Consider the following 72,089-nt stretch of genomic DNA (forward strand, 5'->3'; position numbering starts at 1 on the left):
TAGAAGCTGAGTCTGCAGAACATCTAGATAAGTCATTAGAAGTTAAAAGAAAACCCAAGAAGCTACTGCATCACAGAAGCCAGTGGAGGAAACGGTATGCATTTCCCACCTCATAAATATGTGAGGCAGTTTAAAAGTTCACTAAAAAAAAAAAAAAAAAAAAGCAGGATAAAGTTTAAATAAACTAGGCCAGAAGAACACAAGAGTAGGACAATAAATTAACTGTAGGAGAAGGTCATTTTTCATTTTATACAGTGCTTTGCACTTGCTAACTATAGACAACAAATTTGGTTCTACGTTGCTTTGTCTCCTATCGCATTCTGTCATGTGGAAAATAGGGACAAAATGGTACCTATCTCAAAGTGCAGCTGAGAGGAGTGAAGGAGTTAAAACCCATTAGGCATGCACAGCCTCAGCGGCTGCTCCAGGTCACCATGGCCATATGATGTGGCAATGCTGGAGCCCTGGTCACGGTGCTAGAAGATACGTTGTCTCAAGGATTCCCATGAAATATTTTGATTGTGTGCTGTCTTTGAGAAAAGTCAACCTATCACAATTGTCTTTATATTTCCAGTGCTTGATACACTGTCTGGCACTGAGTAGACTCAGTGATGCTATTTAATTAATTCTCCTCAAATGTTACTTTGGATTTGTTTCTCAGTAATTTAGAATACCTGCTCAGAAATTACAAAGAGAGACTGGTAATGATGCATGAGCTAATGATTTATTTTCGATATAGGTGGGAAAGTTTATTCATAAATGAGTGTGCTTTTCTAAATTACAGTCTGTTGGTGACAATGAAGCAGAGCGGATTGGATGACCATTTCACAATCACTAATTAGTTCTTCCTCAGGGACCATATACAGGGAGGTGAAGTCTTTTTACCAGTGAAAAATCCTGAAAATCACCCTAAGTCATTTCCTGAAGGTAGACAATTAGATAAGCACTTGATTAACCTAGAATTGTGTTTTTAATTAACGGTCCAAGCTTAGGTCCATATGACCAACTTTTCCAGATAATCAGGGCTGAGATATTCAGTAGTTTTACATTCTCTACTGCATACCCACTTGTTCTACTTCCATTTCTTTCTTCCAGTGAAAAATTGGCAGCTTTAATGAAAAGTAGCCTGTAGTCATCATTCATGCCTCCTAACCTGGAATACTTGAACTTCAGCAATCTGTGTGGGAACTAACCATCAGAAAGCAACACCCATTGGCTTCTACACTTTTGTTGCAAAATGTGAAAGTAGCCAGTGCAAGCTATAATCAGTTGATCAATTAATAAGTATTGATTGAATATTCAGCCTAATATTGAATAGAAAATAACCTGAAACTATAAACTAAAAATGCATATTAATGTTATCATTTACTATTTACACTATTTGAAGTGCTTTGCAGGTACTATGAATTTTAATTCTAAAAACAAAATATCTAAAAGCTAGGTACTGAAGTGTAAAGTAATTGAGTAACCTGGCTGGAGTTAAACCTTAGTAAGGGGTGGAACCACGAGGCACCCTAAGAATATTGACCCCAAGAAACTCACTTTTAACCACTGCCCTACCAATGCCTGAGTACCCAATCACATTTTAGCCTCAAAAGTCATGTTGCACCTTTTTTTACTATATGATATAAAGTTGTAGGTCAGAAAATGTTTACAACACTTTGGATAGGCTTTGAAAAATTGTATTATTTCATCTGTCCCTTCTGAGATACACAATATCGAGTATTTTCCAAATCACATCAAACAGGTTTTTTTGTTTGCTTGCTTGCTTTCTTTTCAAAGGTAGCAAATCTTCAAAGTAAGAACAATTTTTTTCTCTTATATTTGGCTCTGAATTTGAATTCAAATTACAATAACAATGACAAATATCGGTCTCCACCTGTGGCCTAAACCAGAAGCACATACATAAATCTTCTAGCATTGCTGAAAAATAAAGGCGCTCTTACTTATTTTAAATTCAATAATATATTTCTTTGGGTCACACATAATAAATGCTCTTTGTGGTATAAAGATTGCAAGCATCAATCGTAATTTGATTTTTTTCTACTGGACATCTTGTACAGGCACCATAGCATGACTTTACCTGTTATAAGGTAGTTAATGGCATTGAAACTAATACACCACACTATGAATTCTGCTTGAACAAGAACAAATTTTTACATTAAATACAAGGACAGAGCATAGTCTTTGCAGCAGTGTTCTCCCCAGCCCTGGAACCATCAGCTAAAGATATTTTATAAATGCAACAGCAACATGATCTGTGCACTATTTACTACCTGTATGTAGTCAGAAAAATATTCTTTGCAAGTCTAATTTAATTTTAAACTAAACTCACCCATGTCCTAAATGAGACACTATGAACAGAATAGGAAAACTCTTCAGCATTTGTAGACATCTAAAATTAAAGATAAATCAAACCTGAGAGTACTGGAAACATGAACAGTCCATTTAGAATTTTAAAAGTAATACACGTTTTTCATCTAAATTAATAAATGTTCTAGGAAGTGTACATTAGAATCCCATGAAGATTCCATTTTTTGAGGATAAGTCTCTTGAGAAATATGTGATCCAAACCTGAGTCCAAAAAAGATCTCAGTAAAAACGCACTTTATAAAATAAGCAGAGATTACCTTTTAACAGCACTTTTTCTAAGAGATTTTAGTTATTCCATAAATATGCTTTAAACCATGAGTCCTTTTCCTGGCACCATGGATTGGCTTCAGAGGGTTTCATGAAACACTGACACAGAATGACATTATATATGCATGCATATGCATACCCAGAAAGAAATACTGTATGTTACTGTAATTTTTCTGTTTTGCGGAAGCAAATATTCCCCTAAAACTGTTAATATTACCTTATTCTCAACAACGGTAACCATATATCTATTGCTTTTTATGTTAAGATACTGATATTAAAATTGGGTTTTCTGAAAATAGAAAAGGTAGGTTTAAGGAAAGCGCCATTTGCTATATTCATCTATCTCAGTTACCAGCAAAGGAAGAAATGCTGTGCTATACCCTAAGCTAGTGTTGACTGATAAAACAAGTAATAGTACAAATAAGACACTTTGACACTCTCTTAGAAAATGTTTTTCAGTGTCACTCTTCATTTTCCTTATTCTCCTTCTGCAAGACCTTTCTTTTACCTTCAGTCCCACCATCATGATCCCAGACATCTATTAATCAATCTGTTGCTTAAAATATGACCCTTTTTATACAAAAATGCTTGATGACACTGATCATAGAATTTCACGTTCTTTGCCAGAATAGCTATTTGCACAAAATGGTATTTCTACAATAGTGTTTATCCAAAGTATAGAATGTATACTACTGATGATAAATGATCCTAGGTTTTATAAAGACAAATATTTTTACTTTTTAAAGCAAGTGACAAGTTATTTGTGCTAAAAGATATCTATGATATGATCTTGGCAGTATGTACGTGTGTGTATACATGTGCATATGTTTATGTATATATAAATATATACACTTATATTCATTAAAATTCATTTAAGTAAAAAGTGAGTTAATTTTTAATTAAGTAATTGTACAACTGTTCATAATTATGGCAAAGAAGTGTAATGATGGCAGGAAACACCTATTTTTGTAAAGAACCACCATAAACCGCATCATACTAGATTTACCCCGATCATATTACAGCCTAGAGTAGCAATATCTATAAACAAAATATGTTGTTTAACATTTATAAAAAAAATCTAAAATGTGACTAATATTCTCTGGAGAGAACAAAAAGGGTACAGAAGGATGGAAAAATTGATCCTTGTTTCAAGAATAATATTTATTTAATCCTCATAGGTTTAATGTTATTATATCGTCTATATCTTTTTTCTTTTTTTTATTGTTTGTATCTTTGTGCCCCTTTTATTTTTTGTTTGTTTCTTTGTTTTGTTATAAGGGTCAACAGTTGTATGAATTAAGTGATATAATACAAATGCAAGCATTTTGCTGGAAAAGAATGACTTAGAATAGATTTGTGAAGTCTTGAGACATTTTCATTTGCACACTAAAGATAAAACTATCTATTAGTTGTTTAGTATTATATTGTTGAATCTACTATTCCATAGTTTACTGGGATCTTCCATTTATGAAAGGATGCCAGATGATTATTGCTGTTTTTGACCTCTGACTTTTGTGATGGTTGCAATGGTTAACTCAATTCAGTGGACTTTATTTCTTCATCAAAGTCTTCCTCTAGCTGTAGTGTTTCAGTGAAGGGTAAAACAGCAATGAATCTATTCAAACATGAAGAAAAAAACAGAACTTCTGACAACCAAGTAACATAACAAGGTCAGGGTTTTGAAATTTGGAGCATAATTTTTTCCCTTTGACAGAAAAAAATAGAAAACTCAAAATTAATTTAATACAGTGAAAAATTGGCATTGCATAAAACTTGATATTTTATAGATTTTTTATTTCAGAAAATGAATGAGTACATATTAAGCAACATGAAAAGCAAATTGGTAAGGTATATTGGAAAGAACATGACCTATAGCCTGAAGTAGACTGGGATGAAATTTCAAACCCATCACCAAAATGTCAAATTATACAACTCCTGATCATTGGTTCCTTAGCCACAATAAGAAAGTAGCAATATTGACATTATAAGGTTGAAAAGGATGTCTATACCAAAGTCTGTTGCAGAATAAATGCACTAGAAATGTTAATAGACTTCCTTTATTATTGGCAGGCTATAATGCAAGTATTCAAAAGAATAGCAAAATATATCTACCAATATCACCCTGCCACAAAATAGAGAGGGAAGGTGAAGGAAAAATAGGACCTGACTAACTGAATAGGCTTTTTTCTCAATTTGTTTTGTTTAGAATATTTTTGGAGGTGAGTTGGGCAAGAAAAAGGAATAAAAGGCATCCAGACTGGAAGGCAAGACACAAAACTATCTTTATTTGTAAATAACATAATCTTGCATATGGAAAATCCTAAGAATCCACTATGCAACTACTAGAACAAATAAACAAGCTCAGCAAGGTGACAGGATCCAAGATTAGTATGTAAAAGTCAATTTGATTTCTATATACTCTCAATGAAAAAAACTGAATATGATATTAAGAAACCAATTTCCATTCCCAACAGCATCAGAAAAATTGCCTAGAAATAAATTTAACAAACGAGGTATAGGACTTGTACTTACATAACATTGTTGAAATAAAAGGGAAGACATTACATGTTCATGGATCAGAATATTTAATATTGTAAGATAGCAATACTCATTAAATTCATTTACAGATTTAACAGAATCCCTATCAAAAATCACAACTGACCTTTTTGAAGAAGTTGGTAAACTGATGCTAAAATTCATATACAAATGAAAGAACCAAGAATAGTGAAAATAATCTTGAGAAAGAACAAAATTTGAGGACTTGCACTTCCTAGTATCAAAACTTACTACAAAGCTATAATAATCAAGATAGCAGGTACTGACATAAAAATAGATATACAGATAAATGGAATTAAATTGAGAGTCAGAAATAACCCCTTATATTTATGGTCAACCAAATTGTAATAATGTTGTGAAGAAAATTCAATGGAGGAAAAAATAATCTTTTAAGAAATGGTACTGGGATGACTGGATATGCTCATGCAAAAGCATAAATTTGGATCCCTACCTCACACCACGTGGAAAAATAAACTCAAAATGAATCATAAACCTAAATGTAAAATCTAAAGCTATAAAACTCTCAGAATAACACATAGCAGTAAATGTTCTTGACCTTGGGTTAGGCAATGGTGTCTCAGACACAAGACCAAAAGCATTTTTTTTAAAGTTAATTGGACTGCGTCAAAATTTTAAACTTTTGCACTTTAAAAGAAACCACAGAGAATGTCAAAAGAAAACCTACAAAGTGTGACAAAATATTTGCCAATCATATATCTGATAAGGAACTTGGATCCAGAATATATAAAAAATACTAACAACCCATTGGTAGGAATAGGGAGTGACTACAAATGGGGCAGTATTTCTTTGAGGGATGAATGAAATGCACTAAAATTAATTGTGGTCATGGTTACAAAACTCTGTAAATGTACCAAAAACCATTCAATCTTACATTTGATATAACCAAATTTCATGGTACATAAATTCTTAATTCAAAACTTAATAAAGCTGTTAAAAATATTTGGAGAAAACATTTTAACAGTAAATGGAATCTGCCTAGCATTGTTGTGGTACTATAAGTGGTAATATTTTTAGTATTGTTATTCAACTGTTAGTTTGAGACTGCTTTCTGTGTGTTGTGGGATAAAGAAATTGAGTAACTGTAATTGTAATTCTATCATCCTGTGTGCCCTTGAGAACAAGGCTTCTCAAGTGGAAAAAGATGGTAGAAATATAATACAGAAGACTTTAAATAAAAACCCTGTACTCCTAAACTTGATTAGAATGATCAATTCACAAAGTATCAACTCATGAAGCATATCACATGCATATAGTTGTAGATATAGATATAGACAGATAAAGATAGAAACAGATTTATCCTAACTTAATCCAGTGAAGAGGCTCAGATATAATAAGCAACCAAACATCAACGGGCATCCCCAGAAACCAGACTGTCTTCCTGAAGTATCATTTCAAAGTTAAAAAAAAAAAAAAATAGGACTTCCTAGAGAAACTGCAGATTACAGAACTGGGGCAGGAAGTGTACAAGTTGACTCTAAAATTCTCAGTCCAGATACTAAGGACACACGCAATTTGTCAAGAGACAAATTGAAGAGGTCTTATATGACCAACGATGGAGATTTCTGCGCTTCAAAATGGTATTTTCAAATGTTTAAATTAACGCATTAATAATAATGATTTTTTAAATTAATTAATCACCTTTGGAGGACTATAGAGAATTATCTTGAAAACTACTATTCATCCTGCCTTACACAAATTTAACACTGGATAACCAATTAATAGATTGGAAAAAGAATTTCTTTATTAAAGTATTCCTACAAATAAGTGAGAACATGATAGATTTGCAATCCCCAATTAATTAGTGGATCTAGACATTGAATAACAACAACTGTGACATCACAAAAAGATCACCAAATATTAAGTTCTCCCTGTTGGAAGAACAGAACATCACCTCTGCTTTTGCTAAAATGATAGAACCTGAGTTGGAAAATGCCTCTGGATCCAGCTGTCCATTTATAGACCATACAGAGGACAGAGAAATGTGTTGAACTGTATCACTAGCATGCAATCAACTAAATCCAGACCAGCCATCTCTACAGATCAAATGTCCTTTGTTCTTCAACAGACACAAAGAAAAAGAAATGAATGGAAAAGGAACTTATAGGTTAAAAGAGAGTTAAAAACATGGTTGGTTTTTCAAATTGGCAAGACCTAACTCTACTGTGTAAGGATACACACTTGAGCGACAGAACTATACAACAAGGAAGTGACTTGATGAAAGGAAGTGACTACTATAATAGTCAGACTAACAGCTAATTTTAGGTGGAGGAAGGGTTTCTGATCAGCACAGGACACATTGAGCAACATCTGTGGTGGCTGGCAAAATTTTGTTTCCTTTATGTGATGATTACAAGAGTGTTTACCTACTATTATCTCATTAAGCTATTTATTTTTTGTGTGTGTCTATTTCTGTTTCTTTTGTTGTTGTTTCTGTTTTGTTTTACAATAAGGGTAATAAAAGTTCTTAAAGAGGTAGCATTTGAACTTCCAACACAATGGAGAAAATAAAGGGAAATAAAATATAGTCAAGATGGAAAAAATAAGTTAAACAGCAAGAAATGGGTACAAAAGAAAGCATGAGCAGAATGAAGGATGAGGCCATTAGCATTAGTACTTTTAAAATCACTGTGATTACTCCAGCCTACCACACCTCACAAACTTCAGAATTAAACCGTCACATTTATTTATGCTTTTAATTTTGGTAAGGATTTATTCATTTGTTTATTTATTTTTTTACTTTAATGTGTTACGTTGCATTTTTATGATTGTATTGTTTTTGTTTTACTGTTGTCGTTTTTAAGCTCTGTGAAATTTTATGGCTTGGTAGATAAATTCAAACCAATCATATGTACTATGCATCTGATTTCTTTGATTGTACGTCCATCATCTTGTTAAATCTTACATTCTTATTTTTTCTTTTCAAAGATTTTCAATATTTATATTCTTGTCTATAACTGTGATTTCTCCTGTTATTCTGTTTTAGTTCTGTAATTAAATGTATTTAATATATACCACAAGTTCTTGTAACAAAGAAACCATACTTTTCAATTTGCTATTTTAATTCACTACTTCTTTGTCTGGATTTTTATCAATGAGTTGTTTTTTATACTTCAGACCAATCTAAATAAGATTTATCAACAGAGTCAGAAAAGAAATCTTTAGTATATGGTTTCAGAAGAAAAACAATTAAAATTGATTCTAAATGAAAATAAAGTATCAGTACTGCAGTGACCATGAAAGAATATGCAATTTTTTTGAAAAATTACCTACCTCCAAAATGTATTTGATCCCTAATTGTATTACCAGTGATGTATTCAAACTTTAAAGAAATAGAAAATCTGTTACATAAATTGTTCTAGATCATACAAAAGAAAGCAACCTATTTTTTTTTTAATGTTATAAATTTTTTTAAATTATTTATTTATTTTTGGCTGTGTTGGGTCTTCGTTACTGTGCACGGGCTTTCTCTAGTTGTGAGTGGGGACTACTCTTTGTTGTAGTGTGCGGGCTTCTCATTGCTCTGGTTTTTCTTGTTGCAGAGCACGGGTTCTAGGCACGCGGGCTTCAGTAGTTGTGGCTCGCGGGCTCTAGAGCCCAGGCTCAGTAGCTGTGGCGCACGGGCTTAGTTGCTCTGCAGCATGTGGGATCTTCCCGGACCAGGGCTTGAACCCATGTTCCCTACACTGGCAGGCGGATTCTTAACCACTGAGCCACCAGGGAAGTCCCAGCAACCTATTTTTAAACAGTGTAGAATTTACAAAAGTATTGAGAGACAATAGCAATAGAATGTATAAAACAGCTCCCTTTTGATTACATGTTGCCATTTTCACCAGAATTCAATAGACATCTTTTGTTTGGTTGGTTGTGTCTGTGCATTTCAGTTTTTCTGAGATAAGATTGTAGTGAAGGTTAATGTTAGAAAAATTTATTTGGACTTGTTATAACTTAGTTTTTTTCCCCTCTAAGTGCATATTTTATGCAAAATTGCTCATTATTTAGTTGGTCTCTGAGAAAAAGTTACTTGCTTTTAATGCCATATTTAATTATGTAAAATGTCTTTAACTTTTAGAAGTTTTTGTGTGTATTACTTTGGTTTTATCATTTTGACAAATAGATAGAAAAATTTTGAACAGATATTTTGGGTTTTCTGTCCTTAGTGGCATCAGAAAACTTGAGTTTTATAAGGTTACAACTTTTCTATTTCTCAATTACATATAGTCTTAAATTTTTTTAGAACTGAAATTAATATTTGACTTAAATATCCCAAATAAGGTAAAGTCTCTCTTAAATAGAAATGTATTTTACATTGCTAGAGAATTACATCAAGTAAAATGATTTATATTTAAACATAAATCTGTATTTTTCAGAATAAAATATATCTTAAATATATGCTTTAGAAAATACTTCTAATAACTTCTAATGTCATATGGTTATTAGAAGTGAATTCTGTTTTGAGACTCTATACTAACTAGTTGTGGGAAATCATTATGGTGCCTTAATTCTCTCATTAGTATGATTATCATGTGATCTTCCTTGTTCTTTACTGATGTGGCCACTGTATTTCTAAAGTAAATTATTTCCTCACCAAACATAAGTAAAAGTTGGCATCCTTCAAAAATTCTGCTTGCAAATTTCAGCAGTTGAAAATTGCTTGGCCTATGTTATCTAAACTGTTTCAAAAACCACTTTTATGCTTATCATTGACATTTCTCTCCTTTAGCTTACTGCTCTTTTCCCCTATATTCCTTAAAATGCTCTTAAATTGGATTTTTTAAAGCACCAATGTCCTCATCCTTTAAAATTTTTAACTTTCGTAGCTTCTATTACCTTTATCAGCTTAGTCAACACCGCTTTCCTAATTCTCATCACGTCAACTACTGAAGTAATTTTGTATTTTACTATGATCACCTGATTTTCTTTCAGAACACTTTAACTTCCAGATCAAATCCAAATTCCTTATTTTCCCCCCAGTTTTCCCACAAATGGATATGCATCACAGGAGGATTTAGCTTGGTTAATTAGTATGAATTTTTCAGGCCATGTATTAATTAGTAATTGCATACAGCTGTTAGTAACAGAGTCTGAGTACAGTAATTTTTTTCCTTAATTTAGTGGTTTATTTTCTCGTATAAAACTGAAGTATATGAATTGCAATCTGGTATGTCAGCTCTGCAAAGTCATTAAGGAATTAAGCTCCTACTATCTTTACTTTCCGTCACCATCTTAAGCATATGTCCTCTGCTCTCAGCATCATAGGATGGCTGATGATTTCCAGCCATCACATCCATTTTCCAGGAAGGGAAGGGGCACAACAAACAGTTCTCCCAGAGAAGTCAGAGCCCTAAGAAGAGTTATTCTGGTAACCCCACTCAATTGCTTTCACTCATAGCTCATTAATCACTCCTCAAGGCAACTGAGGCGAGAAAATATAATCTTCCAGCTGAACACATTGCTGCTCCAAATGAAATCAGAGATCTATTATTACATTGGAGAGGGCAGTTTGTGCCCAAATGGGCAGCTCTACTTCCAGATTATCAGCTTAGATTCATACATATCTGATGTCTACATTCTCAAAAGCCAAACTATTTTTACTAACCTTAATTGCAGGGTTTTCCTTAAAAAAAAAAAGAGCATATCTGCTTTATAAACCTTTACTTAAAAGTTTGTAATTTGAGAGTTTGTCACTTGAGTATTTGTTACGTAGTCTCTTTGTTATCAAGAGAGTGTAATATATGAGCTTCACCGATCTGGATGTGGAAGTTTCCAGTTGCCTACCTTTCCCCCTCATCACCATACGCGCGCGCACACACACACACACACACACACACTCTCTTATATACACATCCTTTACTATATGCATGAATCTAATTAGTGGGTCTTGATGCTTAGGAAGATGCAAATTGAGAAAGAAGAAATACTTTAGAGAAATGAATATAAAATTGGTATTTGAGAGTGCTATTTATAATATATTGTCAGTTTAACTAAATTTTTGCAAGAAAATTATTTTCCCCATCTAGAGTGTCCAGGGAATATTGCAGTTCTTTTCCAAAACAGAAAGTCTTTTTTTGCTTGGAAAAATATCTTAGAAAAGGACACAGAGACTTCCCTGGTGGTGCAGTGGTTACGAATCCGCCTGCCAATGCAGGGGCACAGGTTCGATCCCAGGTCAGGGAAGATCCCACATGCTGCGGAGCAACTAAGCCCGTGAGCCGCAACTACTGAGCCCAAGTGCTACAACTACTGAAGCCCACGTTCCCAGAGCCCGACTCTGCAACAAGAGAAGCCACCGCAATGAGAAGCCCGCACACCGCAACAAAGAGTAGCCCCCACTTGCTGCAACTAGAGAAAGCCCACACGCAGCAATGAAGACCCAATGCAGCGAAAAAAATTTCAAAAATTAAAAAAAAAAGAAAAAGACACAAAAGGAATCTACCTACAATATTATCAAAGTTTCATAGCAAGTATTTTAAGCTTGTTTAGGATTTCAGTTTGAAAACAAAAATAAAATTACATTAAACTAATTATATTTTATCAATATTGAACGAAATTTAGATTGCAATGGCAATTATTCACTTATTCAAAAGAAAAAGAATATTTTAGATGTAATGTTTTTCCTTTTATATATATTTTCCAAGAACATTTATGAATGCATGCATGATAAATACTGTTCACATAATATTTGACTTTCACAGCATAGCTATAAAGAGGAGTACTTTTGCAACAAGTATTTGAAGATTTCATAAACTTTGTAAAGGCTTCTTAAATATATATGTGTATATATATATGTCTGTACATACATATATAGTTAACATTTTTAAAAGAACAGAAAAAAATAAGATTTTTAAAAGAGGCATGAACCATATCCCAGACTTAAAATGTTAAAATTTTGCCTTATTTGCTTCAGATATACTGACAATGAATAAAACATGACAGATAAAATCAGAAACTTCCTTGGTTTGTGTACATTTAATATGTATGAATCCACAAAATGTATAATATGTCAGTGTTCTTTTTACATCTTTGAATAAATGTTTTATATTGTTTATATAATTCTGTAACCTACTTTGTACTCAATGTTATTTTTGAGACTTTTTTTTTTTAATTGGGGTATAGTTGTTTTACAGTGTGTGTTAGTTTCTACTGTACAGCGAAGTGGAGTTCCCTGTGATATACAGCAGGTTCTCATTAGTTATTGAGATCTATTCTTATTAAAACGTCAATTTAGTTCATTTATTTTAACACTTACATAGCATTCCATTACATGAATATTCCACAATTTATTTACTGGCATGTTTTCTGATGTTGAAATAAACATCCTTTACATAAGTTTCTCTAAGGTACACATTCAGATCTAGTATTGCTAATATATTTACTGTCATAAAATATTGACATCTTTGGTTTTGACAATGCCAAATTTCTAACATGGCTACACCAGTTTATAGTTCTGCCATGAGTGTTCTGATCTTCCAATATAATCACGAAGTCTTGGTATTGTCATCACCCTTTTAAATGTCTGTGCCTCTGACGGGCCTGAAAATTATGTCTATCTCCTAGCTGTAATTTGTGTATACCTGAACACTGTTTACTTTTATGAAATTTATTTTTCTATATATTTGCTGTTGCATTTATTTTTGTCTTTTCTTATTGATCTGTAAAAGCCATTATTAACTTAGGATACAATTATTTGCCTATGGTATGTATCACTAATAATTTATCACAGATTGAAAAATAATAAAATTGAAGAACAGTGAACAATCTCATTTCTATTATATTTTTAAATATACACATAACATTATATGTAAAATATATATTAATTTGTGAAATAGAAAAATATAATAACCACCTGTGAATTCGTCACTAAAACATATCAACCGTTTCATCCTCTTCCCCTATCCCTACCTTGTCCTCTTCTCCAAAGCTAATTACTGTCTCATTTTTATGTTTAAGATTTCCTTACTTTTTAAAAGTTACTTAGTCATGTCTGTAGGTATGCATAAATCGTATTTTTAAATTTTGCTTGCTTCTGTGCTCTTCCATTTACTTCATATATTTTTCTGGGCTCACCTTTTTCATATAACATTATATTTCGAAGATGTATCCATAGGTTGAGGAGTTTGTTTCTGTTGCCCATTATTTCTGATAGTTCTTAAAGATAGTATCTTGTTTCCTTATGCACCTGATTAACTTAGACTATGTACTGCACATTGTATTTGAAAACAGCATTTGGGAAATAATTTAAGATCCAGGACTGTAACGTCGTCTTCCAGAGTGTGCTTTTACTTCTTTCTGCCCTACTCTTAGAGGTGCTACTAATTCAGAGCCACATTATGGGGTGTGAAGTTCCCTGAACAGCCAGGTGGTGAGAAACCAGACTTCAAGTTCCTCTGAGGGCTGGTAAACATACAGTTAAGTATCACATGGAACATGTAGACATTGGGTTCCAGCTCAAAGTTAACGGTGGTCAGGTAGTAACAAGGCAAGTGAGGCACCCAGAGTGCAACACTTTAGAATGCATTCACTCTTAGGGGCTACAAATGCAGACAGCGCCCTTAGAAAACTATAAGCTTCAGAAGTACTAACCTGAAAAATTCCAAAGTGTAGTCTATATATGAAAAAGTATTATCAATTTTCCTATCATTATTTATTGAAGAGCCTAAAAGTTTAGTAATTTTAATGGTTTACTGTCACATGTCAAGTTCTGAAAAATATTTCAGTCCATTTTCAATCTCCTTATTTTCTTCCACTGATTTGATTTTTCCTTTGACTGCCGCGAAAATATATTTTTTAACGTATCATAATCCTATGCTTGGCTTGTTTTCAAAACTGTCTTCAAAATACTCTTGGCCCCATACGTTTACTTGTATTTAATCATTTCTCCAGAAAAACTATTGAGATATTGGTTGGAATTACATTGAAATTGTAAACTAATTTGCTGGGACATATATTTTCAAAGTTGAGTCCTCCTATTCACGAATTTGATATTTCCCTCCATTTATTAAGATCTATTTATTCTATTTTTTATAGTTTTTTGAGATATAGTGTACAGTAAACTGCATATATGTAAAGCATACAAAATGGAGAGGTTTAAATATATATATATATATATATATATACACACACACCCATGAAACCATCATCACATCAGAAGCAATGAACGTTTTCATCATCACCAAAATCTTCTTTCTGCTACACTGTACAACATCTTTCTCTTCAAACCCAACTACAGGCAAGCACAGATCTGTTTTCTAGTTCTACATATTGGGTTTTATTTTCTAGAATTTTATATAAATGAAAACAATCACTGTGTGCTCATTTTTTTGTCATGTCTCTTTCACCCAGCATAATGATTTTGAGATTCACCTATGTTATCGCATTTATCAAAAGTTATCCCTTTATATTGATGAGCAATGTTCCATTTTGTGGCTACACTACAATTTTCTATCCATTCGTCTACAGACAGTCATTTGGGTAGTTTCCAGTTTGGGGATTATTGAGAACAAAGCCACTATCATGATGTGGGTCTAAATCTTTGTTGGATATACACCTTCATTTTTATTGAATAAATTATCTAGGAGTAGAATAGCTAGGTTACATGTTAAGAGTCAGTTTACCTTTTATGAAAATGCTGGATTGTTTTCTGAAGGATATTTTAACACTTTATATTCTCATTGGCAGCATATGATGGCTATAATTTCTCAACATTCTTGTCAATACTTGGTATACTCAGTCGATTCATTTTAGTGACTGTGTACTGGTTTTTCACTGTGGTCATTTTGACCATGTGTAGTTTTGGTAGTTTATATATTTTAAAGAACTGATTATTGATTTCATGAACACAGTACTCTCTTAGATCCTTTTAATGTCTATGGGTCTGTAGTGATGTCCTTTCATTCTCTGATGTAGGTAATTTGTATCTTCTGTTTTTCTTGGTTAATATGACTAGAAATTTACCAATTTGATTGACTATTTCAAAGAGGTAGCTTTAGGCTTCCCTGATTACTTTGTTTGCTCTCTGTTTCCGATTTCATCGATTCCTGTTTTTATCTTTATTTTTTCTTCCTTCAGTTTTCATTGGGTTTAACAGGTTCTACTTTCTCTAGTTTTTTAAAGTACAAGATTATATTACTAATTTGAGATCTATTTGTTCATTTTTAAAAATTCTAATTTATCAATTATTTACTCATCCTCTCTACTTCGATTACTATTTACCAGTCCTATTCTAACAAATCTTCGTTTTTAAATGGTTTTAGTATGACTGAGGAAGTACTTGAACAGCATTTTAATTGGATTTATTTCCTCAGATGTTCAGTTAACTTTGCAATGGATTTTCATTTAATTTTAAATGTTTAGGATATATATTACCTTGACTTGATGGACAATCAGAGTTGCTACTGGTAAATGCCAAGGAATATTGCTGTCCCTTTTTTATCTTAAGATTGGATTATTTAGTAAGTTCTGCAAGCCACATTTACCTCAATAATTAAATGTTCTTTTTCCCCACGTGTCCCGGAAAAATGTATTATGGTAAAACTAAACTCCACAGTAATAATACACATGGACTAAGCCTGAGCTTAGTGTTTAGCTCAGAATGTGTTTATAAGTAGCCAATGCAGTGTGAATACCCCTGACTGGTGTCCTAGAAGTTTATCTAACTGCTTCAGAATATATGAAGAGGACTGATTAGGCCATTTGGAAAGAATTTTTCAGCTCTCATTATATGGCCCAATGAATGTATCTATAACTTACACGATTTTTTATTTCACATTTACCTTCAATTCAAGGCAAGGATTAAAAAGTGTTCACCCTCAGCTAACTGATTTGCTTTTCTCTTGACCGACCTCTTCCCATGTGTACAGTTGCAAATAGCTCATATTATTTCTCCCGGAAATTTCACACACGCACGCACGCACGCACTGCATGGCATGGTTTACTCTTAAGTCATAAGTATAAATGAATACATACGCAGAAAGCATGTTTAAGACAAGTAATAAATGATAAAAGGCACAAATAGATAGCAGCAAGCACTATATTTAGCACATTATAGTAATTATCTTATTTAACCCTCATAATAAGCTTACGGATAGGTTCTGTTTTATTGGCATTGTATAAATGAGAACATTATGCTTAGGGAGGTTAGGTAACTTGGCAAAACTAGCAAGCAGCAGGGCAGGGATTCCTTTGTGCTCTAAGTCAAAAATGCTTTCTGTTTTCTTTGACATTTATAAAGTCCTACGTCACAATCTCACTTTTAGTTTTTCACTGGCAAATAAATACAAAGAAACTTCAATATAAATTAGTTAGTTTAGAACAGTGTAGTGTTAATCCACTGCTTTCTCAATATCAGATTCTAAGAATATGTAAACTGAAGCTATGCAATGCCCTTGGGCTTTCATATTAAGGGGAATATTCACAGAATATGAAATATCAGAAAAATTTAAACATGTTGACCTGACAGACCTCTTAATCTGCTCGTGTATTGCTGGCATAAGTGAAATACATGAAAGAAAAAGAGAAATGGAGCAGAGCAGAGAGGCTAAAAGGAATGAAACAGAGCAGAAGAGAAGAAGGCAGCAAACGGCAGTCCTCATCAAATTTTTATGCTTTCCTTTCCTTTCTCATTTTTTTTAGCTCTGCACCTTTGGTAACTCTAATATATTATACTATCTTCATTCAAATCACTTCGTAAATTAAATCCTTCCCTCCCATCTCCCACCAGACACTTGAGGATTAACATTTTATTTAATAGTGCTACTTATGGATAAAGACAATGCGGGGTGGGGGATGGGAGAACAAGACAAAGAAAAAAGAAGCAACCTTCACAACTTTAAGACAGGTCCACCTTTTTATCTAATGTTTTACATTTTTCTTTTGATTGGACAAGCACAGAATATTTCTAGCCAGCACCTCACAGCCTGTCAACATTCTAATACTTCATAATTTATAAAACAGCTTTCTTCCCCCAAAAGCTCAATATGCTTTGCAGATATCTCACTGATGCTCACAATATTCCTTCAGGGAACTGAGACGACAAGAATTATTATGTGTTTTACTAGGCGGGGAAAAAGGGTGAAACAACAAGGATCCATTGTCACTAGTGAGTTACGGAGAACCAGGAACTTCAACTCTAATGCTGTTATTTCCCTGACTGCATAAACTATGAAGAGAGACGAAAATGACTAAGTCCTGACACTCAGGAGGTTAGGATTTTCCAGGGAAGAAAAGTAGGTTAACAAGTAGCTAGCTATCAAATGCCTTCCTGAGCTCTGCACTTGGATGCCTAGTAGGCAACCCCAACTGAACACGATGTCCAAAGAAATAAAAAAGAAAAACTCCTTGACTTTCCCCTAAAACCACTTCTTTTTCTAGTGTTCTCATCTTATAAGGCTATGATCCACCTAGTTGAGCAAGCAACCAAAGTGGTAATCACTCATTATTTTTCCTTCTCTCCCACTTCCTTCATCTCTAAGTTCTATTGGCTCTACTTCCAAGATTGATTCTAAACATATGCACTTCTACCCTTCTCTTTGATACAATTCTATCTATATTACCATCACCCATTCTAATGTCTGATAACCAGACAAAATTGGAAACTTTCCAATACCTACTACTGCAATTCCCCAGTGTTACTGGGATTAATGGCATTATCATCCTCCTGAAGACCCTCCCTTCTCCCCTTCTTATGTCTCTTCACTAAAATCCACTCTTAACAAAACAAAAAGAATAACAGTTTGAAAAATTTAGTCATAACTTTTATCAGTTAAACATATGAGTGGTTAAAAGAAATCAAATAATTCCACCATTTACATTAGAAAAGAAGTCTCCTAGTTCATAGTCAGCTCCTCAGAGATAATCACTTTCATTTCATTTGGTATTTATCTTGTGTGTGTTTGTGTGTGTGTGTCTATTTGTGTCTATAAAACATGCTATATTTATATGATATACTACTTTTTGATTTTTCATTTTGCAGTATTATCTATTCACTTCCATCTATAGAAGATGAGGATTTGGCTCTCTTACCATTCCCTTCCAGAAACCACATATTCACTTCCTATAACTTCATCCTTATGACACATTTTTATTGTAATTTTGATTATGTAACTATGCAGTATTTACATTATTTTGATGCATAAATGCTACTTATAGCCAAGCCATCCATGTTTAGTTATTCTAGATATTTATAATAAATTTAACCCCCATTCTCCCCCAGCTGTGAGATTTTTCTTAAATACATTAAACATATTTTATAGTATCTCAATTTCATCCTTCCTTTCTACTATCTTCCCACCTATTCAATCTGGACTGGTTGAACTTTAAACCTGATACACAAGTATCAATCTGGCATCCTCCTCCATCATCATCCTGAATATTCTATTTGCTGTTGTTAATACCTGTGCTGTTTCATGGGCCCCATGCTTCCTGTTTCTTGATTTACTCCTCATCTTTGTGGAGTACATCCTCTAATAGCTTTCTGAGAAAGAGTGAAAGGTAAAAACTTTTAACATTTTGCATATCTGAACATTTCTTTGCCTATTCTTACTCTTAATTGATAATTTAGTAAAGTAAAATATTCTAGATTCTAGAATGGAAAGCATTTCACTCAGGATTTTGACAGCATTACTTCATTATCATCTAGCTTTCAGGATTGCTGCTAAAAAAGTCTGAAGTCACTATGATTCTGATCATTTACATGAAACTTTATTTTTTAATCCTGGAAGATCTGTCTGAAATGTTCTGACATTTTCATCTACTGTGCCAGTTACATGGTGAATCCTTTAAGTCTGGCAATTCATAACATTTAGTTCTGAGAATGTAATTCCTTGACAATTTCTACTCCTCCATTTTCTCTACTTTCTCTTTCTAGAATGCCTATTATTTGGAGGATGGACCTGCTAAAACAGCAGTTTTCTATCTCTTTGACCTTTTGCTCTATCCTGTGGGAGCATTCCTCAACTTGATCATCCAATCCTTTTAGTTGGCATTCTATTCCAGTGTCATAATTTTATGTTATAAGATGTCTGTTTTATTTAATTGATGTGAACATATTTTGGGGTTATTGGTGCAGTAGGTTCCAGTATCTAATTGAAGCTACATTAGATTGCTTAAGGTTCCTTTTTTACTCCTTGCATAGTCTCAGTTTCAACCAATCCATCACCCTTAAGATCTGCAGTGATTTTTTTTTTTTTTTTTTTTTTTTTGCAGTACGCGGGCCTCTCACTGTTGTGGTCTCTCCCGTTGCGGAGCACAGGCTCCGACGTGCAGGCTCAGCGGCCATGGCTCACGGGCCCAGCCGCTCCACGGCATGTGGGATCTTCCCGGACCGGGCCACGAACCCGTGTCCCCTGCACCAGCAGGTGGACTCTCAACCACTGCACCACCAGGGAAGCCCTGCAGTGATCTTTTATAATGCTTAAATAATGCTCTTTTCCTGTGAAGGCCTTCTACTATCATCCTCCTGAATTTATAATAAAGCTTAAATTTCATACCCTGGGCCAGAAGGTAGAAAATAATTTGGCTACCTTTCCAAATTCACCTCATCTCATTATCATAGCTAATAGAAACTCAAATGTCTGTTAAATAAGTGATTGTGGCAAGATCCAAATACAAATTTATGTAACCTTAGATCCATGACTTGTCCATTCACCACACTTTTTTGCTCCTATAGACTTTCAATCTATTTCCCACTCCAAAACCTATCGCTGCAAGTTTATCTTCCTGAACTGTGGCCTAATCATGTACTTTTGCTTCAAAAACATTCTGACCTTTCCATGATAAATTAAAGTTATCAGTCTAGTAATCAAGGCTCTCAACCTAACTCTCCAGTTTGCCCATAAAAGTGGTCACTGCTTGAAATGAGTAGAATCACCTCATCTGCTTATTCAGTCAGTAAATGGGAACAAATTATTGCATTATCTCCAACCAAGTAGACTAAGCAAGATGGTCTTTTATTGAAAAGGCCATTTTCTAATGTTAAGATGCAGAGTGTGTGTTCATTAAAAAATTTTAGTGTAGACAAATATTTGCTTATAATAGTACCAGAATCTCCTTGAATAGTAGTGCGAAGGTGGGAGTAAGGAAGGGGGAGGATGCTGGCAGTTCTGGGAGGTTTAAAGCTGAGTTTGGAAATGAGACTGCAGGAGGAGACAAAAGGGAAGTTGGGCTGGAATCTATGATCACAGGTTTAACCCAGAAACAAATGCAGTCCAGGATCAGTAGCTACACTAGAGTCCTGTTTTAGTGGCAAGTAAAAGGAAAAAAAAAAGAAGAAAAAAGGACTATACAGAAGGACACAGTTCGCCTATCCATTCTTTTCCCTAGTCCTAGATAGTCCTTGAATACACCAGGACCACCCTTATTCACAGCAATATTAATCTCTCATAGGCGCTGCTGAAATGGCCTAATTGATCTCTACACATCCAGTCTTGCCTAGGTCTAATCTATTCTTTACACAGCATTCAGAGTGATCTTTAAATTCGTAGCTGATCATATCACTCTCCTGTTGAAATCCTTTAACTACCTCCAGTTGCTCTTGGGATAAACCCAAAATCTTTACTCGGACTAGAAGGTCCTGCATCTTCCAGCCCTGGACTGAGTCTACAGTATTTTTATATAGTATTCTTCCCACTAGTCCTCTCTAGTCTGATAATTCTAATGCTAAATTCACCTTTTATAACACAGCTTAAGTGTCATCTCCAGAGGGAAACTTTCCCTGACCAAAAGATTACAATAAACCATCATCATATTTTCCCAAGGTACCTTACTCTTCTCCTTGGTAGCACACATCACTCCTTCAAGTTTTTATTTGATATCTACCATTCCCTGGGTTGTAAGATACATAAGATTCTTAGACTCATAGCTAGTATATAATATATACTTAATAATAATTATTGTAATAATAACAATAGCTATTCCTTGAATGCATAACATATGTCAGGTGCTCAGTGTTTTATCAACCTTAATTTATCTATCCCTATTTTAGGTTTGAGAAAACTGAGGTACAGAGTAATCACAGAAAAGCTTCAAAGCTCATGAGACAAGGAAGAGCAGTGATCCTGGAATCAGCTTACAGGGCTTAAGTCCCAACTCTGGCACATGCTGTATAATCTTAGGCAAGTGACAGGTAATAACAATACTTATCCAATAGGGGTTTTCAGGAGAATTAAATGAGGGCAAGAATAAATGGAATTATTTATCAGTGAAAATATTCAAATTATATTTCTACCACTGTGGTCCAAATATTTCAGTGTACTACCTCTAATTGTCAATTCCTGAGATTTTATACACCTCAGTCCCCAGTAGCTTGAGTGGTACCTACTTGGGAACAGAATGGAAGTACTGTTTCAGATATACATGTTGTAGCCATTAGTTACGGTGCTGGGACATATGTATTACATCCAGAATGTAACCATTGAACCACTGTGCAGGAAATCTGAGCTCTCCTAAATGAATTGAGTATGTCACAGCATCTGGAGTCAATACACTAAGCGAAGCAGTGCTCACCAGTGCTAAAGCGAGAAGCAATATAATTTAGTATTTGAGCATCCCATGGGTGTAAGGTGTTTCCTTCCTCACATACTCCCCATGTTTCAGGTTGTCAGCATTTTAATAGAATTTTCTAAGGAGAATGTCCACAAAATGATCTTCCTGAGTTTGTTTTTCCAAATCATTTCCCTCAAAGAAGAAAACTTCCATCCATAATTCTATCTTAATCTGACAAAATTAAGAATGGAAATCAGTAATGTCGTGGCTGTTTTCCCAATGTAGATGATAATGTACACTTCTACCGGCAGCTCTACCCTGGTTCTACTTGTGAAAATATAGCAGCAGAGGTTGGTGTGCCCTTCAATATGCCTGGAGACTATACTAGTTCTGAAATACTTAAGTGGCAAACAGCCCTTCACTGGCACCTGAAGAGAGTTTATTTTCTGCTCCATTAGCAACATGCCCACTCGAAGTAAAACTACTTTTAAGGGCCTTTTAGACATGCTCTTCAATTTCTTTTTACCCTTAGTACATCATTATTTTCCTATTTTGAGAAGTGTTCACTTGAGACTTACAATCTGCTTAGGTGAAACTAGGTAATTATACTAGGTAATTATACATGTGCATAGTCAAGTTTGAAGCAGCTGTAAATTCCAATAGAATAGCATGAGTCTAGACTAGATTTTGCTTAGTGATTAACTGATAAAGGTACCAGAATTAACTCTATATCGAGGTTTGTGATGACAACCTAACAATTTAAGCTTTCTAAAATTTTAAGTCAGAGAGGATAAAGAAATAGATAGAGCAGAGGATTCTGAGGAAATGGAATGCAGCTCCATTTCTCTCCACTAATGATCCCAATAAAAGAGATGCCTTGGTTCTGTGAAAGTCCACCTGAGACTGAGCTTGCAGCCCCTGGCATAGAACCTTAAAGCTTGAACACTGGGGAAAATTACGCATTATGAGATCTGTGCATGCCTAGGGAATATTTGAGATCAGCCTACTATTAATATGTTTTAATATGTCCTATGTCTGTATCCCTCACCTCCAACATACCAAAATGGTGCTGAAAGATTGGTATTAGACTATCCTTCTGCAGTATGTGAAGCTAAAAGAGTGTAACTATATCCACAAGTCATAAAAAGGAGGCAGCAACTTTAGAATTCCACACTCAGCCAATATATCATTCACCTATCTAGGAAAAATAAAAATACTGTGGACATTCAAGAATCCAAGGGAAACAAGAAAGGATTCTGACCAGATAACAAATGAATCAAAAACAGAGACCTTACCATAGATGAAAATGAAGAAATCAGGGAATAACAGTAAACAATGGCCCTTGATATATATATATATATATCTGTCAAGTGTGTGTGTATTTATATATAGTGTATATATAGTATATAATGTACTGTGTTTATATAGGGCATATGTTTTTATATGTATAATATATATTCATTATATACCCAAACACATATGTGTATGTTATACAATTAAATTTGAGTGTATAATCATATATTGTCTACAGGTATATAACTAAAGTATCAAATAAGAACACCAACATTTTTTTTTTTTTTTTTTTTTTTTTTCTGCGGTACGCGGGCCACTGTTGTGGCCTCTCCCATTGCGGAGCACAGGCTCCGGACGTGCAGGCTCAGCGGCCATGGCTCACAGGCCCAGCCGCTCCGCGGCACGTGGGATCTTCCAGGACCGGGGCACGAACCCGTGTCCCCTGCATCGGCAGGCGGACTCTCAACCACTGTGCCACCAGGGAAGCCCGAACACAAACATTTTAAAGGTTTACTAATAGGAATATCTTCATCAGTTTTCAATATTATGCATTTCTTCTTTTAACTGATCGTTGGTCTGTTTATCTGTGGTTCCTCTTACTGAAAAGAGGCCTTTTATTTTCGTATAATCAAATCAACTATTTTTTCCACAAATTGCACATTTTAAAACATCTATTAAAATGCAGATGCTCAAAGAATTGTTCTATAGCATGTAATTGTTCACTATTTATACCACAGCAAGAAATGCCTAGCTAAGGATTCAAGGTGTGTGCTACAGATCACGGAGTGGTGGTGTGCTGTATCAAAATCAAGTGTGAAGATTTTTTTCCCTCTGAATTCCATTCCACACACGTACTATGAATTTTTATATACCTACCCCTGAAACCCAATCAAGAATCATAATCTAGTTAGCACTGATTACAGCTAAAATCCATTATTCCTCACATTTGTCAAAACGGAAAAACAAAAGTTGCATCTGACTGGTTTGTGAGATGATGTCATAGTGTCGTAAGGGAAACCTACATGAGAAAGGTAAACAAATTTTGCTCACCAGAAAAGGAGAGTACATGGGAAAAGACACTGTATGGGGTGGAAGGTAGCATGATGGTGATGGCCACTGTGCAAGCTGCATGTTCAGTTCAATATGACAGCTAAACGAGCCACAGGAAGAAAGTCAGAAGCAAGGTGTTAAAGGCAAGAGAAGCAAGAAACACTGAGAACTCACCTTGCTATTTGTCCTTAACCTGATCTTGACAGTTAAATGTCAATAGTATGTGAAGCCCATCGGGGTACAAGAATTTTACTTGCTAAATGTTTTAAAAACTGAATTTTCTCTCTAGCTGGAAGTCCCATTTCATCTAGAAGTGTAAAATATAATCTTGCTAATTAAGGCTGAACTCGAACCCTTGAAAGTAAACTCAGTTTGTTCACATTGCATTTCCCTTCTTCTTCCTCTCTCAGTGTAGCATCTGCTTTGAGTGTGTTTATGGAGCACAGGGCCTAGAGGAAGAAATCTCCTTGGCAACTGTGAGAAAAGACCTCTCAGTTTCTCCAGCATCTCTTTCCAAGAGACCATTTTCAGTGCCTTACTCTTCTGTTCCATCTTTCCTCTCCCTCCTGAATTCAGAGGATCTTCATCTCTCCTGAAAGGAAAGGTGGTTCTGCTTGACTGCACAGTCTTCCAGTCTTTCTGTCTGACACCTGGACCACCGTTTTACAGCATAAAAGTAAAAAATGTGATATCTTTCTTCTCTGGTTATACAGTAATAAGTTTCCCTAAAGCAAAGGATCACTCATGTGTAACATCTGAAATGAGGAAGGGTCAAGGGACACAAATGGAATGTGAAGAAGAAAACGAAACACCCCAAGTAATCCACAGAATATTTACACTATTATTTAGCCACATTCTCTTTACCTTCTACCTTAAATCTTTGCATCATGGTAAAGAAATTGTACTTTTCACTGAGATGTCCCCCTCTCCCACTGCCTCCCTTCAGAGAAAGTGGGGAAAGGGTCTTTCTCCAAATTCCATTGTTTCTGAAAACGCAATTTCCACACACAAACTAATACATAGCAGTATGGGTGTTAGGTCTTCCAGATTGCCCCCAATCATGTGAATAAGCCTGGATGCTGGCTAAAATGCATACTTTCCTCTAAGCATGCCATTCCAGGGGATGATACAAATAGCAATATGATTTGTCCATTGGAATAGACAATACGTACAGTAAGTTATGTTGTCATTACATAAAATGATGCCCTATGTAACATATTCTTTGTATGTTTCATTTTAAAAAATCAAATATATTTTTAAATAAAGTTTGATGAACTTTCATCAATTGCTCTCATGAAGCAGTCATAGTCATAGCATTTAGAAATTGGAAAAATTAAGGTAGGAAAATTAAATGATATCTAAAGAACAGTGTTGAAAGTAAAATTTAAAACCAGTGCCTAATAATACCTCGGGAACATTTGTATTAAATCATTTGGCTATTCTTGGGGAACAAGATGGAGAAATTCCAAAATAAGTCTGCATAATGACCATGTTCAATGTGAAGTATTTTTTTTCAGCTTGTAAAATGCCCTTGATAAAGAAATGTGGGTAATTTGATGTGAATAGATACACACAAATAGATTTTGAACAAACATCATGAACTTCCACAACGCTGTAATTTCTCTATTATGTTGTCTTTTTACTTATTCAATTGGTGTTAAGCCAGTCAACGATATATTACTTAAATGCCTAGTCAGAAAATACCATTATGATTCTTGAAAAAAATTCTCTTAATTTTTTTTTAGAACCAGTGTCTTTATATGACAATATGGTACCATTTTAATACAGGCATTTTTTGGAATAAAGATGACAAAATCAAGTCAAATTGTAAGCACTTGCTAAATGGGACTCAATTACCACATAGCCAATTTTACTTCTTTTATGCAGGACTCTGGGCCTGAAACTATCCGAAGCAGAATTATATATATCTAAAACTTGAAAGAACTCCATAAAGGAAATTCCCCAATGTCTTACAGAAGAGTATTCTAGCAAAGCTTAATTGGCGAAGCCAAGCCCATCAACAACTCAAACTCTATAGAAAGTAGTTAGTAAGACCACTATTTATAGAAACCCCCTGTCATCTGACAGCACTCTGAATGCTTATCTATATGAATGACCTTCTGGACTCTGGACTTTCTGACTTCTTTCAATTTTTATATATGCATACAGGATACTCTTATCTTCCAAATACTTCAAGATTCAGCCTGATTAAATCTTACAAAATTATAAATAAATAAATAGGTATGTAGGTAGGTAGATAGAGCAAGCATGGACATGGTAGTAAAGCTTTCATTACACAGTAATTATATAAAAACTAATCGTACATTGCATAATTGGTTTTTCTGGAAATACATGGAAAATAAAATACTATAACTTTGCAGGAGGTACACAGGTCACTTTTCTGACATATGCTTAAAATTTATTAAACTTAAATAAGCTTATTAAGCTTAGAAGTCCACATTTTTTTCAATAGCTAGCTTTTGTGAAACCTGTTAAGTACCAGCATTGTGGTGAAGACAAAACATTCAAGACATGGTTCCTACTCTCAAAAGCAAGATAAGGAGATGAAGATGCAAATGAAAATAACTTTACAGCAAATCAAAATATGGCATTAAAATATTGGAAACAATAATAAAGTACTGTAAGAGAACAATGAGAGAAAAAGAGAAAGTGCAATTAATGCTACAGCAGAGGTAAAATTGAGTTGGGTCCCGAAGACCAGGTAAAATTTCAACAGGCAAAAACAAAGGTGGCAAATGTGCCCCTGGCCTAATGAAATCTTCTGAGCCAATGCACAAAGAATGCAAAATGAAACATATACTCTGAAACTACCAAGTTGTCCAGTGGGGGTCAGAGCAGATTTATATTTCTAGCTTTTGCCTAAATCTTAAGGGAGTTTTCATATGATAGTTAGTAGCCAGTCATGCCAAACTTCAAATTCTGGAAACAATTATGTAAATTATTTTGTGGAATGCTGTGGTGATAGGGCTGCTGGTAATTTTTACCCATGTTTCACTTATGACTCTCCCAACTATCATTTCTTCTCATCTGTTATCATTTTGTGATTCCTTTTCTGTTTCTTCAGATAGTGCTCATATTTCAGTGTAAGTTGCTGGAAGACCATGGTCATAAATTTCTACTCTTCTGAAACTTTAAGAAGAAAATAAAACCAATTGAAAACAAGCAAACACACCTAGAGTATTCATCCCGCCAGGCACTGCCAACAAACGACCAACATTCTGAGGTTCCTAGTAACTTATGCCTTGATTCCTAAGCTTTGGACCAGAAGTTAAATATTATATGTTATGAATGATTCTTAGGCCTGAATCATTAAATGGTTTTAACGATTAAAACCATTAAATGGTTTTAACACCATTTCCAGCCCTGAATATCCCTGATGAGAAAGCATAGTGTATTATCTGTGTTCTTTAAAATCTCTATCTAGATGGATAATGGTAAACTAACAAGTCATATTAAAAATGTCACATTTATTTAAAAATCATAAATTAAGAGAGTAATAATATTTTAACAGTTTCCATACGCCGTGTAACAAGATGTTAAAAATGGAACTTACACTCTCTCAATTTCAACCAAAACCCCAATAGCCAAGAACAATATAAAGGATGCCAAGTACAACCACATTCTATAGCAAGGATCAGTCATTTTTCTGAAAAGGACTAAATAGTAAATATTTTAGACTTTTCAGTTCATAGCGTTTTAATCACTCAGCTGTACCATCATATGGAGAATGCAGCCACAGATAACATGCAAATGAACAGGCGTGGCTGTATTCCAATGAAAACTAACAGACATGGAAATTTGGATTGCTTATCATTTTACATATCACAAAATACTACTCTTTTCATTTTTCTCTTCTACTGTTTAAAAGTGTAAAACTCATTCTTGGAGCACAAGTCACACAAAAATACGTAGCAAGCTATATCTGGCCAGCAGGCTAAAGTTTGCCAACCTCTGTTCTACAGTGAGGTGCTAGACCGCCTATCTACAACATGCTAACAGACTATAAAATAAATTTTAACAGCACTTATGATCTCCCACCTCCAGAATATATGTGTTAGAGGTTTGACAGAGTGAGAAAATACACACACACAATAGCCCCACTTACCCACCAGGGATATGTTCCGAGACCCCCAGTGGATGCCTAAAACTGCAGACAATATGGAATCCTATATAGATTCTTCCTATACATACATAGATATGATAAAGTTTAATTTATAAGTTAAGCACAGTGAAAGATTAATAATAACTAATAAAATAAAACAAAACAGTATATTGTAATAAAAGTTATGTGAATGTGGTCTCTGTTGTTCCTAAAATCTTACTGTGCAGATCGAACGCCTTTTCGAGTTTAACTAAGCACTTATCATGAACCGTGGCTGTGACTTTTGCAGTTTGTGGGGCGACAGCAAAAGTAACATGAATTCTTTTTTCCTTCTTCACAATGTCATGGATAGAAGATTCATTCTTACTAGAGATTTTAGCAACCTCAGCGTACAATTATTTTTCCTTCCTTATTAAGTCAAGAACTTTCACCCTTTCACTTTGGGCTTCTGCTTAATGCCCTATAGGTTGCATCTTGTTCAATAAAAGAGTCAGAATGGTAATTGCCAAACTTCTTAAAATAATGTAATTATTTTTTCATTTGTACTTTTCTAATCCTTCATAACTGGCATGGAAATGACTGAAGTTCTTGAAATCAAGTAAAAAATTATCAAGTTATATACACAGTCCAACACCTTAATTGCACTTTGATTTCATATTGACATAACATGTTCCTCTTGAGTCTGGTAGTACACATTGATTATTTCAGAAGCAATTTCAATACTCTCTAAGTAAAAGTGATAAAAGAATCTAATGAGTTTCTCAAAAGCAGCCCATTTTTCAAAGGTGACTGAACTATCAAATATTTATTTTTCTGAACTTCACAGGTAGAAATGATTCATCCCTCACTTAGCATTACTGATGGAAGAAAATATGTAGCATTTTCAAGATCTTATTCTGACAATATTTTCAAACTATTAAATTTACAGTAAAATATAAATTTGCTAACAAGTTGTGACTGGCACAACTGTAGTAGTAATCACATTTTCCTATATTTTGAGAAGTTGCATAAATTCAGGAATTCTTACCATTCCTAAGAGAGCAAGTGTTTGTATGAGGGGTCACTTCACAACACGCCCTTCAAGGAAAATTAAGCTGATCGACTATCCAAATTCACAAGTAAGATTTATTTTGTCACCTGCTAGCCTGTATCAAATATAATGCACACTTTCTATACCTAAGTAAGATGAACACAGAATTAATCTTTTAAACCAAAGTGAAAGGAGGACACTACTAATTATTACATCAGAGACAACTTATGTAAATGGACTTTGCTGGACAAACTGTGTGTATGGTCACCTTGACTATAATGGACAGGCCATAAGTAAGTTTCCCAAATGTCTTTTAAACAACTCACAATCTGCCAATAATGTATTCATAAATAAGCATCTTAAGAGTTCAGTTCATGAATTTCCAAACAATAAAACTGTGGACTTTATACATCTCACCACAGACATAAAATTTTGCCTTGACAAACTTTTTGTTTTGTGTTGGTTCTCTTTCTCCACTTTCAAACTCAGGTCTCCAGACAAACAGCAAGAACCTCCTGATGTGGGTTACTGCTGCTTTTTAATTCCCATAATGCGTGTCGGTAAATACAAGGAGATGGGAGAAAATACGCACTTTAGGCAAAGGGATGGGAGCTCTGCTGCTTCTGCAGCATTTTTCATTTTACTAGATGATTTGGGATTTGGGAAATTAAACATTTCAAAGATTAGCATGACTTGGGAAAACGATTTAATAATCATCAGAATCATTCCCACAACCTACTGCACAGCAAAATGTAGGTCTCATTAAATTCAGCCACAGATGAGTGAGCTGGAAAGACGTGGCTGAGCACCCAGCACAAAGGTGACTTGCTGCAGTTGCAAGCACACAGAATAAAAGCACTTTTCATCAGTTCCAAGTGAGCAACACTGAGACAAATTCCTTGCACTGAAATTGTGTCTAATTAGTTAATGGATACCTTAGAGGCTGATGTTACCAATTTGTTGATATAAATGGTTTTCCCATTTCCTCCCCCGTTGAAGCCCTTCCTTTATAACTCACAAACTTTTCAAACTGCACTGAAGGCTCAAGGCAGTTTGAACCTCAGCAGGAAATCGCCCATCCAAACAGACTCCTAGAATTGATCTGTATCTTGTAGGAGAAACTCAGGATTCTGTAAACTGGGTGACTGGGAGCCCCAGGCCTGTGAAAGCCTTTTGATGACCTGACTATTTCAACCTTCAGCTTTTCCTCAATGCTAATGGGCTCCTTACCACCTCCCTAAATTTTAATACTAAATTTTAAAAAAAGCTAGTGTCACACACCGTTCTTTTCATACGACCCCATTCAGCAGCTTTTCCCATTTCCCAAAATGGTTGTTCCAACCATTCATTAATATACTCAAGCCTACCATGTCGGAAAACTCTTCTTTTTACTAAAGAAGAAACTGAGGCCCCAAATTCTTTTCCTGCTCCTACACAAGTCATTATGTCTTCACCCGCAAGCCTCCCTGTTGCTAGTGCCTTCTACATTGCAAGAGCAATTTTTTTTTAACATCTTTATTGGAGTATAATTGCTTTACAATGGTGTGTTAGTTTCTGCTGTATAACAAAGTGAATCAGCTATACGTATACATATATTCCCATATCTCCTTCCTCTTGCGTCTCCCTCCCTCCCACCCTCCCTATCCCACCCCTCTAGGTGGTCACAAAGCACCGAGCTGATCTCCCTGTGCTATGCGCCGGCTTCCCACTAGCTATCTATTTTACATTTGGTAGTGTATATATGTCCATGCCGCTGGGACGAAGAGCAATTGTTTTGCCTTTGCTCAGATCCATACCCTCTGAGACTTACTCTTGGTTACTTTTTCCATCTCCTATAATTTCATGCTTTCTCTCTCTGCTGTATCCCTCATCTCACACTCCCACCACCTGTAAGCATGTGCAAATTTCTTCCGTCAAAAATTTTTTTAAAAATTAAAGAAACACATCAACTGAATAAGCGAAATCTCTCTTAATTTTGTTGACTTCCTGGTTCTCTTGCTCTCTTCCTCATAATAATAAAACTACATTTTCGTACCTACTCTTCAGGTCACCTCTACCTTAACTTCTAAAATTTCTCTTGTCTAAGTCTAATTTCTTTCATTCATTTATTAATTTATTCATTGCTCAAGCCATTGTCTTCAGTGTCAAACACTTCCCTTGACATCTAGGACGGCATTCTCCAGTCATTACATTTAATCTCATTGGTTACTGCTCAGTTTCCCTACAGATTCCTTTCCCTCTTATCACTCCTTCAATGTTTGTGTTCCTTAGAATGCACCACTCTCCATGTATATGCAGGGAATGGCCTCAATTTCTTGTTCTCTTCTGGTAATTCCGTACTATATATCCTGCTAAGCTTCTTTCTGAGATTCAAATCTGTATATTATACTTATTGCTGGATGCTTATACCTGGATGCTTCAACACAATATTTCCAACTCAACATATTGTAACTTAACTCATTCTTCCCCCCCAAACCTGTATTCACTATTTCTGAAGTGTCTTAACCAGCAGTCTAGAATCTGAGTTTAGAAACCCACAAGCTATCTGATATAATCTGCTTTAACTCATTATTCTCCCCATATTTAGCCAGAGTTTACCTCTAAAGCATTTCTCCGTTCCTTCACATTTAACCAACCCAACTTAATGCTGCCTTAATCTAGGGTATAATCATCTTTTGCTTGGACTAATAAACTTGATGGTATCCATATCCAAACTCACTCTTAACCCAGTAGCTTTTCTGATAGAAGAGGAGGAAAAGACAAAGTCAACTACTTGATCCTTTAATACCAGCAACTCTGCCTGATAACAGACATGGAGAGTCGCTGTCCTGAAACTGTACCCAATCTTATCTACCACTGCTTCTCTGAGTTGAGAAAGGGAGGGATAGTTCTCTCCTCCCTTCAGTACCTTGATGATAAACATGAGGCTGAGCAACCCAGCTTTTGCTTTGTCTTTTGTCTGAATCCAGGTAATCAAGTCTGTATTAGCCTTTGTTATTCACCTGGTGATCATGTTAGTTTCACCTGTCACATTTAGGCAAGTTCCAGGCATGACAACATATTGTAAAAGTGTTCCCTGAGTTGAGTTCCCTATAGAGAATTTTAGAGTCTTCTAGGATTGATTTAAAATTAAGAGCAAGCCTTTGTTTCACTTTTCTATGAATTATTTAGATGACAAGAAACCAGGAAATGGCAGAATAGAAGGAATACAAATGATCAAAGTCATGTGATAAAGATTCAGAGAAAACAAGAATGTAAGGATAGGGAGTATGGAGAACCATTTCAAGAGGGAGATGAAAATAATACTGTTCCTAATAGTTTTGAAAAAATATTTCAAAATACCTTAGAAAATTCTGAGAAGAGGCTGCGATGATAGCATTAGCCCTCTCTCACTAATGGAATTACTGCTGTGTTGAAAAATCTGTTAGGGGAAATCTGCTCCAACATTAAATCCAGCTATTCTCAATTATTATGAGCAGAATGAAGTATTACTAAGAGAAAAATAGGAATTTGAAAGAAACCATTGGAAATATGAGAATCTGGTAACGGTGACCCCTTTAAATGTTCCTTAATTCATAATTCCCTGTAGTTGTCCATGCCTCTAAAATACAACTGGAAACTGATTAGGTAAAGTCCTGAGAAATTCTTCCTAAGACCTGGAGGTCATAAATCATTGTTCATCGTGCTGGAGCAAGTGGGGAACATGTAAAAAACTAAAAAGCCAATGTCTGCTTATAATGTGACACAATGAAAACTTGAGCGTAATGTGAGTTTGAGCTGTAAAGTCAATACCTCTCAGAAAGAGGTATTATTGTCCTCAGAGTCCAACAGAAGAGGTACTCAGAAGTCTGTAAGGCAGCACTCAATCTGTGTGATCATGTACAAATGAAGAAAGCTCTTGATTCTTTAGTTTGACTCAAGGGAAACAATAAAAATGTAAAAACAAAAATTAAAATGGGCATTTAAATGCAAGAAACTGTACGAGGCTGACTGACACTTAATCTAGTTGCATCCTCAGTCTCATGTACACAAAGACACTGAGTGTAAGAGAATTTGAAGAACGTGATTAGCTTCATACAGCTGTTAAGAACATGGCCATGGACCACCTTGGATGATGATGAGAGCTGTTCGCACTACTTCCAAGATATACCATGAGTAGCAAAAGAAGAAACACATAGAGATGCTAGCTTCCATTTCGTGTTCTAATATATATATATATATATATATGAATATCTTCAGAGCATTGCTTGGTTTCAAAAGGAAAAGTTTATATGTTAAAAGCCAAATCCTTCTGACAGATCATTTCTTTACCTGAATTTTTAAAATTAAGCTAAAATTTAAATGTTGGGACATTATATGTAAAATTCCAGAGCGCGGGCTACTCTTGAAATTTTAGCAGGGCTGGAGAATTAGTGCTGTTATTTCTACATGAAAATCATCACTTGGAGCTAAACAGTGACTTTGCTATGAATGCGGCATAAGGTCGCCACTTGATCCCCACCTGAGCAGTCTCCGTACTCTGTAGGATTAGAGTTTGTCACATCTTTTCCATCTTTGCCTACTATGTTAAGCACTTCATGAACTCTTTCATTGTACTCAGCGTTACGCTTTTTTTTTTTTTTTGGCTACACATGTTTTTAAGGTTACACGGAAAAACATGATAAAACAACACAAATAGAACAGAAATAGCCACCTATCGCTAACTTCACAGGGAATACTTATTCAAGAACTAACTGGGAAAGAGATGAAGCAGAAATATCAGTAAGATCTAATGTGAACATTTCACTCGATTGCACTGACTGAATGGTAAGACATACCACATGATGACAGCAGGTGGAGCTCCCAAGAGCACCGTCTCTGAATCCAACAGAGGATGCGGCACACAAGGACTTCACCAGCCCTCTGAAACATCAGCTCAAAGTCTCCATTTGTTTTAAAGGAGAAAAACCCTGCAGATTTTACAGCATTCTCACCACCCCCAGAAAAAATAATCCTCCAGAAGCTTGGAGTTAGGAGGGTTCTACTCATTTTCAAGTGAAATGGTTTTGAAAACACAATCATGAGCTTCGACTCTGTGGGGAGCAACATGAGAAATAATAGAGAAAAACTGGTAGGATAATTTGAGTTTTTGCCTACATGTGTTTTTTGTTTGTTTGTTTAGACAGATGTGGAACTAAAATGGTAAATTAAATTGGGAAATTATAAAACAGATTTTAAAGATCATTTTATAGCAAAAGTATTTATTTTTTATTCATTCAGAAGAAAGACATCCTAAGAAATTGACATCTATTTTATGCTAGATATAGATGTTCTTCAAAAACTGTCATATCATCTTGGGATTTAAATTTTCTGCTTAGTATCAAATGAATGAATTATTGATACCACCTGGCAACTGCATTGCCTTTTATCTTGCTTAGCACTGGTCACTGCAAAATACCAAACTGAGTTTATCATCATCATGGAAAGGGGAAAATGATTAGAATTTATTCATTAAGGTTATACTAATTTGGGGCCACTACATGCATCTGTTTTTCTAAATTGATAACCTTGTTATTTCTCTCAGTAAGAGGTAATCTGAATCACACATATATTTATACTTATATTTATATTATTAATACTGGAATCAGAAGTTCAGGCTCAATATCTGTATACATTGACAATTCTGATAAGGTGAAAGATAACAAATTATTTAAAGTAATGGATAATTTTTAAGCACAGCAACATAAATTAAAATCCTTTGCCTTCAATTGACTCATTTTTGCTTCTAGTTTATAATTTTAGATATCAAGTATCTTTATGCTTAATTTCTAAACACACACACATACACACACAGTTACACACACACAAACCAGGATGACATTCGGAGTGCGGAAGGTATTAACGCAACCATACCACAAGCATTCACAGAACGACACGGACTGGATGGGTCCAAGGCTTCATCTTTAAGGAGCAATACTGTTGTACAGCAATACTGTACAACCACAGATCTGTTGTACAAACAGAAAAACTTTAAAATGTCATAAGTGAGAGAAACTAAAAAGTGTGTCAGTTGTCAGTAATGTGTTAATTTTTCAACACGAGAATTTAATTCTCTTACACTCTATTTTCAGGTTTCCTTTGAAGTTAATAGCAACCAAAATGGAGTAGTTTTAATATAGAATCAGCACATATTGCAATTGTTAATGCAGAGGATTTGGAGTACAAAGGAAATTAATGAGTCCTTTAAACTAACACAATTTTATGTTTTGCTTTGAACATGTCGTCACGTTGAAAGGCAACGTTTGTGCTAAACTGGTAAAAACAAGAAAGACAGAGCAAGTAGCAGGGTGTCTGTAGTTCAAAGAAATTCCACAGGGATCCTGCTTCAAACCACAAAATTCCTACTCCTCATTACCCATGTAGCAAAGAACTATTATTTGGGGGAGTGGAAAGCAGGGGTGCACACTGATGCAGGCTAAGAAGGAAGATAACTTACTTTCTGTTGAAAGAACGTCACAGTTCTGACACAGGGACAAATATCATATACCAGTGAACTCTTCAAAGTATCAGTCTACTCTCACACATTCTCATCTCTGTTTCCGGTAGTGTCTGCTTCACTACTGACACCCTAACTGGTAACTAATAAATTTATATTATGTTTCAGTGATACACCGAACATACCAACTGCTGGCTGTCGGTATTAAGAGCACATCTCCCTGCATAAAATTATTGCTTTTGAATAAGCCAACATACTCTGTCATATTACAACTCCTTTTGATTATTTTGGGGCCAACATATGTGACAAAGACTCAGTGAATTGAGATAAGTTGTCAACATCCTCAGGATCCCTTTTTGTTATACACTAAGAAATGGTTCCAGGTTGATACTCTGAGGTCTGTTTTTGTACATCTTTTATGAGAATTATACCTCCTTATGAAGCATCTTCTATTGGCCATACTCACAAACTAGCCCAATATATTGGGTTGGCCAAAAAGTTCATTCAGTGTCAATAAAAATAAAAGACACATTTTTAATTTCCACGAAGAACTTTATTGAACGTGTTCACTAACTGAATGAACTTTTTGGCCAAACCCATGTTACTAATTCCAATAATGTTGATCTCATTTATTGGAACATTCTGGTTCATTGTATTATGTTCAGTTCAGGAAAGCCTCCATCAGGATTCATTTCAAAATGTAAATATACCAGGAAAAATGGGAACCTGGAAAAACATTCTGCTTACTCTTCCTTCATGTTCATTTCTTGCACTGACCTAAATTAGTGATCAGCTATTTCTAGATAATTTCACATTAAATCAAACAACCATTTTTTTCTATAATTAGGTACTTGGCTTTGTTTATGGTATATCCAATAACTTAGTACAGTGAATCTTGACACTGTACGTTAGAATCTCCTAGAGAAATTAATACTAATGCCTGGGCTCCGACCCCAGAGACACTGATTTAACTGGTATAGAGTGAGATCCAAGCACCAAAATGTTTTAGAAGCACCCAAATTCACAGAAGCTACAGTCGGTGTTGATATCCTCTGTAAAAAGGGACATACTTGCTTATAGCTTGTGTAGCTGAGTAATCACAAGTTTTATAATAATAGAAACAGAAATTAATAGGTGGCTACAATAAGCCAGAATGAATAACTTATTGCCATTATCGCAATAAATTCTCTTACCAACCCTGTCCATCAAGGGGGCAAATTGTTGCTGGAAACTCATTGCCCACACACCAGAGAGCACACTAGATCAAGGCTGAGTTGAAAATCTACTGAGCTTCAGGTTTACAACAGGCAGGCTTGACATCTAGAACAACAAGCAATAACTATAAAATAGTTTGAGCTGTCACCCAGATATTCTCAGTACTCAAAGGTCCCTTATTAAAAGTCACAACAGCATTTCTTTTCTTCCCAGTGTTTTCTTGCTTTAATGTTCACTTTTATCTGAAAGTAGAGTAAAAAGTGAGATGCAAAGGTACTTTAGGTTTCCTTTAGTGATTTTTTTGCAAAGAGCAAACCTACTTTCTTTTATTTCAGAAACCTGTTTACCTCCACGCAACACTCAAGTACAATACTTGGCACAGGAAGGTCAGTGATTCAGGATATGTCAGTGTTGACATATTCCACCCATAGTCCCTCCCCAGTAAAGAGTGATTCTGCACACACAGCTCCCTCAAAGATATGTAGGTTGTCACAGTCAGCAAGACTCTAAGGAAGTATATGGTTTGCCACACCACATGATTCATGAATTCTTACTAAGCCCCTCAGTTTCTCCTTAAAGCCTCCAGTGACAGGAAACTCACTCACTAGTTTATGGTGAAATAGTCCATCTACAGAGAGCGCTAATTATTAAACAGTTCTTATTTGTTTTGAGGATAACTCCACTTAGTTTAATTAGAACCACTGGTCCTCATACTTCCTCCTCAGAGCCACCCAGAATCCTATTTTCAATAATACTTGAAGATGGTATTGTATTCCATTACTAGGTCTTTACTTCACGAGCTGGATTGAGTAAAGGCTTTTCCATACCTCCTCAGCTACTGTCTTCAGACACCTAATCATCTGAGTCACATTCCTTCAACATGCCTCACTGTGCCATCACTCCTCCTAAAGTGTAGCACCCAGAGCAAATACAAAACACGGTGTGGTATGATGAGGGCAGAGTCACGTGGGACCATACTTTATAGGAGACATCTATTAAAAAGAGTTTTCTTTTTCCTATAAGCTTCTATTTAAACACTTTTCCCACAATCTATCTAAATAGTAGATTTCCCTTTTGTTCTTCTTCCTTATTACCTTACTTTCTTCCTTGTGCATCCAAGTTCAGAAGTATCCAAAATTAAAATTTGCTTTGAAAGTTCCTACAAAAATGGTTTATGATTTTCTCCCAGCCTAAGCATTTTCTCAGTTGGTATTTCTTGCCTTGGTGGCAACTGAAGAGAAGTTGCAAAAAACTTGAAGCCTTTTCCCCTTAGCAACTTGGCCAAATTAGTGTAAACTACCCTAAAATGGAGGAAAATCAGATGTCTATTAAGGGAGATACTATTTTTCTTCAAATTTTAATTACACTTTATTGTAAGAATATATCTGCGAACAGAGAGTCCTGTGTTAAAATACTGCATATACCGATCATAATTGTTTTATTATCCTTTCAAATATCACTCAATAAAGATGATATTGTTTCGTGGAAAAATACATTTCTATTGTTTCTAAATTCTCAAATCAATTGTTGGATTTAGAACCACATACATCCTGACTGGAAAAAGAGAGGTTTTTTTCACACTTTGATTGAATACTCTCATCAGAAATGAAACGGGTATTCATCTCTGAGGAGGAAATTCTGGAATCATACCAGACTGATCTATCTTCCCTGGTGTTTAGATTGTAAGGAGCTAAATGCACCACAGTATTAAAATGAAATGAATTATGCAGAACCTTTGACAGGCAGCATGTGTAATTTCTTCTTGAAAAACTCTTCAAATCATTCTGTTCCATCTTTGATTATGTGCTAGTTATGCTGAAAATAACTAACCCCTCAAATGTTTTAAAACACACATACATATGGATTGCATAAAATTATTATCTTTACCTTTACAAAAATCATTCCAGAAGCACATTTGCCAGTAAAATATATTTAAGGCCGTTTCGACACTTCCACTAAACTCTATTTTCAGAGGTTTATAATATGGTCATAAAAATTCATTCCAGGCTAAAATTCAGCACCAAAGAAAATGTGCTTTACACTTTGTAGATAACCATTTCCTCTTCTTTCATTTCTCATGACTGATTTGAAACAAACAAGTTTCCACTCAGTGTCTTTCAAAAGTTGAGACATTAGCCAAACTGGCAGGAATCAAAATCACAACTGACATGCTAGTCATTTTTTAATTTATTGCAAACTTTCCCCCTTCCTTCTCCCTCCCTTTCCCACCCTGCTTCCAAAACACACAGGTTGAAGAATTTTTCACATAAACCTGTATGTTTAAAGAGCATACATCAAAGACTACATGGTACCATGCTTCAGAAGGTTGGTATGGGCAATGTCCAGCTCTAACGGGCATTACGAAGACAAAGGTGCTTTTACAAAGATTCATTTCAAATTTTGTTAACATCCAGCCTCTATATGTAGCAAAGAAACACATGAGGGGCCACAGTTAGAAAATCATAAGTGCTTCTTGTTCAAAGAAGAATGAAATCATTTTCCTAGGCCTCTGCAGCTCATGAGTTGAAGCATAACTAGAACTGTGAAACCCATGAAGTAAAGATGGGTGTCAGCTGGAGAGGGAATGCCGGTCTAAACCCACACCATTTCTGGAACGCAGAACCAGATGTACCAATTCTTTTTCTAAAAGCTCACCTAGTTCATCTGATCCTAAAAGTAAAATTAAAGATCTGAATCTGAACTCTTTTCTGAGTCACCACTGGTTTTGTTCTCTCAGCAATAAAAAATTTTGCTCTGCTTTTGTTTATTTTTAACTGCCAAGCCCTTCCTACCCACAATCCTTGGGAGGATCTCTCTGAGTATATTTGGGAGATACTGTTATGGCATTTTCACCCTTGGTAATAAATGTATTAACCAAATGTGTGATTTTAAAAACTGCTGTCACAGTATTATCTCACATCATCCTATAACAATTCTATGAGGGTGATTTTCCCAGGGTGTGTCTGGAATCAGAGTGATGAAGCTTTTAGTGACAGAAGAAAAAGTATAGCTCTGGTGTCTACTGAGGCTGAAGGACTTAAGGTGAGAACAAGTCGGCTCCCTTTCCATTCCACTGGAGGAAGACTGGACAGCCTCTCGCTTCATGCAATACCAGTCCCAAAACATGAAGCAATGCACCCATGCTGAAAACACGTTCAACCTCAACTGCCAGAGCTAGAAGCTGACCCACAGGAGTAAAAAGCTTGATAAATGGATCCAGAGATGGAGCAGAGGAGCAAAAATAAGATCACGGACTCAGTATTATTCCTCAATGTTTATTGTGCCCAGATAAGATTGATAAGTAGAGGTCCAATCTATTCAAAATGATACAATTTTAAAATGTTTATTGAAAAAAATCTAGTCGCGTGTTATTTTCACATCAGTAACAATCAGATTTAATCCACATTTGAAACAGCTGGAGAGATCATGCTCCTTGACTTCAGACTATACTACAAAGCTACAGTAATCAAAACAGTATCATACTAGCACCAACACAGACATATAGATCAGTGGAACAGAACAGAGAGCCCAGAAGTAAACCCACACAAGTATGGTAATTGATTTATAACAGGAGGCAAGAGTATACAATGTAGAAGAGACATTCTCTTCAATAGAGGTGCTGGAAAAACTGGACGGCTACATGTAAAAAAATGAAATTAGAACATCTTCTCACACCATATACAAAAATAAACTCAAAATGGATTAAAGGCTTAAATATAAGACTGGAAACCATAAAACTTCCAGAAGAAAACTTGGGCAAAACACTCTATGACACAAATCTTAGCAATATTTTTTTGCCTCTGTCTCCTAAGGCAAAGGAAACAGAAGCAAAAATAAACAAATGGGACTTAATTAAACTTAAAAGCTTCTGCACAGCAAAAGAAACCAATAACAAAATAAAAAGACAACCTACTAAATGGGAGAAAACATTTGCAACTTATATGACTCATAAGGGGTTACTATCCAAAATATATAAACAGCTCATACAACTCAATGTCAAAAAACAAACAACTCAATTAAAAACGGGCAGAAGACCTGAATAGACATTTTTCCAAAGAAGACATACAGATGACCAACAGGCACATGAAAAAGTGCTCAACATCAGTAATCATCAGAGAAATGCAATTCAAAACCACAATGAGATATCACCTCACATCTGTCAGAATGGCTATCACCAAAAAGACCACAAATAAGAAGTGTCAATGAGAATCTGGAGAAAAGGGAAACCTTGTAGACTGTTGGTAGGAATGTAAATTGGTGCAGACACTGTGGAAAACAGTATGGAGGCTCCTCAAAAACTAAAAATACAACTATCATATGATCTAGTAATTCCACTCCTGGGGATATATCCAAAGAAAATGAAAACACTAATTCAAAAAGATACATGCACCTCAACATTCATAGCAGCATTGTTTACAATAGCCAAGATATGGAAGCAACCCGCATGTTGCAATCTATGAATAGATGAATGGATAGAGAAGACACAGTATTTATATACATGGAATATTACTGATCCACAATAAAGACTGTAATTTTGCCATTTGTAACAACACGGATGGACCTGGAGCATATTATGCTTAGTGAAACAAGTCAGACAGAGAAGGATAAATACTATATGTTATCACTTATATGTGGAATTTAAAAATAAAACTAATAAATTTAAAAAAACAGAAGCAGACTCACAGAGATAGAGAACAAACTTGTGGTTACCAGTGGGGAGAGGGAAGGAGGGAGGATCAAGACAGTGGTAAGGGAATAAGAAGTACAAACTACTATGTATAAAATAAGCTACAAGGATATATTGTACAGCACAGGGAATATAGCCAATATTTTATAATATCTTTAAATGGAATATAATCTAGAAAAAAATCAAATCACTAAGTTGTAACCTGAAACTTATATAACATTAGTATAATATTAGTATAAGAATATATTTTAATAAAGAAAAATAAAAAATAAGTAAATAAAATAAATAAGCAAAGGTATAGGTGGAACTCAACAAGGCATATTTGTGTATATCTTCTCACCACTGATCAAAACCAGACTTCAGATGGCAGACTGCCTAGGCAACCATCTCAGGTTTCTAACCAGTTTGGAAGCCCTGATAATTTTTTTCTCACTGTTAGTGTTTCTACATATTGCCAGTTAATGTCCTGCTCATGGGGAATAGGCACACTTGAAAAATTTCTCCTTTGTTGAACACATTCAAAAGGAAAAATAAAGGACAGATGTATCTCTGTTTTTATTACTGCTTAATGCTTTTCTTCCCTTAAAATGCCCATTTTTATGTAAACAGCTTTGCTTTTCAGTTATCTTTATACTAGACAATGATGCTATTAATTTTTGAATGTCGTTCCTTCTTTCCCTAGACAGTAAACTCCTGGGTGTCACTTTTAGCCATCTACCAGATGAGAATATTAATTTAAACAATGATAGGAAATTGATTTTCATAATCTCTGCAGAGTAGAAAACAGAGGGGGAGAAATCCCCGCTGCACTGCAGATTTCAGAGTGTGACAATATTTGTGCCATTTTACCCCCGTCCCTGTGTTATGCCTGTTTATTGTTGCTGGGTCACTGTTGATATACTAAGGATATGTGCAAGAAATATCCTCTTTTCCCCACCCTAAAAAGAACACATGAAATGTTTCTACCCATATGTCTTACTAATTAAAAAATAAGGATTCTTGCATAGTTATATTCCATTGAATACTGCTCACTTTAATCATATTGAAATGCTTGTGTGATAAGTTTTCATTGTGGGCACTAATGGTGGTACCACAGGTCGAAGGTTAATTTCTCAGTAGCTTTTCTGCTGTATTTCAGACTGATCATTTTTCCCCATAAGTCCCGTGAGTTATAGAGAGATTCTGTTCAAATCACCAAGCAAATGTATAAGAAACATTTGTTGAATATATTAACAACTGTTATGTAACTCTTCTGAATTTCTGTTAGATAACTTGATAGTTATTTTCTACGACTTAATTATTTAGATAATATGTTGAAATATAAAGCCACACAGTAAAGGCTAAACTCCTTGGCATGAAATATTGGGAGCTCCCAGAGTCTGCCTTCGTTGACTTGGTCAGCTTTGTATACCACTGCTGGCCCATTTGAAGGCAAAGTTCCATCGAACTAAAATTACTTAGTTTATTCAGTATTTTATGTTGATGTATTCTTCTCTGTATTAGCCCCTGCTATGTACTTCTTCTAACGGAAATGTTGTCCTTTGCTCAATCCACTTGGAAGATTCCTCTTTTTGTTTCAAAATCTAACTTCTGCTCCCTAGCGCCCCCTCACCTCTTTTGAGCCCTTGCTAGGATGTGGTGAAGTCATTTGTATATGTGTCTGTCCACTAGAGGGCTTGTGCTTTCCTCTGGGCATTCCCTGGGACTACCCCAAGGTTACACACAAATGGCAGGTACTCAGATACTCAGTAAATGCATCTTGTGTAAATGACTCAGTACAGCAGTGTGCAAGTGGAATCTTCATTATCTGCAATCCTTTGATTAATGTTAACATATTTTACTATAGAAAGAGTGTTGGCCCATTTTGAATTTACCAAATGATTAGAGAAATACTTGTTCTACTTTTTTTTTAGTTTTATCATAATGACTTCCAAAACAAAATATAACTTTCATGGATTACATAACCTTATGGGTAATATAAAAGGCACCAGACTAGATGTCAGGAGATGAGTTGTGGTTTCAGATGTGCCACTGACCAGGTGAATTCTGAGCAAGCAGCTTGATCTCTCTGGACTTCATTTTCACCACCAGTTAAATGTGGGAGTCTGTACAAGCTACAAACTCCGAAACACTTTTCCTCTGACATTCGGAACATCTGCCATGGGAAAGCTTCCAATAGGTCCCAGGCAGCACGTCTGCTGTCTGTTCAAACTTAGCTGAACATCTATTACTTGCCTGGCATAGTAACAGAGACCACAAGAGGGAATGAACAGCACTAGTGCTGCCTCATTTCTAACCTCATAACCACCCACCCTATGGAGTAAATGCAGCTATTCTGGTTGCCAGATGAGAAAATGGAATCTTAACGTAGTTACATAAATGCCCTAATTAGATGTATCTGATAAGTAAAAGAGCTCGGACTAAAACTCACATCTTTTGAATCACATGCTCTCCCAATCTACCTAAGCTGCTTCCATTCTGCCATAGTTTATTAGGAAAAAAAAAAAAAGAAACAATGATGCTGTGCACTAGAAATAAACAGAAGTATTTCCAGGATATAAAATACATGTGTAAATCAAGTTGTTGAACAGGTAATGGAATAAAATTCTACTTTTTTTCCATTATGAATCCATTTTTGTAATGAGTTTTTATTTTCTGTTTTTCCAGTATAAAAGTGCTGTTAATTCAGAATGTTAAAAAACGAATGAAGGGTGTAGTTTATTCATTTTTACCATACTATAATTTCTTCTACATTAACAATCATTTTTGGAAATTAGAGTTTAAAATTCCAACATGATTGTACCCACATATGCAAAGTGAAAAACTGAGACAAATATTGGGCTATAAAACTAAAAAATATATGTTTGGGGGAAGGAGGGGTGCATTGGATTATTTAGATTATTTAATCTAAAACATTCTCTCAACATTTCAACTCATTTTCTGGGCATAAATACGGCTTATGTGTTTTAGCCACTGGTATACTCCAGCTATATACTTGAGATAATGTAAGTAAAAATATTAGTAACAAGATTCAAGAGAAGTGTGTTCTTCCTGAATGTGTAGTCAGGAGCAAGCCCCCGAAAGAAATGGAAGAGGAACTGTGCAATTCAAACTGCAGGAAGATAAATGGTCAGGAGAGATTTTTTGTTTTGTTTTGTAAAGGCATTCAAACTTCGACAAAAAAAAAAGAAAAAATGCAACAAGGTTTTTGAAAGCTTTTGCTATGCCAATTAGAACCTCATACATCACCATAACTATGAACAGAGAGCAGGAGAAAAGAGAAGGGGTCAGAGCTATCTATTAGCCTTTAAACAAACACATCTACATACTACAGGTAGAACAGTACATAACACGAAGTACAGTCACAGACCTGCTGAAGTGCTGCTGCTCAGTACTTAAAATAAAAACTGAAGATTTATATTATACACTCTTCTTATCCTGCCACCTATCTATCTTCAGCTTTTCAGCCTGGGCCAAAGAAAATCACTTTATTTTTTAATCTATGAACAGAGATAATCTTCATTTCAAAATTTCTAGAGACTAAAAGATTCTAACGGGGCTGGTTAAAAACCTTAAGTTCTTTGACCTGTTCAGAATTTGATCACACTGTTCCACCCAAACCGTAAATAAATCTATGTCTATAGGTATAACCAAAACAAATTCTATGTGCAGTTATAGGGTTATTCCCAGACTTTCATCTGGTTAACATGCGTCAATATATATATCTGGCATATATCTTATCAGATAATCTTTATTAGTAACGACAACTATTAGATAGTAATCAGCTAATTAGAAAATAGAACTTCAAGTTTATTGATAGAAATTCTAATAATATTTACGTCTGTCCCAGGAAGATGAAATTACAAATAACTGTATTTTTTCTTTCAGGAACTTTTAGACAATCTATTTACCTGATTCAACTAGGCATCATCAGCCCCTTTGCAGACAAAAGACTGCTCAGTTGGGCTTATCAAACAACTGTTGAGTCTTCAAGGTTTATTTTCAAACTCTCTCCTCGCTGTGTCCACTAGTCCTAAATTATTACATCTAAAAATGTGCACACAGGGAGATCAGCTCAGTGCTGTGTGACCACCTAGAGGGGTGGGATAGGGAGGGTGGTAGGGAGATGCAAGAGGGAGGGGGATATATGAATACATATAGCTGATTCACTTTGTTATACAGCAGAAACTAACACACCATTGTAAAGCAATTACACTCTAATAAAGATATTAAAAAAATAAATAAATAAATAAAATAAAAATGTGCACAATTCCAATCAGGGTCTGTCCACTCCACCTCATATGAAAACACCTGCCTTAAACTACCAATAAACATTATGCATGTATCATCCAGTGATACCTCCTATTTTGGAGTCATTACTCAGACTCATCAGGGAACTGCTCTCTCTTGTTTGAGCAACAGGTTATTTTGGTGACCTGTCTGGAGACCTAACAGACACAATCTGTTAGCTAAAAGGGTAAGATATATGTTCTGCTCTTCTACAGATTTTAATAGTAAAATTAAGACAAAGGGATCATAATCCCGTACTTTTCATGTCAAGTGGGCTCTGGTTCCCAACAAAGTTTGATTCCAATTGACAGCTGGGTTTAGAGGAATCTGGTTTTGCCTTCTAACTTTATGATTTCCTTTCCCAACATATTATGGTTAATTTAAACAACTCATTTATGCCTGATTAAAAACCAGTCAGCTAATTAATATGGACAAGTTGGTTAATGTCTGTAGAAACAGCCAATAACTTTTTCAAGTTAATATTAATTTACAGTTATCATTAGGGGTGAATAAATTTATCTAAAAGAAAATTACTAAAGTGAAAAATTTAATACTGAATATAACTAAGGATTTATTTTACTGTCATTTGCTCTCAGTGGAATCTGCAAAAATATTTTAAGTTAAAAGTTAAAACTTAAGTTAACTTAAGTTTTAAGTTATCTTTTAAGTTAAAAGATAACTTTCATCATTATATATGCCTTTTTAAAGTTAGCATGACATTAAGTTATGATCCTAAAGATTATCCTGATCTGGTTATCTATAATTAGAAAGAGAAGAATTTGTGATTTTTTTTTTAAACTCTTTTTCCCAGAGGCCCTGTTCAAAACACAATTTTGCTTTGGTGGAAGAATATCACTGAGTCTTTTATGTTTCACATTTCCAAATGAATACCTATTAGTTATTTATTTCTACTAAAAAGGAAAATCCCAGAAGGGAGTTGACAAACGGCCATTGGAATTAAATGGATTTAAAAATTTTATATATTGCAAAGGATGCAATAATTAAACATGCAAAGGAAAAAGATAAACTACTATGATTGACAAAATATTCCTGATTGTTTGAAAATATTTTCCCCACAGTACTGTATGCTCATCTACACTATTCTGTCAGATTCCAGAAAATGGTCAACAGAGCTGTGTAAAGGAGACAAAACACTCTATTCCATTGTTTTACAAGTCAGGTCCAAATAATCAAAGGGATATAAAAGTAAGAAAAATAAATCACATTGAAAACATATTCTAGCCTTACTTGTGTACATTATTAAAGAGATTAAAAGTTTCATCCACTGATGAGGGGTAAGTAGAGGGTATTTTAGGCAGTACCCTTCGTTTTTTTCAAATCTCAAGACAATGATTCTCCACTAGACAGGGCAGGAGAGGCTCTTACATGTCTATCCTTCACATAGCCTGACACATAACAAGCAATAATAAATGTTTCCTAAGAAATATTTGTTAACTATCATAGAGCTTTGACATACTCCAGTATTGTATTTTATAATTCCATGAAAAGTAATGATTTTCAAACTGTATGCAGAAAACTATAAGGCACTGATGAAAGAGATTAAAGATGATACAAATGGATGAAGAGATATACCATGTTCTTAGATTGGAAGAATCAATATTGTGAAAATGACTATACTACCCAAAGAAATCTACAGATTCAATGCAATCCCTATCAAACTACCAATGGCATTTTTCACAGAACTAGAACAAAAAATTTCACAATTTCTATGGAACCACAAAAGACCCCGAATAGCCAAAGCAATCTTGAGAAAGAAAAACAGAGCTGGAGGAATCAGGCTCCCTGACTTCAGACTCTACTACAAATCTAAAGTAAATAAGACAGTATGGTACTGGCACAAAAACAGAAAGATAGATCAATGGAACAGGATAGAAAGCCCAGAGATAAACCCACGCACATATGGTCACCTTATTTTTGATAAAGGAAGCAAGAATATACAGTGGAGGAACGAGAGCCTCTTCAATAAGTGGTGCTGGGAAAACTGGACAGCTACATGTAAAAGAATGAAATTAGAACACTCCCTAACACCATATACAAAAATAAACTCAAAATGGATTAAAGACCTGAATGTAAGGCCAGACACTATAAAACTCTTATAGGAAAACATAGGCAGAACACTCTATGACATAAATCACAGCAAGATTCTTTTTGACTCACCTCCTAGAGAAATGGAAATAAAAACAAAAATAGACAAATGGGACCTAATGAAACTTAAAAGCTTTTGCACAGCAAAGGAAACAATAAACAGGACGAAAAGACAACCTCAGAATGGGAGAACATATTTGCAAATGAAGCAACTGACAAAGGATTAATCTCCAAAATATACAAGCAGCTCATGCAGCTCAACATTAAAAAAACAAACAGCTCAATCCAAAAATGGGCAGAAGACCTAAATAGACATTTCTACAAAGAAGATATACAGATTTCCAACAAACACAGGAAAGGATGGTCAACATCACTAATCATTAGAGAAATGCAAATCAAAACTACAATGAGGTATCCCCTCACACAGGTCAGAATAGCCATCAACAAAATAATCTACAAACAATAAATGCTGGAGAGGGTGTGGGGAAAAGGGAACCCTATTGCACTGTTGGTGGGAATGTAAATTGATACAGCCACTATGGAGAACAGTATGGAGGTTCCTTAAAAAACTAAAAATGGAACTACCATACGACCCAGCAATCCCACTACTGGGCATATACCCTGAGAAAACCATAATTCAAAAAGAGTCAGGTACCACAATGTTCATTTCAGCACTATTTACAATAGCCAGGACACGGAAGCAACCAAAGTGTCTATCGACAGATGAATGGATAAAGAAGATGTGGCAATATATACAATGGAATATTACTCAGCCATAAAAAGAAACAAAATTGAGTTATTTGTACTGAGGTGGATGGACCTAGAGACTGTCATACAGAGGGAAGTAAGTCAGAAAGAAAAATAAATACCGTATGCTAACACATATATATGGAATCTAAAAAAAAAATGGTTCTGATGACCATAATTAAGACAAAGACGTAGAGAATGGACTTGAGGACACAGGGAGGGGGAAGGGTAAGCTGGGACAAAGGGAGAGAGTGGCATGGACATATATATACTACCAAATGTGAAATAGATAGCTAATGGGAAGCAGCCACAGGGAGGTCAGCTCGGTGCTTTGTGACCACCTAGAGGGGTGGGATAGGGAGGTTGGAAGGGAGATGCGAGAGGGAGGAGATATGGGAACATATGTATATGTACAGCTGATTCACTTTGTTATACAGCAGAAACTAACACACCATTATAAAGCAATTATACTCCAATAAAGATGTTAAAAAAAAACAATGATTTTCACCATTCAGAATATGGTACAAAAAAATTTCACATGTAACTCAGTTCAGGTAGTCCTTAGCTAGGTATTATAGTAAGAAAAGAACTAGACTGAAAGCTGGCAAACTGAGGTTTTTGTCACTATTAACCATTCCCTTGAGTAAAGTTTACCTCTTATCGAATAAGACTGGATAAAAGAGAATCTTTCAGCTCACCCCTTCAGCAAGGGAGTTTGGCTCCTAACAGCTCTAGTGAAAATTAGGCTGTTTCACACTAAACTGCTGTCAAAAGCGACAGTTAAGTAGTGATGTTATTACTGGTACCTCAAGTGATTTTAAGTACTTTTTAAATTAAGTAAGATTCTCAAAACTCTCCTAGTAACCAAACACAATATAAATGGCTTAGTTTCTATACGGGAAAAAAAAAAAATCTATGTTCAAAATTACAATCTAAAATCTATCAACATAATATTTTATTCTTTTGCAATTGTATATATTCCCATGTAGCTCTGTCAGTAGAATTTATAGCTAAACAAGTCAAAAATCATAAAATCATTTCCTTAAATATCAGTGACCCAATCAAAATTTCATCCTATTTGTTGTAGTCTACGTAATAAAATGTCCTTTCTTTTTTTACTGAAATATAGTTGATTTACAATATTGTTTTAGTTTCGGGTATACAACATAGTGATTCATGTTTGGTTTTTTGTTTTTGTTTTTTGTTTTTTACAGATTATATTCCAGCATAGGCTATTACAAGATATTGGGTATAATTGCCTGCGCTATACAGTAAAACCTGGTGCTTATCTATTTTACATATAATAGTTTATATCTGTTAATCCCGTACTCCTAATTTGTCCCTCCCCCTGTCTTTTTCCTCTTTAGTAACCAGAATTTTTAAGCTGTCTTTTCTTAAATGAACAATTATGTTCATATCATAGAGGTTGAACAGGCTGAATCTACAAACTTAATACATATTTAGTTAGTATTCTATCTGTTAGAATAAAATGGAAAAAATTTATCATTGTACTTTTATGAGCTTTTTGCTTGATTTAGCTAAGAAAAGGGGCTCAGTCTAAACTTTAATTCATAGTCTTTTCTAGATTTAAACATTTTTATGATAAAAAGTTTACTTTTTAAAACTTTTGAATGTATTAATGTATGCATTTCACAATAAGAAACTAATCTCTAGTCAGAGCCTAATAGTTTAAAATAAAAAATCTATTTTTCTTTTAATAAATAAATAAAATATACTTTGAAAATAGAAATGTGAGGTTAAGATGAGTTTTCCATGCATCTACTTAATTCAAAAGATACTGAATACCTGTACAGGCTAGGCAGTGATGTGGTTCAAATCAGAAGGATGTATTTTACCTAAATTAAATTGCTTAGCAACTCATTACTAAGAAGGTATGATATGCAGACATTATAATGAGCCTTTGGTCATGTTAACTTGGAGTACAGAAGCAAAGATCTAGAGGTATGCTAAGCTGATTTTAAACTGAAAACTGACAAAACAGTACATTCTTGAAGATGCAGACACAATTACCAAGATATGAGATATTGACCTGTAACTCTAAGAGATAAAGCCAAATCTTCATAAAACTGGACTGCCACAAAATTCACAAGACCCCCCCCACTTTGGGGAAGTGAGGGATAAAAATTTTTCTGGGACTTGCATTTTTAAAAGTTTGCCAAGTCCTGCGAAAGTCCTAGGGCTGGGCTATACCAGCCTGTTAGCTAGCAGTGGTGAGCAGATGATTACTAAAGGTGCCAGCTGTAAGGGATGCACTTTGAGAACAAGAAAGGTACAGAGATTCCAAGCATCCTGGAAAGCCCTGCCGAGCCACAGAAATGGCAGTGCTGAGGCTTTGAATATGTGACCCAATAGTTTTCAATGGTTTGGGGCAGGCCACCCTGATGTACGACAGCCTCCATTCCTAATGTCAATGCACAGAGAAGGTTGATACTGACAGAGTTGATGACTGCCAGGGAACCCTAATGGTTGGACAAGACTCCTCTCATTCACATGCACCCAGCAAGCCTTTTTAAATTAAAACATCCCAGGGAACATTTTTCACAAGTACTGAAGCTTCCGTTCCTCTTGTTTCCGACCACAGAGGGTTCATGGTTGTTCATTCATAATGGGATTCTGTCTCAAAGTTTTTCAGATCACAAATTCACCCTAAAATCAAGGGGCCCACTTTAAGTTGACATAAAGCATTTCTTTCAATCATACTATAAAATGTCACCCTCAGTTTTTCTTCCTTTCTTCACTACAGTTTTCTTTAGATGGAATGTGAGTTTTATGTTGAGACAGATTTACACAGATACTGAGATAAATTAAGTGAAAATAGATTACAAATCTGAATTTAATACCCACTAATATTACTGAAAAAAGAACATTTGGGTGATGTCATTTTGTCTGCTTTCAAATCCTGTTTTGACAGAGATGAGTAATGTCAAAGTGGGAATGTGATCAGATTAAGTTCTTTCAGAAGTTAGTTTTCATTTAATTTTTTTGTTAAGACTGTATACATTTATAATCATTGACTAAAAGTTTTAAACCTGAAGGGAATTTACCTGTAATTTAGCACATAATTTCCTTTCTACCATTCATCACTTTTCTGCTGCATTATCTAGAATAGTTGAAAATTTGCCCCACCTTCCACTGTGTTAAACACAGTTTGATGTTACAATGTCAGGTAAGGATTTGAAGAAGACACTTGAATATCAGCAGCGACGGCTGCTCTGAGGCAAGATAAAAAATACTCAGGACATCTAAAATGCTGAAAAAGTGTTCATGTATCAAGAAATCTGTTTTTAAAAACAGGTTGGCAAGTTTGACACATAATATTAGATTAAACAATTTTATTGGCTTCTTATTTAATATTTAGTTGCATCTGTGTATGGGAGCAAGACATGGCAGGTGTACTGGAAGGCTCTTAACGTGAAATTAGAGAGAGAGGATCTTATTTCCCAGAAAAATGTATGGGCAGGGAAGGCAATCGGTTTCCACTGGCAGAGGGTTTTCAGATTCAGTGTTTTCATGACATTTCATCGTCACTACCTCCAGCCGTTAAGAGAGCATTTCATTGGCAAATGTTTACGCCTACTGGTATGTCTTCGGGGAAAGTTTTATTTACACTCTGAAAAGGTATACGTTTTTTGTGTAAAAGGCAATAGAGTATTTCTCAAACAAAATGATTATGGAGAAGGTTATCTATTGCTGAAGCTGGCTGATGCTGGGGATTACTAAGGATGACAAAGATCATGATCCAGCAGGGTTTGTATCTTATCTACGTCAGATAAATAGAACTGAAATGACTATTATAGGGTAGAATTTTGCTCCAAAGCAGAAATTCAATACTAAAGGGCCCAAAGTGTCAGAGTTAGACGGTAGATAAAGGAAGAAAAAAAGGATAACCTCAAGCTCAATTCCCATTCATCAATATATCATTAGTTCCTCTTAACAGAGCTGTCTCCATGCTAGAAATCTCTCTCATGAAAAGGCTCTTTTCTGAAACTTCAATATAACTCTTGGAATGTGTACATGAAGAAAGTACAGAAGGTACACATGTTTTTCTTTGTGAGTAAAGGAAAACAAAGAGGTGTCCTTTATAAGCTATAGTGGGAGGTTTTCTGGGAAACTAAGGCAGCAGATTAACTGGCCATAGGGCCCTTCGTAATAGTGCTCATGAAATATTCAAATAAATAATAATTGAGAAAATGCCTGGAAACAAAAATTGTCTACTTTAGACAATGTGCCCAAGTCCCGGGTAAGGGCAGGATGGCAGTTCACACTGAATGCACCTCCTATAGGGATTGATTCAAAAGTCCATTCTTTATCTAACCCTCTAGGCCAGGTCTGAAGGGCACTGACCAAACATGTTCCCTAAACCCTGTTAAGTGAGGGAAATATAAGCCCAGCGATTGAGTTCTAGTTCCTTAATGCAGTATCACCACTGCCCAATAAAAGGCTGCTATTCAAGTCCATGCAGTTTATCTCCAGATCAGCCAGATTCTAAGCCATTTCTGCTTCCCCTTGTTCTCATTAATTCTCATCCTACCGTCATTTAGAAACTACAACAGAATTTAATGACTGGAATAGCATAGGAGCACAGCGTCCAGAGTTTATGAATAAAAAGCTAACTGCTGAGTGTTCTGTTGCTTATTTAGGCCAGTGCTTATCAAATTATCTTTTGTGAAGAAACAGTTTATTCATTTTTTAAAATTTCCAATCTGTTTCTGTATGAAACTTTAAAAAATTACAGTGAAAATGAATCACTTGGAAATTAAACTAATCACCCATCATACAAAATAATTTATTTTAACTGTTAGATTCAACAGACATAAAATTCTTCTAATTGTGATTTTAAAAAAAGGTTTCAAAACCTTACTTTCCATTTCTTTACTGATCTTTTGTAGACCCTTAGCAAACATTTTACAAACTTGCACCAGTCTGTGAACCACACTTGGAGGAGAACTGAATTAGACAATTCAATACTCAGCACAGGAAAGTCTGTATCAGCCCAGTACTTTTCTTTTTTTTTTTTTTAATGCAATGACCGCTTGGCAGGGGATTCAAGTAGAACTGATGACATCTTCTTTTCCTTCAGGTTTAGATCTGAAAGCCTGAAGCTGTTAGCACCCCAATGGAAAGGAGCTGAGGATACTCCAACCTGCCAGTCTTTTGGGAAGCACTGGGATTAGATAAATTTCTTGCAGAGTATATAAGAAACACTAGGACAAAGGCAAGCAGGATATTTCTCCAAATCTATGAGGAAGTTCAACTTACAAGAAATATGATTTCAGAAGTCCACAAAAAAAAGAGAGAAATAACACAGGTAATTTTCAAATCAGGAACAAAGGGACACAAAAAATAACATGATGAGGTGAAATTCAAGGATTTGACTTAAGAGAAAAAGAATAAAATCTGGAGTAAATTTATAATCTATTAAAGTTAGTAAAATGAATAGCTATTGGGGAATAAAAATCACTATCACTTGTGTTAAGGATAAACATGTGCGTTATTCTAAAGGAAATAAAGAGACGAAAATAAGAGAAGATGAAAGATGTAGAGGAAAAAAAAATGCAGATCCAGTCTAGGATTTCCAGATTTTCCTGAGGAAACAATAAAACAGAGGCTTATAGATCCAAAGGGCTAAGTTTCAGGAAACTTTCTAAGTAGGTAGTCAATATAAATATTGGATAAATGGGTAAATGATTGGCAACAGAAAGACAATTCTTCCAGTGACTTAGGTTAATCAAGTTCAAGCAACTATTTAGCTAGTCTCTAGAAACACCCTATTGAAATAAAATAAAAGCAAAGATGTAAGTAACATTCTAGTAATGTATGTGATGTACACCCTATTCCCTCACCACAAGTTAGTGGTGGGGGAGGATGGCCTATGGAAAGGAAATGTGCAAACACACACAGGCTCAACAGGAATGGCCCTCATGATGTCAAAGTACAAAGTGTCCGTTGAACTGTGCCATTTTGGTTTGCTTAACCTTTTTGTTACTTCCAGTGCCTGTAGCCAGCGCCTGGGTCACTAGAGAAAGCTCCAGAATTTCTTTAAGAAGCAGCTTAAGAACAGACATATGGGCATTTTTAGATTAGTTGCTGGTAACTTATGGAGGAAGGACTAATGGAGACTTTTTGTGGGCACCTTCTTTACCTCCCTCAGAGCTTTTCTTTGGCACTGTCACTGGAAGAATGATGGAGACATATTCTGACCCATCTCCATTTGTCCATGTGGGACACCCTTCCTGACTCTTCCACACTCAGGCCCCAACGTCTCCCCAATGTTTACATGGTTCCTATTTATTACTACAGATTATCTGAACACTAGCCCATTTGGTTATACTTCAAACCATTTTTATTTCTGATGGCATTCAGTCAGTATGCAACATTCCTCTAGGTATTTCTTTTCGTAAAAAGTATATATTACAAGGTAAAAGTAAAAACAAAGGGAAAAAACAACAACAAAGGCTTGCTTACAGGAAGTCATTACATGGGTTTTTTGGGGAAAATGTGTGTGTGGGTAATACTGATTGGCCCACAGAATATGCTGCGGCTCCCCTTGGACCAGGAGCCTGCACACCTGAAAAAGTCTGAATAAGGGTAGATGTGGCCTGACATTGGTGTTTCCTGCTGGAAGTTATCTGGCTCATGACATTTACTTCATCGCTGCTCTTCTTGGCCCCTTGCATCACAGGTATAATAGAAAAGAGAGAGGATAGTGGAGGGTCTAAATGGGAAGAAGAAATTTCGTAGAAAGAAAACATTATTAAAAGTATAAAATTAGGGTGTGGTCAGGAAAACCAAGTAGTCCAACTAGATTTCATCTGGATTACTGAGAGGCAAAGCAAATAAATGATAAAAAAGACATACTGGGAAAGTGGCATACTGTACAGGCCATATTCAATGTCACACCAAGGAGTTTGACACAGACACAACAGAAGTTTCTGTGCAAAGAATCTTTGGACTAAAGTGAATTTAAATGCAGAAATTCCTAAAAAAAATATTACCCTTTACATAAGACTACTTGTGTTAAAAAGGAAAGAAGTGAAATATTCGAAAGGATTTTTTTAAGTGAGAATAAATAATGATGAAATTCCTTAAAAAGAAAAATGTCTATGAGCACGTCTTATTCACAACACATTTACAGGGATAGGGTGGAGGAGCCCAAGTTTTAGTAGTATCTAGTAACATCCTTTGATAAATAGCCTAAAAATGAGATCTCTGAGGAAAAGGTTAAATATATTTAGCTATTGTGTCCTAAATGCTAAATATGACTAAAGGCCAAAGGTAAAATATCTTGTATAAATGGAATTACAAAAGTCTCAATGAGAAATAATAAAAGCTAAATCAAACTACTCTGGCAAAAACTGGACATTTTAAAAAATACTAAACAAATGAAAATGGCAAGATTAATAGTAGCAGAAAAAAATGCAAGACAAAAAATAAATAAAAGAGAAGCTAAAAATGAGCCAAGACAGATCCATGGAAATGGAAGGATTTGCCCATCTGACAAACAGTGCTGGGAGAAGACAGAACGTTTAAAGAACATGAAAAGAGAGTCTTTGTATTGGCATTTAATTGAAATTAATTAAATCATGGTGGAATAAAAGCAAGAGAAAATGATAGATGCACAGAATCTAAAGTTCTCTAGTATCTAGAAGAAAAGAAAGTTAACATCATCCGTAAAAAAATTACTTAAACTATATATTAAAATTAGATTGTGTAAAGCACAAGTGAAAAATTTCCAAGGCATTCATGCTCTGAGCCAAAGCCAATTTTAGAGACCTTTCCAATGTCCTTCCAACTACAAGAGCCACTCATTGTATTTAACTGTACTATATGAGGAGTCATTCTCTTCTGAAGGGCAGATTATATCCAAGTAGGCATCTCACACATTACCTTAAAAAGGGAAGAGAATGTGACCCATAGAGATGACAGGATCAAATTCCAAAGTAAAGAACTTCAGTATGTAGCAGAAGTCCTTTAGCTGTTACACCAAATAGCAGAAGAAAGTGTCTGAGTACCCAACCAGTCCAACTATTTTATAGCGAAGACAATTTTTCCTGCCATTTTTGTTGCCACCTTAAACATGTTGCATACACAATAGAGCAATAGAGCCCAACCAATTAACACACCAAAATGATTGGAAACGTGTTTGACCAATGAAATCAAATAAGACCACTTATTTGTGATCTAACCAATCATTTCATGATTATCTTGTAAACTAGCAAACAAAATAATGATGTTTAGTTAAGATTCTTTCATTAAACAATGAAAACAACTAAGTATTATATTGAGAAAAATGTGAAAATAAACCATGTGTCTTCAAACAAGAAATAAATATAAACAGCCATGTATAAAATTAAGAAAAGGAGATGAAAGGAGGGCAAACATTAAAATATCAGGAATTTAATATAACTTAGTCTAAAATTTAAGAGTACCTGAAATGATAATAAGATGAATGAAGACAGTGACAGGAAGATATTAATGATCATAAAATCAAATACAGAAAGAGGAGGTTTTAAAGGGTAAGCGTATTTAAATAGCTGTATTTTAGTGACTGCCTCTCAACTCTGAGCTCCATTTCAGACACTCTGAGCAAATTAAATGACTCGATGAAGCCAGAAGTTAAGACTGTATCTTTAGTAGAAAGCAAATTTTAATGACTGAAAAATAATCAGAGTGAGATGCAGCTGTAGCAATCAAGTAATTTTTAAAAGTAGTGCTGTTGTCAATGGAAAAGCAGTCCATAACTTGCAGGGAGAACATAGCAAGAGAAAGCTTAATTTATAGTAAAGCAGAAGAAAAATTACAACAAAGACAGTAGTCAAGAGGAGAAAAACGAGTGTAACAAATAGGGTAGGTCCACATTTCTAAGGGTCTACTCACAGAATAGTAAAAAAGGAAAATAAATATGGTCTGAAATTGATAACCTTCAAGAAAAACAAATATATTTAAAACTACACATATTTAAAAATTTACAATCATTTTCACATCGAGTTCTAGAAGGTTCAAAATTCAAACTAAAAGGATACAATACATATGAGCAAAAAAGATGTACAGAGAACTACATTACCATTTCACATTTTAAAGTGAAATTCAAAGTTTTCATTCTGCAATTATATTATGTGCATGTTTAGAACATTATCAATAATGGAAAATAATACCTCTAACTTTCTTCCTCATCACCCAATCATACACACTGGTACAAAGCAGATAGAGTTTGGAGGTGGTGAGAACTTAGTGGATAAAGCAAAGCACAAGCTTTGGCATCAGACAGACTGGAATCAATCTAGATCTGACACTTACTAGTGGTGTACTCTGAGTACATCAGTTAAGTCTCACTGTTCTCATCCTTAAAACAAAGATGATAACCCTACATTGTAAGACAGCTTTATGGCTTAAAAGAACTAGTGTATGTAAAAGAGCTACAAGCCATGCCAGGCACATGGTAAGTGTTGCAAACCCATGACCAGCCAACCTTACCTCCCTCTCCTCTTTTTAGAATAGCACAACTGAGGAGCAGACAGTGACCCAGCATTAGGCAAAGACCCTTCCATCCCCAAGATTTAAGACTGAAGCACATGTCTAGGAGGCTAGGAACAGATGGGGTAGATAGGAGGAGGTAGCACAATTCCTTGGTGCAACTGGGGAACCCACTACTAGTAACTTTTTTGCTTGGGAACGCCTCAAAAAACACAGAGCATCGTAGTCATAAGGGAATGAAATTCTACAAAATCTGAGCTTTCAAGTCTCAGCCTCTAGCAGCCCACCTGTGCTCACAGAGAGGATCAAAGCCATGCTGCACTCTACTCAGCATTCAGTACATGCCGTTGCTTAAATCCCATCCCTGAAAAAGCTAACTTTAAAAAAAATTGAAATTAAACATCAGTGTCTGTGCACGCAGTAAAATAAATTCTGCACTTGCTCTGCTGCTTTCCAAAGCTCATCTGGGACTACAGCTCAAACTGAATTTCAACTTCATACCCAGATTAGGCCTTCAGCCTGAAAGGACAAGGTGAGAACTTGGCCCATTAAACATTATGGAGTAAGTCAAGTAGCCTAGAGTTGTACTCCAAGCATCTCCAGAATGGTTTCAGATTTTTTCAACAAAGACCTCTGAGGTTTGATTTCAACCCGAGACTCTGAGTGGCGTGAGTTCACACTGCCACATTAGGAAAACATCAGGCGAACACCAGGGTACTCAGACAAAACCCTACTGCTTCCTATTAGGGCTCAGTGGTGCCTGTTCTCACATTACAATGGTTAACCTTGGATTAAAGAACATTTGGATAATAATGGCATAGACTTTTCACGGTTCACTTAAAACTTTATAAGGACTTGTTCTTTGTAGAGGAAAGTGCATTAATATATAAAACAAGCATGTTGTTTAGTTAAACTACTTGCCCATGTGTGTTTTCAGGGTCACTATTTCAGGAAAATATAGGTAATTTCAATGTTTTTTTTAATAAAGTGAGAGAAGGCAAACCTTTACAGTTCACTTGAATAAAGCTGTATGACCTACATACCATGTATTAAAAACAATTATTATGCTGTTTCCAGACAGTATGGGGTATATAATCAGAGCTCCCATCATTAGGCATGCCTCAGCATAGCTCTTAATCCAGATGGTGGTTTTCAACTTTATCTCCACAGCGTCCCCTTGAAGTATGCATTACAATCACAGTCTCCTTCTTCCTTCAAAGTTTTGTTGAGCAGACCCTACAGGAGAAGGGGCATCCTGCTGTTATTGGTGGGCTGTAACTGCACTGGCTATTACCCTAAACAGCCACCAAATGCCAGAGAACACTCCTGATCCACAAGAGCAAGTTTGTAGCCCGAGGGCAAAATTGGTACCTAGAGGAATTTCTCACATAAGGTAGACCTCCTTTTTTTTTTTTTTAATGACATTTTTGCTGCAATCCAAAGAAAATGCAGGTGAAGGACATGAATTTACAATTTGGTTTTTGATAAAAATGATTTCTAATCAGGTTTTAGTACAATGAGCAAAGAAATACTCCAATGGGAAAGAATGCTAAGATGAACTAAACCAACTGTGGGTCAAACTTGGGCCGTCTTCAGGGATAGAGTTAAGTTGGAAACATCTCCTGTGTATCTAAAAAAGGATTCTCACACATTAAGTGTAACTTTCTAAGTGGAATCATAATGGCACAATGGTTTCAGCTTGGAAATCATGGTGGAAGCTTTTCACTCTGCTGTGAAGTTTTGTGATATCTGTTTACATAGTTAACTTTGTACTGAGTTAAAACTATATGAGTTTGAGCTTTGCACAGTTCTAATATTGGCTTCTCTCTTAATTGGATTCATCATCAAACATTTGTGTCAACTAAACCTATAGAATATTTCATTAGATTTTTAAAACTATGACATTGTTGAATTAACAGTGTCAAAATTTTAAATGCACATGTTCTTTGACTCCAAAAGTCATTTCCAATAATTCATACTATGCATGCTCTTTCACTTGTACACAAAACTATGTTCAAGCTAATTGAAATATTTTTGTTTGTAAAAAAAAACAAAACAAAAAACTGTAAATAGGGAACTAGTGAAATTATTACGGAGCCTACAAATGAGTTAGGTCTGTATGTATTAATATGATAAGAGCTCCCAGATATAAGTTTTAAATAAATAAGATATAAACAATGGTGTATATAATATACAGCTAGCAATATTTCCTAATTGTTTCATCTGTAAATATGTTTACATCTATTTTTGGTTATGAATTAATTTAATATTTTTATACCTTTATTTCCATGGAATCCAAAGAGAGACAAGAGATGAATAATGGCAGAAGTGAGTACATGTATGAGTTGAAATCAGTTCACCTTAACTGTGTTTTCATAATATTAATTTTTAAAATAATTTTATTATTTTCCCAACTAAAGCATGAAAAAAAAGATGTGGTTTTTTTTTTTTTTTGATATGTTATGTGAGTAGGATCTTATTTGCTATTGAGAAATTACATGATGACTCAGCATTAAGTCATAAAGCAATTGTCTGCACTCTGACCTCACAGGCCAGTGACTGACCTTTTCCCTCTTTTCCAGGACAGGGGAATTTAAATTAGGTCTTTCACCACATATATTTTAAAATTTATTTTTATTTATTTATTTTTTATAACACAGTAAGGTGATAAATTTTCCTGGTTGGGACAACCAGAAGACATAAGTATTAATAAGATTTCAGCACATCCCAAAGTTTTTTATTAATAATATAATGGGAAGAATTTAAAAATATTACAAAGGGGGGGGAATCATTAACAGTTGTGTATAATTTCCTTTTTAAAAGATTATTTTCCAGGAGTTCCCTGGTGGTCTAGTAGTTAGTATTCTGGGCTTTCACTGCCACGGCCCAGGTTGAATCCCCGGTCGGGAACTGAGATCCCCGCAAGCTGAGCGATGTGGCCAAAAATAAAAAAAAAGTTTTTTTAAGATTATTTTCCATTAATTTTTAATTAATTATTTTAGAGCAACTTTAGGGTTACAGAAAAATGAGTGTAAAGTACAGAGAGTTCTTATACACTTTCCCACCCCCATACACACACATACCAGTTTTCCCTACATCAATATGCTGCATATGTGTGGTGCATTTGTTAGTATTAATGAGCCAATACTGATATATTATTAATTAAAGTCTATAGTTTACATTATGTTTTACTTTTCGGGTTGTAAAGTCTATAAGTTTTGACAAAGGTGTAATATGTATCCACCATTACCTTTCAACAGTCTATTCATTTTTTTAACTTGCTCTAGCTATCTACTCAGGATTGACCTCAGAGCAAAAGACTGAAGTAGTGAAGACATTAAATATTTTTTTCTTATCACGTTCTGTCTAAAGTGCTCAGTGCTCTTTCACAGCCACAGGCTCTGCTGTCATAGATTACAACAATTTTGATTTATGGTCAGGAATCATAGCATCCTAATACATCTCTCTCCTCAGGAGAATCTGCAGTAGAAACCACTGTCTAGAGAGTTGAGCATTTAAGCCCAAAGGCAGGAACAACTTATATCGTACTTATAGGTGTATGAATTTGAAGGTGGCTGGGCCCTTCCATGCGGATTTACAAGGTATAGCACATTATCAACAAGCTCACTCTAATTGTAAACTATTTACTGCTGTTGATTCTTTTAAAATAGGCTTTAAAACCATCCAGAATCACTTTTCTATCAATAGAGATTTATCTGGACTCTAGTTGAATTTTTATTCACCAATTTCCATTTAGAAAGTTGATCCATTGTTTCCACTGTGTGACCTTGGAAGGTTCATGTTTTCTTTAACCATTTACTGTCCAATCATATTTGAATTTTGTGTTAAGAAAATAGGATAAATTATAAACTCAAATCATGTGGCATGAGGTCTACTCTACATGCACATCAAGTTTAGCAAACAAATTTGTTTTGGGTAAAAAAAAGAGAAAAGAACAAATTTATTCCTTTCTCTAACATAATATATTTACCTAGAATGACATGAAAGTCACCCCACAATATTATTGGAAAAATCTCATTCCTAAAAGTAAATTAGGTTTGGGATTTTTAAAGCAAACATAGAATAAAAATTAAACTTTGACCTGAGTTCTACTCCAATCACCAAATTGAGGCAAAATATAGTGCACAGTAGTATATAGACTTGAATGAAAATAAAATCTCAACTCAGAACCTGTAATTTAAATGAAATCACTTTTTACAATATAACTCATAGGACCTATGAATTATAATCCAGCTTAAAATGTTGTCAAGATGTGCCACCTTTGCCATTAAAATTTCATTGTGACACTCTACCAGAGCAAGCTGCTCATTTTTGAAGGGTGTTACTTAAGAAAAATGGCTAATTTTTGTTTGGTTAATCAAACAGTGGGAAGCCTTGTAACAGATAATTGGGCTAGCTGGGTCATCTTTATAATCTGACACTTACACAGGTCTTTGTCTTTTCAAGTTCTTCTACGACCATTTTTCTTGGTTCCATAGATAAAACTTGGAGAAGTAAATTAATACTTCAATTCACGTTTTACAAGTGAGCACAAAGAAGCAAAGTAAGATTAAGCAAATCAGATGCAACGCCAAGATAAGAAATTTTTGCCCTGGCAGGCCTAATCCACTGCTTTTTGTCCCTCAAGGAATCCTAAACCTTTCTATTTGAAAATTTCCAGAGAATGAAGCTATCAAATACACACTCACAATCCAGGTCCCTCACTTTTCTGGTCCAGGTAGTCCAGTTATAGATTTAACCTAAAGTAAGTTCAGATATTCAGATATAAAATAATATGGCAAGTAATAGTTACTACAGTATTAACAGTCTCTTATTTTAAAACAGCCTTCAAAGTTTAAAAATAACATGACTTTACTCGTGAGTAGATTTTCTTTCCAACTCTCCCCCTTCATTCTTTTTCTGTTCTCACTAGAACAATACTACCACTGTGCAGGTTCTGTTTGCAACACCCCAGGAAGTTCTCTGGGTCTGTCTCAATGTTACAGAAAAGAAATGAGAACAATAAAAATAGCATATAAATGTGGGGAAATAATAGGGCCATTATCTGACATTTAATTGAGAAACTTGATCAGAGGGCAGAATTCACATTATGTATATTTCCTTGCTCTCTAAATTGACTGAATAAAAACTGTTCTTTTCCATCTATCTGAGTGGTAGAGCTGTTTTCAGAAGTGGAGTGACACAGTTCCTTGAGTCAGCTAATGAAGCTTATATTTTATGGAGGCATAACTCTGATTTTTACTAGCCTTTTCTAAGTACATTAACAGTGTAAGCTATATTTTTGAAAGCATCTATAAATTATAAAATGGTATAGATGTAACAGTGTGTGCCTACAGTTACATACCTAAAAGCCTTAAGAACATACTGGTATACTCCCCCATCCCTATAAAAAAGCCAGAAGGATGCCCTTGAAATTCATTTTAACTCCTTCAAATTGACATGCACTGCATGTCAAGAATGAAAATCAATGGCAATTTATTTTATATGCACAAAGCACTATGCAATTACAAGGGCAATATAAAATGATTATCAATTTGTCATTTTCTCCCTTTTTTATTTTATCTTTTTGAAATTGCTTCCATAATATATCAAAGAAATGAGATAAGGGTAAATGTATAAACATTCAGGATTAAATGTTTCTAAATTTTAATAAGGATATATAGAAACTGATGTACTTACAAATGAATTCTACCACAAATTCTACCAGGTCTCTTTACCAGTCCTTTTCCCCACACTCCATCCTCAAGAAGATGACTCTAGTTCCAGATCCCATCTGCCATGCAAATAGTGTCTTCGGATATGAAGGGAATGAAATCTACACTCTTTTAATTTCTCCCAGAGTACTCCTTACTATACCCAGCACTTCCATAAGCTCTAAACTATGCTGCTGGTATTGCTAATGATGTGCATTGTTCATTTCAAAACATTCTTTTTGCCTCCATTTTGTAATGATATAATAAAGGTATTCAAGATGTAAAAGTCCATAATCATGGAAAGATAACACTAAAAGAGACCTTAGAGGTCACGAAGTCTAGAGTGGTGTTCTTCACCCATTCTTCCATATCACTCCCCAAGGAGACTTTCTAGGCATTGCTTTCCATGTTGCCCCCAGTTTTAACATTACAGATGTACTGTATATCTGTTTATGTATTCTATGTATATCTGTGCTTTATACATTAAAAGAGTAGGATTTCTGTCCCCCTAAGAAAAAATTTTTACCCCCTTGGGTAAAATCACCTAAGAGTTGAATATATTCTTCGGTTAAGGAAATATTACCAAAAAAGAGCTAGTAAAATGATAGTATATCCTGTCAAAATGGTATTAGTCAATTATAGTGAGGCAAAAGTTGTAGTTCCCACCTTTGAACATCATTAATGTGATACTGAGATACGTCATCTCTGGAAGAGAATCTAAGGGAAGAAATGATACTACTATTAATTATGTCTCCCTATCTAATATCTTCCCTTATTTCTCTTTCATTGATTATATGGACACTATTTCCTTTTGTCAAGCTGGTAACACTAAAAGAACATGTGGGCTTCCCTGGTGGTGCAGTGGTTGAGAGTCTCGCCTGCCGATGCAGGGGACACAGGTTCGTGCCCCGGTCTGGGAAGATCCCACATGCCGTGGAGCGGCTGGGCCCCTGAGCCATGGCCGCTGAGCCTGCGCGTCAGAAGTCTGTGCTCCACAACGAGAGAGGCCACAACAGTGAGAGGCCCACGTACCGCAAAATAAATAAATAAATAAACAAACATGTAACTTCTTTCTTTCTCAAACCTTTTATGACTTCTTTTTCATTTAATTTTTCTGTCTGTTTATCACAACAGTACCCTTTCATAGCATCTTTCATCAATAGCAAATCAGCTTAAAGATACATGATCATTCATAGTATGAAAGAACATATACACACATGTATAATACACACATAAATATGTGCACATATGCCATTCCAAAGTGAAGAGAGGCCACACATGGTGACATTCTGTATTGCTGAAGACCAGAGGCCACGGTAATATATAACAGATTGTAGAGATTGTTCATGATGACATTTAAACATTGCAGTTTCACACCCAATCATGACAAATTTGACTAATGCCATTCCTTTCAGTGCAGCTTATGGAACTAAACCAATTAATATTACAACAGTTGACAACGTAATAGTGAATAGTTCAGAAGCCTAATCAATAAAAATAGATCCTCAACCAGGGCAAAAAGCAATCGAGTAGATTCAGAAGTTTGTTTTAAAGCATGTTTCTGAAGGTTAAATTAGACTTAACAAATGAATTTCTACTTTTTAAGATGACAAACTACACACCTTCTCCTTGAGGAAAGAGTCAAAATAGAGCTTCCGATGAAGATTTCAACACAATTAGGTGGCATGTCTTTTTCACTGACCAAGACACTCTAGCTCATCCAAATTAGGTTCAACGTTAATTTTGCTTTTAGTCATTAATTTATTTCTTACTTTCTCAATTGTTCTCATTTCTTAATTGCTAGCAGGCAAAAGACTTCTGTGTAACCAAGTGTTTTTGACTTTGAGAAGCTAGACGTGAGAAGGGCCCATCTGTATGGGTCAAGCTGCTCTTCACTTGTCTTCTCTAGTCGGAAGCTTCTGATCAGTAGACTTAAGAGTTATTTCCAGTGACCTAGTGTAGAACTGAAAGTTGGAAGTTCTTTCAGCCAAGAGTGTCCAACAGGAATTCACGGACTGTAAACACGGTCTATCGAGTTGTCCCATGCTTCAGCAGTTTACAGGAAGCACAGATTATTAGAAGAGAGTCAGGCTCGATTTTTGCTTATGCCTCTGTCACAGTTTGTTGCTACTGATTTTTTAGAAGGCACAGATACTGTGTCTATCCACCCAAGTGATGGTTTAGGGGCATGCTTGGGCTCTATGAAGAAATGATCTTAATGGCTGATGCCAATTTTTCTCTAAAATATGTTTTATGTAACATTGGTGGTACCCAAGATAATTTTACTTGATAAATGATAAACAATGATTTCTAGTGTTGTTGTTATGTGCTCATTTTAATGTGTATTAGAATTATGTAACCAGCATTTCAGACCTATATTTCTTCTATGTCACTCTTCAAGACAAGGCTAATAAGAATACTTAGAAATGGCAAAACTATGTCTGTGATGCAAGCATAACCATTTTTTTGTCTTTTCACTTTCCAATATAACAAAGCTAATTATCAGGATATTCAGCTTGAGATCAAGATAAGTACATATGAGATTTTCAGAAAGAAAAGTTCCAGGGTGTTAATCAGTTCAAATGACTTGTGGATTTAGATTCAGCAAAGGTCAAATCATTTCTCCTGAAACATATCTGCATGCAGCAAAAAAAAAAAAAAAAAAAAAAAGGATATAACATAGTTAACCTATATACAGCTATAAACTTTGTTTCCAGGAACAGCAGCATAAAGAAGTACAACAGTCTTAGTCTGGTTTACCAAAAACATGAATATATTTCCAGGAGGCATTTTTCTAAATCTGACTCAAAAGAGTGGATATGTTGCTGAAAAAGTAACTATATTTTAACTTAATTTCTGATTGTTTCACAAGGAAATGAGGACAAGGCCTCACTGCCGTATTTTTGTTCTCCTCCAAGAGCTTTCCTCTGCCCTTGAATAAAGCCGACCTCCATTCCATGGAACATAAAGTTCATCTGATCTAGCCTCTGTCTGTGCTCCAAGCTCACCCTTCTCCATCTTCCTCTTCATTCACTATAACTTGGACACCTGAGCTTTCTGCAATTCTGGGCTAAAAAACTCTTTCTCTAGGAACTTTTCACATACTATTCCCTCTGCCAGGAACACTTTTCCCTCAACTCTTTGCGTATCATTCTCTTCTCATCTTAACATATCAGCTTAAATTCATTCTCTCAAAGAGCATTCCCTATCATGCTATTCAAGAGAATACCTCCACTCTCTATCACTTTCTCTCTGTTTTTTGTCCATGTCCTTCATAAGAAATAGGTATTTGCTATTTTTTTCTTTAGTTACTTTGTGTATGTGTATGTATGTGTCTGTGTGCGTCTGTGTGTGTATTTCACTCTCTCTTTCCCTTGAATTAAAGCCATTAGGGCATGAACTGGTATTGTCTTATCCATCATATTTTCCCCTTAGTAGCATACCCAGTGTCTGCACACAATAGGTCCTTATTAAATATTTTTGAAAGGTTTAATAAGAACATATCTTATTGGTAATTTTCTCTATTTATTTTGAATATTTCAATCATCCTATTGATATTCTTCGAATAAATTCTTTTTTCAATGCAATATTAAAACATAAAATAGGGCAAATTATGCTTTGTCTCTTTTTAATCATTCAAAACTAAACTCGAGGCATGATTCTCAACACTCAGGTTTTGCACCTTAGCTTTGCATTGGGAGAGTATGATGAATCTCTCGCTTGAACACAAACTCATACCAATTTAAAATCCTAAACTCCAGGATGGCGGGAGCCATCCTCAATTTATAGTCTTAGCAGTGCAGTTTTTCTTACTGCAATGTGTTCTTTGATTAATTACCCAACTAGTAACTAACTAGCCAGTATTTTCTTCAGTTTTCTTTGTTGAAATCTATTTTTCTCTTTGACATTTAGGTTTTTCTATCTTCCTTGTGTGATTTTTCCATCTATCATTTTCTCTTTTATTTTCCTAATGAGTCACTTGAAAAGATCTTTTATCCGTCATCTTCCAGCACACGTGAAAGAAAATGTGTAGCATCTCAACCTGTGTGTTGAATTCATTTTTTTTCAGTTCCAATTATGTTCTCTGATTTATAAGTTGTGCATGTTTTACATGAAAATGTCTTCTTTCTTCACAAAGCCATACCATTCCAACTACCCCTATTGTATAAGTTAATCGCTTAATCAATTCAACAGATTTGTTCAACACCTACAACATGGCTGACACTGTCCTAGGCTCTGGGGAACAGCTGAGAACAAAATAGTAAGTCCATGTTTCCATGGACTTCCAGCTGAGCAGGGACCTTCTAGTTAGAACATGTGTTCATGTACACACACACAAACACATCTACACACCTCTATCCTGCATGGGCCTGCTGAAATGTATGGATCCTATACAGGGGAAAAGGAGAGAATGTATATTGAGAGTTAATCAGCAATACTTGTTACATTATTATTGTATTTTATTAACTAAATCCAGGAAATAAATTATAAAAATGTCCAAATAATTAAGAATATACTATGTAATCTCTGGGATCCAGGAGCATATAATCCAGTTAGAAAGAAGAAACATAGGGTGATTTAACTAACAACATGTTTTTTTATCATAGTATAATCCCCTTCAAAGCAGGATTTCCTCACTTCTGTCTCCAACCTCAATTCCAACTACTACGAGGACTTTATGCTCTAAGTGTTGACACTTTTCTGGGAAGTACCATGCCCTTTCACCATCCCATGCCTTTGCAGATGCTGTTCCAACTTTTTGGCATTGTATTCTTACCTGAAAAACTTTTCTTCATCCCTCAAGACCAAAGTCTAATGATAATACTCAGCTCAGACCCTGGTTCATAGAGGTTCTCAGTAAATGGTGTTGAATGAGTGAGTGAATATAGAAACAAACGTATGGTTGCTATGAATGCTGAATCAATGATGCAAATGCATAAGTCCTCTAGGTTCAAATTGAGAGAGAGAGAGTGCTCAGGATAAGTATTCAGAAAGGAAAGGAACTATTCTTAAAAACTGTGTAAACAACTTTGTATGTCAGAGAGTGAGAAACCGTTTACAGGAACAACACGAATGTGATTTAGAAGCATATGACAACATACTTACTTTCTTCACTCTTCGTATTTGTACTCTGCCTAATACCCATGATGAAATTACAATAGCAAGTTTCCCTTTGCACTGAAATGTCACTTAGGCTACCTACAGTATATATATATTAAGAAAAGGATCTAGTACGTAAAGTTTGTGACCTTTGTTTCCTTCTTGGAAAATACATTTGTTTCCCTCACCGCTAAGTGAATTTTCCAAATTAAAGACTCCTGATACATGTTGATAGGTTCAGTTCCAACTCTTAATCTTTAACACCCTTCCTGGTTATTTATAAAGAAAAACTAAAGAATAAACTTAAATATTTTAGATTTATCAATGCAGCCCATTTTGAATATACTCACCTCAACATATAATTAGCCTAAAATGTTGAGGATGCCCATATTTACATATCACAGAAGCAACTACATGAATAACATAATAGAAGTAAAGTCACAAAGTTATTTCAACCTTCTCAAGGTAAAAGTTTATGAAAGTGGAGGCAGATTGGTGCTTGGGTTGGGTCAATGTGTTCACACAGTTCTCTATCAGCAGAATGCATTTTTTGTCTATTCCAAACATTCTCTGCTTAGATTTATAAAATTTCTGTATTTTCCACTAACATGTAAAACTCTAGTTCAAGCCAGAGTTTTCTTGCTTTAAGACTGAGACCTAATTTGAGCCTTGGAATTGCCTCCAAATCTGTAAATCCCATGCTGGATGATTCTGAGCTTGTTAGTGGAGCTGCTGCATCCTGTGCAATGTGAGGAGAAGTATGGAGGCAAGTCATGACCTCTGGAGTCTGCTCATGCAACTCCAGAATTCTGTGGTTCTGTGAGTGGTTTTATAAGCCCAGATCAATATGTTGTTAAATGATTATTTTCCCCAAAATGGTAATGGCATGACTCATACAAATATATAATGAACACTTATAAACATTTTAATTTATTCATTAATGTGGGATTCAGCAAGATGTTACTACCAATAAAATGTTGACCTCATTTATATAGGTCAATCAAAATTCTGAAACACATTAATAAAAAGATGCAAGACTGTCCTTCCATGGGTTAATGATCAATTGCATTCCATCAGACAAGACTGACTTATATTTCTATGAACAAAAGTTATTTGCATTATTATTAGTTTTCCACAAATATCATTGTAAAACCACTGAAAGACAATAAAAGGTGGAGACAGAAAGATGCTCAAGATAGAAGACTGAGTATTCTTTGAGAATATATTTCACAACTTTTCCATATAGAGATCCCTCAACTTAATTAGAAAATCACATCCCTTTTTTTATCCTAAGTTATTCAATCACCTTGCAAATTTTAACACATATGCTTCTTATCCAAATAGATATTGTCAGAAATTTCAAATTTGAGAGATGATAGAATATTCATTTCATTTAAAGTATCTCGTTTCAGATTGATTTTAGAAACAGAATCTTTTGTTCAGGCAAAATGTAAATCACTTAAAGATGGAGCTCCCCTGGTTAAAGTGGGGGTTTGGAGAGTTTTTAAAGCATATAAATAGCCAAAAGGTGGAAACCACCCAAATGGCCATCAACAGAAGAAGAGATAAGCAAAATGTGGTATACACATACAATGGAATATTATTCAGCCATAAAAAAGGAATGAAATTCTAGTACATGCTCAATATGGATCAATCTTGAAAACATTCTTCTAAGTAAAATAAGTCAGACATGAAAGTACAAATATTATATGACTCTACTTATATGAGGTATCCAGAACAGACAAATTCATAGAGACAGAAAGTACAATTGTCATTATTAAGGACTGAGGGGATGGGGGAAATGGGGAGTGATTACTTAATGAATACAGAGTTTCTGCCTGGGATAATAAAAACAATTCTGGAAATGGATAGTGGCACTGGTTTCACAACATAGTGAATGTACTAATGTCAATGAATTGTACACTTAAAATACAGTTAAAATGTAAAATTTTATGCATATTTTACTACAGTAAAAATACCAAAAAATGTGGTTATAGTTTTAAATCCTGACTCATAATAAGGAGTGTATAAAAGATATCTCATCTTTATTGACAGTTTATTTTACTTACTACTACTACTAAGTCCAACACACTGCCAGTTAGTTACAAACCTAAATCCCTCCTTGTACCCAGATTTTCTAACTCCTAACCTTTATTCTTATTGAGATCCTATATAGATCTTAACTTTTTTTACTCCAGATCTCAAGGCTTTATAAGACAGTAATAAAAAATCCCATGTATCCACCCAATATTAAGGCTTACTATATAGCCATAGTAACCATATAGTACTATATAGAATAGTAGTATTGGCAAAGGGATAGACATGTAGGTGAAAGGAACCAATACAGAAATAAGAAACAGTCCCACACAAATGTGCCAAACTCATTTTCTACAAAAGTAGAATAGCCGTTCAATAGAGGAAGAATAACCTTTTTTACCAAATGCTGCTGGAACAACTGCACATCCATAGGCAAAAATACAAACACGAACCTAAACTTCACACTTCATTCAAAACTCAAAATGGATTACAAACTTAAAACATACAATATTTTTAAAAATTATAGAAGAAAATCTTCAAGATCTAGGGCTAGGCAAGGAGTTCTTAGACTTGACACCAAAATTATAATCCATAAAAAGAAAATCTGACAAATTAGACTTCATCATTTGCACTTTGAAAGTCCACATAAAGAGGATGAAGAGGTAAATTATAAACTGGGAGAAAATTTTTACAAACCACATATCCAAAAAGGAGTAGTGGGCTTCCCTGGTGGCGCAGTGGTTGAGAGTCCGCCTGCCCATGCAGGGGACACGGGTTCATGCCCCAGTCCAGGAAGATCCCACATGCCGCGGAGCGGCTGGGCCCATGAACCATGGCCACTGAGCCTGCGTGTCCAGAGCCTGTGCCCCACAACGGGAGAGGCCACAACAGTGAGAGGCCCGTGTACCGCAAAAAAAAAAAAAAAAAAAGGAGTAGTATTTAGATTATATAAGGAATCCTCAAAGCTCTACAGTAAGAAAACAAACAATCCAATTATGAAGTGGGCAAAAGACATAAAGAGATATTTCAATGAA

This window comes from Globicephala melas, chromosome 3, assembly GCF_963455315.2.
Source record: "Globicephala melas chromosome 3, mGloMel1.2, whole genome shotgun sequence".
NCBI classification, from domain to species: Eukaryota; Metazoa; Chordata; class Mammalia; order Artiodactyla; family Delphinidae; genus Globicephala; species Globicephala melas.